This window comes from Strongylocentrotus purpuratus, unplaced genomic scaffold (assembly GCF_000002235.5).
Source record: "Strongylocentrotus purpuratus isolate Spur 01 unplaced genomic scaffold, Spur_5.0 spur5_contig_861, whole genome shotgun sequence".
NCBI lineage: Eukaryota > Metazoa > Echinodermata > Echinoidea > Camarodonta > Strongylocentrotidae > Strongylocentrotus > Strongylocentrotus purpuratus.
Window position 1 is genome coordinate 3378445 of NW_022145570.1, and position 72089 is coordinate 3450533.

A 72089-nucleotide genomic window follows, 5' to 3' on the forward strand; every position below is an offset into this window, starting at 1 on the left:
ATGTGATGGAATGGCTGTGGTCACCTTCCCAATGGAACTGGGGCCTGTTTCATAAAACTTGTTATCTATAGCAAATGCTATATTTCTATGACAAATTTGCTCTCAGCCAATCAGATGCCATGATTTAGTAGCTAATAACAGTAGCTTCTAACTTGTTATTGATATCAAGTTTTATGAAACAAGGTCCTGCTGTTGGTCTTGGTGAGAGTCCATCAAGCCATTCTGCCTCATAGCAGATTTATGGCCGCTGCCATCCTACCTCTTGTCCATGCCTTGATGTCACCTGTCCAAGCTGATATCGCACATCCTCTTCCGCACCATCCTTCCATGGCCCCCCTTGGATGATTTCCCTACAAATACAATGAAACCTGTCTACAAAGACCACCCAAGGGAGACAAGAAAAGGGTCTTCATAGGCAGGTGGTCTTTATGTACAGGTTCCTTTAGTACATGTTTCAATGAGAAACCATTTTCATTTTTTTTAAATGTGGTCTTTCTAGACAGGTGGTCTTTCTAAACAGGTTTGACTGTACTGCCCTCTTTGCTGATTACATGACCAGAATAACGTACTTTCCTCTCTGTAATGCCCTCTTGCAACATCAACCCAATTGCATTCCCCAGAACTTGACACCGACAGGTACCTGGGACACATAGACGAAATTTCAACACTGGGCTCCTGCATAAAGATTCTCTAAATGTTCAATGTGGACTTGCATTACCAGTGTAAATTCAGTTCAGATAATACTTGGAGGCCGGACAGCTGTCATGACGGGAGTTTCTCTTGGAGGATCAGTGTGAGGAGATCGTTGGAAGGCAGCTCCTTGCAGAGTGGAATAACTTTCTCTGAAACGGAAAAGGGATAGAAAGGAATATGAGAAATGGGTTCTACAAAATATCCTCCTGGGACACTTCAAGGGTTCAGTGACACAAAGACGTAGCTCAATATTTTGCCAAAATGAGTATTTGATAACAAAAGGTTCAGAAAAATGTGGGCTTTCCAAGAAACACAAAGGCTAAACTCCACCAACACCTCATTTAAGTCAATGGCTAGTGAAACATAGACTTAACTCCTTAAGGCCTAAGTGCTCAGTGACACATAAACCCCTATTTATCAAAATGGCCAAAATAGAGTCACTGACCCCTCAAAATAAAGCACTTGTTGCTGGATCATTCACTGGATTAAGAGAAATACAATGTAACAGGAGCAAAAGCAGGTTGTGAATAGAGGGGAATATAAAAAATGGGGAAAGAGATTATAAAGAGCGAAAGAGACAAAGGTACTGGTACAAGTACACCACCTTATTTTGACAAGAGGACACAAAGTCATTTGACATCTATGAAATCTGCTTTCTGGTAAAAATGATTAAAAACAGTCTTGTTATACTGTTCAGGTTTCACATCAAAATACACAAAGTGTTTTGACATATTCAATGGACTTTTTAAAGAGAAAAAAAAAATGAAATTGGTGCAATCTGTCAGCTTTATGCCCTATTTAAAGTTGTATCATACAAACCTTTAGTTGTATTCAGCATTCCCGTTGCCATGGATACCTGAAGCAATTGTGCTATCCTCTCTACTGCTGTCTGGACAGCATCCCCACTGATCTTATTATCCTGGATGGTGTGGACAGTCAACATGACCACGCTCTCAATGTCTGTAAGAGTCAGGGCAACAGCCCTGGACTTCCCCTTGGAGGAAGTCGACTTCGCTTCTGACGTCGACGTCGTCACGAAGGCTTGCAGGATGCCCAGATGGAGCTTTGAGAAGAGCAGAGAGTAGTCGTGCAAGGAGAAGCGTTTATGGAGAGTCCTCTGTATCTGGGATCGGTTAGCATCCAGGATGAGAGGGGAGAGGATGCTCTGCCAGAGGAGGCCTGGGACGGGACCGGAGCTGGAGGGGTCGTGGGACGACGCCTTGTAGGAGGCGTGGATGTAGAACGATGGGATGCGGGATGGGGGCTTGCCTGTGAGGGCGTGGCGGAGACACACGGTCGGGTGTTCAATGATCCAATCAGTAATCACATCCAACTGGGCAGGTGGGATGAGTTTGATTGGCTGGGACGTACCTAGTTAGAACATGGATGAGAAGCTATCATAGACATATCAAAAATATCTTACAGTGATATACAGTCAAACCTATGTACAGCGACCACCCCAAGGTAAGCACAAAAGGTGGCCTTTGTAGACAGGTTCCTTTAGTACATGTTTCAATGAGAAACCATTTTCAAGAGAAACAAAAATGTGCTTGTTCTAGACAGGTGGTCACTAAAGCAGGTTTGACTGTATAAATCAAATTTAACCTGGTTACAATTCAGAGAACGATATCAATAAGAATGACATATATAGGTACATGTTACTTTAGTACAGGTTTATATGAGAAACACTCTTCAAGGGAAAAAAAAATATAGTCTTTTATAGATGGGTGTTCTTCCTATCAGGGAGTTGTAATGAATGGAGATACCGTCTCAAAAGAATTTCCAGAGGGAAAGATATTCAGGATTTATTTGGCTTAACAACAACAAATATAACCCTCTCCAGCCATCAAATCTACCAACGGCTGTCCTTACCAAAGCACAGATCCCCTCTGGCATTCCAAATATTACGATATATTAAGTTTGTCTGCTTCCCTAAGTTTTCTTAACACTCGATCGTAAAAATATGCAGGCATCGAGCTTAGAAGTCATGCATGACACCACAAAAATGATGTCATGTTCAGTGAAGATGTATATCGCTATAACATATAAAATACAGAATCCACAACAATTGACCAATGCAACTTTCTATTGGTTATCAAATGCTTTTTTCGTGCTCGAATAACTTTACTGAAGACAAAGCCATTTGAACCAGCGAAATCGGCCAAGGAAATCGTGAGGTAAAGCGAATGTAAGGTTCTCATCATCATAATTTTCGAATTTAATTATTGACATTATGTACATAGCTAGGAAGGTAGTCCAAAGGTTTATCTCCCAAAAGAACTAAATGAAATTGTGTTATATGTTTGCACAATTGTTGGAAGAGGATTAGAAGTTGTCTATTCATCACCACTTTTTACCCCAAGTATGGGCCGGCAACGCATAAGCCGCCATGCTCGCTGGGCTGGGCTTTGGATGGATAGGGAGAACTAATAGTGCTACCAGGGAGCAGTGCGGTCTTGGAGGGGGATTAAGGGGATTACGGTAGGGGGAACAAAAGACGTGCAGTGCCACGGATGACTTTCAAGGGCCTCTTGGACGTGATCTCCATTCATTACAACTCCCAGTCCCTCCTACACAGGTTCAAGCACATTTCACTGTACAAATTTTGTTGTTAATTTTGTTTTAAAGAGAAAGAATGAAGTACAGTAAAATGCAAAGAGAGAGAGAAGGGGAAGAAGAAGAACCTATCTATGACTGAACTCACTTTGATAGGTGTTGTAGTGTGACATGAGAGAGGTTAGGAGGTGATGGGTGAACGTAGGTGAGGTCTGGGCAACCCTCTGGATGGTCCCCTGTACACCCGTGACCAGGTCACAGAAATCCGTCATGATGGAATCCACTAGGTTGATACTATGTGATGAACAATCCTGTGGTACAAAAAATATTGATTCATTGATTGATTAAATTAATTTCAAAATGAGAATATATAATGTGTACCAACAATAACATGGGCACTTAAAATCTAAGTCCGGGACCCCAAATTTCAACATTTAAGCAAAGGGCTCATGCATAAAGACTCTAAAAAATCTAATCTGGACCCCTTCCAAAAGATAAATGTGGATCTGCGGAGCCTTGTAATATGTAAAGAAATGTTAAAGAATTTAAACATATGACAAAGCTGCTCGTAAACAGGACCTAACAATAGCACAAGTGCTGGTCGAGCCTGGCCCCTGAAATTGATTTTTTCTTTCCTGTCCTCACTTTATGAAAAATGAAGAAAAATATATATTATGTTGAAATAATACATCCTCTAGTACCAACTGCATGAGATCAATTTCTACGACGAGTCAAATTTACTATGGACACAGTTCTACGTACTTGTAGATCTAGCTTTAAATCTATCCAGAACCCTTCTTAATGCCCAATTACAAGCAAATTTCTGATCCTTATAGTTTAACTAAAATAAGACCCCCCCCCCCCTACCAAAATGACATCACTGCAAAAATTGAGTCAACAATCCCAATAATATATGCCATATTGAAGAGTCAATTTGAATCAACTACAATATATTTGATATGGTAAATAAAGGATACCGGTATGCATTATTACAAATATTAGAGCAATGAGCTATGAAAATAAACTAGTATAGAGGTCACTGATGCAAACACTCAAGTAACAGAGAAAGACTCTACATTTGATGAAAGAGTATTGGCTATTTTGCTACCAATAGGTCCCCCAACTTGTGATTCGTCCCTATAGTAGTGAACCAGAGTTTCAAGCTTGGATCCCTAGAAGTAGAAACGATTTGTTCACAAACCTGGTTATACATCCAAACAGCTACACAATCGAGGACGGCCTTGCAGCCGATGCTAATCGCCATGGAGACCAGCCGCGTCATGGCCAGGCGTCTCTGCTCATCAACGTCCTTCAGCGGATGGCCGCTGTTACCGAAGAGACCGTCAAAGATGTTGTGGAGGGTGGCCAGTTTGGAGTTGTCCTGCAAGTAGTGGCAGAGTTCTTCCAGGAGTTGGAGCTCTTGGATCGATGTCATTTTCTGTCAAAGAAAAAAAGCGCAGAAAGGGGCATATTATATCATGGTCTAAAATGTATGACACCCAATATTCAAAACTCCACCCCGACAAGTTAGTTGGCCTCTGATGACTACCCCCCCTCCCCTTCAGATCCTATGTACAGTATATGTATAAAAAAATGTGTCCCAGTAATGCATAAAAGTTAAATATTACATGTACAAATGTACTACAGTTCTAGGAAGCCCTCGAAACTCTACCCCATTGAGAACAAGTTTAATCAGATAAACACCCCTAAATGGCAAGTACAAGGTATGTCCAATGTACTGTACGTTACCAAGTATTAATGAATCGTATCATGGAATTGTGAGCAATTACAAGCATGTTCAAGCTCCTGTAGGGCTATCAGATATCTCTGATGTGGTCTGTAACAAACGGGACAAAATAGCTGGGACTCGCCCCAAAACCAATAAAAGAATGAATAGAAATGCTCCGACTTTATATTGTACATGAGCAGAGAGTGCAAAAATCACTGGGAAATTGGAATCCATTTCTGTTGCAATTAATTTGTTCCATTTATTGACAAGAGTAAGTCATTCAAAAATAAATAAAACATCCTTGGAGTCTCTATAGTTAGGAAACACAGAGTGAAAGAAATTGATAATCACCATTTTCATGTAGAAATTAGCAATTCTTTGTAATTTTCTTAAATTTCTTTTCTTTCTTATGTTTGCTACAATTATTTTTCTCTAAGCGCCATGAGCACCGAAAGGCGAACCAGTGCGCTATACAAGTAGCCACTGTTATTATTATTATTATATTATTAATATTGATACATCTTTAAAACCATGAAAGAGTGGAAAATACATGTATATAATTGGTGCCGATTGGAGACGGATAATCCGATTCATTAAAGCCTGTCCGTACTAGTTTGGCCAGGGGGATTAGACCTCCCTGCAAGGTCACTGACAGGTGGTTATCTCATCAAATCAGCTCTCAATTAACATAAGAAAAAGAGGATCATGGGGGACCAACAGGCACCGTTCAGGCATTATTTGCTATACAGAGGGCGCAAGTACATGTAACTATAAGTAGTGCAGTGGGGCTTTAAACCTTTATAATGCTCTGAACTGCTATGGGCTAGATTGCTCTACGACAGCTCACCTGTAGATTCTTCTCCACAGCTCTATAGAAGACAAACTCCTGGACGAGCATCTTGACATAATCCTGATTGGGAAATTTTCCCGGGGGAAAGTTGTCGCACTGCTCAAAGTAGCTGTGGAGCCATCCCAGGAGTGTGCGGGTAGCGCTCGGGTATCCCATCTGCCCCAGCATCTGACGTAGTGCAGGGATCCGCTGCCCGATGTCAGAGTACCAGAGGCAAACAGCCTCGTCTATAGGTAGGGCGGGTGGCAGGAAGAGAATTTGTAACCCTGGATTAAGGCTGTGCATAACCATGTAATGAGGTACTCGAGTACACTCCCAGACTCACAGGCGACTCGGTAACATTGCCTCAAATTCTGAAAATCCTGGATTTAGCTCATGCTGCAATCATAATTATGAACCTTTAGGTCAGTCAGGAATCCCATGAATTTTACAAGCCAATACAATGCCTTTAAGATTAGACTAACTCCAATGCAATCTTAATTACATCACTTTTCTAGAAAAACCTTTTGTATCTTGAATATGATAAGGAAATAAGGAATCTGAATTAAATGTATACAGTGTATGCAAAGAAATTAAAAACAAAATAATTCATTTGGCATATCAAAACAAAAGATTACATTTATAATAAAAAATTATTTGGGTTCATTTACTTCATTATCATTATGTATCATATATTATCATTATGTACTAACACTGTATGTAAAAATAAACAAACATGTGAAAAGGAACTCCATAATGACAATTTGGCAAGGATAATGGGGGGGGGGGGGGGAGGAGGGCAGTAGGACAAAAGAAGAACGGAGGTAAATCGACAAGACAAAGATGAAAACTACAAATCATGAACAATGTGGGTAATGGAAAAAGAAGAAAGGGGATCAAAAGAAGCAAATAAAAAATGCAAAGTAGAAATATAAAGACCCGCAACATCAAAAATTAAAAAGGAATGGAAACACAGCAAAATGTAGAAGGAAAAGAGAGTGAAACAGAAGGGAAAGAAGAAGAAAAAAACAGAGAGAAAAGGGCAAAGAGAAGAAAAGTTGAATAGGGAAAGGAAAGTCAGACGTAATACAATAGAAAAAAAATGAAGGTTAAAAGACAAGCAAAGCAAAGAAAAAAATAGAGTTTAACTTAGTCTTAGTGAAATATGAAGAATAAAACCTGAAATCAGTAGGGGGGGGGGGGGTGGTCCGAGAATGAGGATCGTCCGCATAAACAAGAATATCCTCATATACGCGGACAAAATGCTTCCTAAAAAATAAGGATGGTCCGCATTTTTCGTGGAGGTTTTTTTTTATTCCGCGCTCTGCGGGTTTCGATTGAAAAAAAAAGAATTCTGTGTAATAAATACCCCAAGTTCACCTTTTATGGGTTGTTCGTCTCGCAGAGGATTTATCGCTCATAACTTGAAAGTCTCTGTACGACGTCGATGTAAAATGCATCATTGGATCAAGAAAATCATTGCAGAAAACATTTTTCACATCGTCAACGCGCGGATCGGAAATCAGAAATGTCAGCGAAAATGTGGACGACCCTTATCTAGTCTATGTGCAGACACATCTGTCCGCGTTTTCTAAGACGACCGATCCTCGTTTGTGCAAACGATCCAGGCTTATTCTCGGACCATAAAATGATTAAAATAAAAACTTAAAAAGAGAGAAAATATATTATGAACCTGGGGCCCATTTCTCGAATTGTAAAATAGAAACGTTATTGTCTTGGGTTAATTGTCCTAAGCCAGCGCCAGGGGTTAGTTGTCCGACACAAATTTACAAATCCGCTCCTGAACAGACAACACATGAAAACGTACGAAAGGGACCATGACATTGAACGTCTTAATTTTATCATCATAAAAAATGCCCATAACCAAATAAATTAACAGTACTAATCATTCACATAAGGGAAATATCATCGGCCAATATAATCTAGCTAGTATTTCGAAACACAAATTCAACTTCAAGTCATTCAGTGCATTAAATAAATATATATTTACCAACGGGTTCATCTTCCATGTATGCGTCCATCTTCTTACTTGCTCGTGCCCGGTCGCGTTATTTTTTTATGCGGCACAGATTGGGGCATGGCGCGTGTTAAACCTATGGGAAGTACGTTCTTTCCCTTCTGAATAGTGTCTGCACGTACGTGAGACTAGTCATGTTCGCTAGCGCATTAGCGCTGCGAAGAAGTTTGTATATCCATCGCGAGCTATGTGTTTAGATAACATTCCTCTTCGTTTAAGTTAGTTAAGTTTTATTGACTAATTATTGTGATGTTCTCCTTATTGACGTGCTGCCTCCTCTTCAGATTTCCAATTTGATTTTAATTGTTGATGTAAATGGTAGTGGATTACATGCCGATTACATGTAACACTATTAAAAACAGACCTCTACTACTTATACTGTCTAGTACGTACGCACACGACCAGTATTAGTCTGTAAATCAAGACCCTTTTAAAAAAAAGCCCCAATCTGTGCCGCATAAAAAAATAACGCTGCCCGGTCGCGAATTTTTTTTTCCGTACTCGAGAGAGCAAAAATCCCATGTGCGCATGCGCGTGGACTTATGATTTCTCTGCTACTTCCCATACGAAATGTACATGTATTCGCATCTACTGTGCACGATTCGCGTTCTACGAGTAAACGATGGCATAGTAGTCTTCAAACACAGACTCTGATTTGCCAGTTTGACAAATCAATATGCGTATGTGTCGCGATGTGCTTATTCAAGTCTGTGTAGTTGTATGATTCAGACCCAGTAGTGCATATGGAAATACATTGCAACTTGTATAGAATGGTATAGTAGTCTGCAAGCACAGACGCTAATCTGACAGTTTGACAACATACTAGTAGTGTGCTGAGAAGTACTTTATTCAAGTCGCCAACTTGTATAGAATGGTATAGTAGTCTGCAAGCACAGACGCTAATCTGACAGTTTGACAACATACTAGTAGTGTGCTGAGAAGTACTTTATTCAAGTCTGCGTAGATGTATGATTCAGACCCTACTGGTGCGTGCGTTAGAAATGCATCTCAATGTGTAGAGTGTAGTATAGTAGTCTGCAAGGACATAATAATATATTGTGTATTGATGAGTAGTGATTTTATGCAAGTTTGTGTAGTTTAATGATTCCAGACCCCATGGTAGGCCTATGTATTGTGCCACTGCTCTCTCACACTCTTTCTCTCTCTCTCTCTCTCTCTCTCTCCATATCTCTCTCTCTTTCTCTCTCTCTCTCTCTCTCTAGCCCTCCCTCCAGTATGCTCGCAATCTCTGTATTACTTTTATTTATAATCATGGTCTGCTGAGAGCCAGAAGGATGTTAACTCTTAACACAACGAATGCCCTTCTGGCTCTGAACAAACCCACACACCCAGAAGGGCATTCGTTGTGTTAAGAGTTAACATCCTTCTGGCTCTCAGCAGACCATGATTATAAATAAAAGTAATACAGAGAGTGCGAGCATACTGGAGGGAGAGCTAGAGAGAGAGAAAGAGAGAGAGAGAGAGAGAGAGAGAGTGAGAGAGCAGTGGCACAACACAGAAAACTACGAAAACTTGAATAAAAGCACTACTCAATACACAATAGGCCTATATTATTCTGTCAAACTGTCAAAGGAGAGTCTGTGCTTGCATACTACTATGCCACTCTATAAGTTGAGGTGCATTTCCAATACACGCACCAGTAGGGTCTGAATCATAAAACTACTCAGACTTGAATAACACTATTTTGTCAAACTGTCAGATTAGCGTCTGTGCTTGCAGACTACTATGCCACTCTGCAAGTTGAGATGCCTTTCCAATACACGCACCAGTAGGGTCTGAATCATAAAACTACACATATTTGAATATAAAGCACTACTCAAGACACTATGTTGTCAAACTGTCCGATTAGCGTCTGTGCTTGCAGACTACTATACCATGCTATTCAATTTGGGATGCATTTCTGTAAGCACTAAAATGTCTGAATCATACAACTACTCAGACTTGAATACTAGTACTATTGCTACGCACGATATATGCGTAATTGTTTTGTCAAACTGGCAAATCAGAGTCTGTGTTTGAAGACTACTATGCCATCGTTTACTCGTAGAACGCGAATCGTGCACAGTAGATGCGAATACATGTACATTTCGTATGGGAAGTAGCAGAGAAATCACAAGTCCACGCGCATGCGCACATGGGGTATTTGCCCTCTCGAGTACGGAAAAAAAATTCGCTGCCCGGTCGTTAGTTGGCGCAAGACTCACATAGGTGCATTACTATCCTGGCTGTGTATTAAAAGCTGTGCTATTAATTCTCAACATTTCAAACACCACTGTACAAAACTCAACTAATTTCACTCAAAAGCGGTACTTTGGTAACAATTGATAACACTCAATAGCTGTAAAATATAATTTGTTAAACTTTCCGATGTTGGAAAGAATAATTAAACAATTCAAATTGTGAGTCCACTGTCAAACTTGCCGATCAACCGCATCGGAATAATTGTGTGCATCTGTGTGTTATGAGTGTATTGACTATTCATGTATTTAAATGCTGCCTATTAACACGTAGTGCAGTGCTAAAGGTCAATATGCATTAGCATTGACTCTCTATGCTTTGCTGGAGTGGCGCTAGACGGATTCGCTCGCATTGCAAGGTACTAGGTGAATCTATTCAAATCTGGAGAGAGGCCCTTCCCCTTCCCCCTCTATCTAGCTAGCTCTCTCCATGTGACCCCACCGGATGGACCTTTCCCCCCCCCCCCTCCCCCCCCTCTCTCTCTCTCTCTCTCTCTCTCTCTCTATATATATATATATATCCCTCTCTCTCTCTCTAACTATTCTTCTATTTTCTATTTCCATCTCTGTCTAGTATTTCTATGTAGCTCACTCTCTCACTCTCTTTTCGAGTCCTTTCTCACCCTAGCTCCCACTACTTTCACATGAAATTGTAGGATTCAATAATCAAAGGAAATTCCAACATTCAACAATATAACATACATCATGTGAAAAGAATTTAGAAAATAATCACATAGTAGACCTTTATTATATTTATGAATGTTTTTTAACGCCCGGCGATGTAGAACAGGGGGTATGCGAAGCCCCCCCCCCCCCCCCCCAGGTCGAAAATCCCATAGAGACCAATAGCGACCATAAGAAAAAATCTATTTGTCCCTAATGGTTTCTGTTGGAGTCTTTTGGTTTCTGTTGGACCCACTGATAGAACTGAACCCCATACAGACCATTCAAACCATGAGTAGAAAGTTAGGACCAATAGAAACCATGACCAATACTCAATAGAAACCACTTGGACCAATAGAAACAAATAATTAAGACGCCCAAATCGAATGGCGAAATAAAACCAGATAACAATAGGGAAACCAGCCGGGGGAATTAAGGCAACGCGTATTAAAATAAACGACCCCATCAAACACATACATCTCTAGTATAGTGCCCCTAAAGAGCAGGATCCATGCAAGTCACGCTAGTGCATGCATGTTTAAAGTATATTGCTAAGGGAATATAGACTAGACGAGACTAAGCTCCTCCGATTAATGTTTGTCGTCTAGACGAGGGCCAGAAATATTTCTTAATTACATAGCCTACTGAGGGCCACTGATCGAGGCCTATATATATAGAAGCTATTTTTAAAAATACCTCCAACCATCCCGCTCAATACATTCCACTTTATATATTGTTCCTCGTTTGTTCTATATAATATTGTTTCTTTTATCACACGTGAAAGCAAATAAGATTTTTTTTTTTGATTTCATAGGTTTGTATTCATTTCTCTCATAAAGAAAAAATTGTACATAATTTAAAACATTGTATACAAACTAACAAAATAATTTTAACATAGGTCTTAATAAATTTGCAAATGAAGTTTTACATTAACATACAAGGTTACAACTAAAGTTACACATTTACAGATGAAAAATATTCGCATAAACAAAATTATATTTTCACCAAAAAAATAAGTTTGTACTATTTTCTCGACCAGTTTGCTTATAAATCTCAAATTATTTCGTTTCCTCTTAAATTTCCTTTAGAGACAAAATATATATATATATATATAAAAAGAGAAAGAGCTAGAAAACACCTACTACCCCCCACCCCACACAACATTTAAACACATAACAAGATGACGATGAATAGTGATAGTATAATTGTGAGACTAACATATCAATGACGGATCATTGATGATGTAACTTATTATGCTTTTTGTTTCCATTTCGGGCCGTATCAAATCATCTCGCGGGCCGCGTGTAACAGACTGAACGTGTACGTTAAACGAAAAACATTATAAATATTTATTAAATTCAAGTAAATATCCGCAAAAAACAATCCTCTAAAAAATCATATCAATATAATATTCAAGGAGAACATATAAAGACGCCGGGTAACCAAGCATACAAAACAATTGAACACCATAATAAAATATGTTAAAGGTACTATGTCCCATTTGCAGGCCCAAAAAATGAAAAGGTTAAATTCTAACGACATTTGAAAGATAATACTAATTTAGAACTTCCCTAATAATAAAGGGGGCTTGAAAATGTCTATAAGTGGGAAAATAACGACTATTAGTTATCGAAGCGACTTAGGAGCTATAGAACCAGTAAGTAATAGTCTGATTTTTCAGACCATTGTACCGAATGCTCGTTAGTTTTATGCTGCGCAAAGATTCAATCAGTTTAATTTTGTCCATTACAAGAAGTGGGTTATTGATGTAGACAAATGTTTATGTACCCTTTACAACTCATTTTATTTTTGTTATTACCAAAGATGAAAAAAAAAGGCCAGTCAGGCACTCAATAGTGTCTGACAGCGAAGTCTAGCGAGTAAACAGGTTTCCTTGCATAATTTGAATGCACTGCTAACGTTTGAATTTTACAGATAGGACATACATGACATATTCATCCTGCAAAGTTCTACAGAATTTGATGTTGCTGCAAAAGGGACATAGTATCTTTAAGAGACTGTATGGTTAATAACATTATGGATACAATTATTATGCGCTTTATATCTCTTAAAATGGCGTTTTATAGATGAATCTTATTTGTTTTAGCATTATCAAAGTCATGATTATTTTCATTATTGTCATCGTCGTTATCACTATCATCATCATCACTAATATTATTGTTTTTATTGATATTATTATTATTAGCATTATTAGTATAATTAGCATTAGCATTATCATCATTATTATTATTACTAGTTTTTAACTACTAGCGTTATAATTTGTGTTTTAGTTTACTTTATTTTAGTTAAGAAGTTATATTTTTGTGATAGTAATACATGTATGTACAGCGCCATGAGCGTCAGAGCCTGGCGGATACCGGCGCTATATAAATATCCATATTATTATTATTATTATTATTACTACTGCATAATAATAACAATGACATAATGATAAGAATTCCATTTTGCATTTGCAGCGCAAATTTAAAGGTGTGTCTATGTCATTAAGGCGTTTTGTCAAGTCTGCGAATGCTGTATAAAACTACCAAAACAAAATAATGCATGTACATTTAATTACTTTATTACAAGAAAATCATTAGCAGACTGAGTTAAATTAAATCTAAAAATATCCGATACATGCGTGATACAGGGCTAAAGAGCTGCAGCTGTCAGGATAACCGATTGTGATATATACCACTCCATATTGATCTTTTCTCGGTCCTATGATATGTGCAAATCTATTCGAGAACAATTGGAGCTTAGTTTGAACATTTGAACATGTTTGGTACGGCTATGCAATTTCTTATAGGACGTTAATTGGGTTGACAAAAAGTTCTTAACAGAGCTTGCACTTGTAAATTTACACATTATTTTAGGGTCCACTTCTCCAGCATACACGAACCCGCCATGGACATTATAGACAATTTGATGTCCCTTCCAGCTAGGCGTTTTCGATGAAAAAGGGGGGTTGGTGATTGACAAGTAGCTTGTTGTAATAAGCAACACACGGGCCATTCTCAGAATAAAATAATGAATGTATAAATTGTGTAGGTCCTTGGTTGTGTGTCGTATCATGAACTCAACGCTTTGGATGTGTTGTTCCAATATTTGCAGTCCGAAATACTCGGCTTCTTTTCGTAGCTGCTGAAGCTCACTCGATGTGATGTCATTGAGGATTCCTCCACGTACTAGGTAGTCAACAACATGATGGAAGAGACTATTGTTCCTACTGATGACGTAGTTGCCTTGTCTGTCTCTTGGGACTGGCTTCCCTCCATCCAACATGTCGGTGAAGAAAGATTCTTTTTCTCTCATCAATGCCTCTCTGGTTATCATATAAGTGCTCCTGGTGCCTACCGTACCAACCGCAATCCCCACCGACATACCGGTCACCGACATACCTGCAGCTTCTCTTTTTAGCACAACTTCAAGCGCCTCGAGCGAAAAGAAGTCGGCTTCTTGTTCCAGTAAATCGAACTCGCTAAATCCCCGCGGTAGCACAACTTTGCCACACCTCATGAAATTCAGGACATGGCGAAATATCTCACCATCCCGATCAATTAGGTAGTTTCCTTGGGTATCTCTATCAGAAGGGATTTCACTGTCTAGCATGATGGCAAAGAAACTGTTCGGGTACCGCGTCAGGGTGTCCCGAGTTGTCAGGTAGATCTTACCGCCAACATTCAAACCTATGTGATTGTCAGATTGCCGTGGCCGTGCAGAATCCATCTTTCTTTTTAGCGGTACGTAGTATTTTGTACTGGTACTTCCTTGTTTATTGTTCGATCTTTTCGCTGCGACAGCCCGATAAATTCTTCTCCATATAATTCAAACACCCTCCAAATATTCCATCTGCATCTGTTCCAGGACACGAACACCAAGTTTATACAAATAACTGTTTTGGTTAGAGAATCGTACCCTGTATCCCGCGCGCGAATTTTTTTTCCGTACTCGAGAGGGCAAATACCCCATGTGCGCATGCGCGTGGACTTGTGATTTCTCTGCTACTTCCCATACGAAATGTACATGTATTCGCATGTACTGTGCACGATTCGCGTTCTACGAGTAAACGATGGCATAGTAGTCTTCAAACACAGACTCTGATTTGCCAGTTTGACAAAACAATTACGCATATATCGTGCGTAGCAATAGTACTAGTATTCAAGTCTGAGTAGTTGTATGATTCAGACATTTTAGTGCTTACAGAAATGCATCCCAAATTGAATAGCATGGTATAGTAGTCTGCAAGCACAGACGCTAATCGGACAGTTTGACAACATAGTGTCTTGAGTAGTGCTTTATATTCAAATATGTGTAGTTTTATGATTCAGACCCTACTGGTGCGTGTATTGGAAAGGCATCTCAACTTGCAGAGTGGCATAGTAGTCTGCAAGCACAGACGCTAATCTGACAGTTTGACAAAATAGTGTTATTCAAGTCTGAGTAGTTTTATGATTACTAGTATGTTGTCAAACTGTCAGATTAGCGTCTGTGCTTGCAGACTACTATACCATTCTATACAAGTTGGCGACTTGAATAAAGTACTTCTCAGCACACTACTAGTATGTTGTCAAACTGTCAGATTAGCGTCTGTGCTTGCAGACTACTATACCATTCTATACAAGTTGCAATGTATTTCCATATGCACTACTGGGTCTGAATCATACAACTACACAGACTTGAATAAGCACATCGCGACACATACGCATATTGATTTGTCAAACTGGCAAATCAGAGTCTGTGTTTGAAGACTACTATGCCATCGTTTACTCGTAGAACGCGAATCGTGCACAGTACATGCGAATACATGTACATTTCGTATGGGAAGTAGCAGAGAAATCACAAGTCCACGCGCATGCGCACATGGGGTATTTGCCCTCTCGAGTACGGAAAAAAAATTCGCATCCCGCGCACAATCTCGGGCGATAAATTCTACTACCCTGTGAATGCTTCTGCTCTTCCCGTCGCGTCTGATTGTCATACAGTACGTGCTCTGAGTCTGAGCATACAATTTATTTGTAAAGCTTAGATCCCTTTCTTTCATTTGATGCAACTCGATGATGCATATTTCACGCATGAGTGATTAAAATCAATTTGAAGAGAGGGAACCAAAAAGTCATTTTGTGGACGGTATCTGAATTTCAAAGAGAAAATCAAATTTCTAGAATGATCTGCACTTGCGCGCGCATAAACATGCTATCGGCCGGGGAATCCTCTTTAACGAACCATAGTTCCATGCCGAAATACAGTACTCATGCAAAATTCTGTTAATATTCACTGATTGTTTCACTCAGTCGGAGTCCATATTAAGTGTAGACAATTCTGAGAGTGAGCACGAACTGGAACAGGTGTAAAGGTCACCGGTAAATCATTAGGGAAATATTGAACCCGCGGCGGATTTAAGGAAAGGGGGGGGGGGGGGGGCAACTAGCCCATGCTTTTTAAAAATGTTCTGTGCCCCTCCTCTCCTTTTACAAAATCCTGGATTCACATCTATTCATAATAATTTGTTTATACTTAAAGATAACTCGCACCAGGAAGAAATGATTCTGTCTTTAGCTGGAGTCCGTATATGTAATTTAATCTTTCTTTCTCCTCCTCCTCCTCCTCCTCCTCCTCCTCCTCTTCTTTCTCCTTCTCCTTACTATTCTTCTAATCTTCAAAGGGCTAATGCAGCGCCTATCACGAAAATTGCATGTGGTGTGAGGAAGAAATTGAGATTGAATATTAAATGCCGTAGGATCGTCCCTGAAGCTTCCTTGGAGTGTCGGCATGCGTTACATCTAGGGATTGTAATGCATCGACGGGCACAACCATCTTCATTGAGTCTTTGAATACTAGAGGGCGGTATTCAATTTGATGACATCATCTGTGGACAACTCTCCATGCCTTTTGTACATAAAATTTCACAATTTTTTTGTTTTCTTCGTATTTATTTGTGTTCTTGATCCGACTTCATAACATGTGAAGTATAATATCTTTTTGCATTCTACATCTTGCTTTCAGGGGAGTAGATTATCTCAATCACAAGAAAGAAGGAAAAACATGAAATTTGATGTACAAAAGGTATGGAGAGTTGTCCACAGATGATGTCATCAAATTGAATACCGCCCTCTAGTGACTAGTCATTTCAAAAAGCTCTAACTTCCTTATTCCTTGCCCGATTTTGTTCAAATTTTCACTGATATTTTTCAAATATCTTAAACTTTACAATAAAAGTAACTTAGTATGAAAGTTTTGGTTCCCTTTAACAATCCGGCAGCATATGGTGGCCCTGAAGGGACATCGCGAATAGACTAAATCGTGAAAAATATGCGATAAAATTCACGATATCGTCAATTTTATCGCATATTTTTCACGAAGAAATTCACGAAATTGACGATATCGTGAACTTTATCGTGAACTTTTCACGATGAAATTGACGATATCGTGAATTTTATCGTGAAAATTTCACGATATAAAGTTCACGATATCGTCAACTTTATCGTGTACTCTATCGTGTACTCTATCGTGTACTCTCCTGACGGGCGCTTCGTAAACAAAACCAGCCCTAGCTGGGGGAGACAGAGAGAAGGAAAAAAGGGAAAGGGAAAGAGAAGATAAAAGGAAAGAAAGAATAATAAGAAGAAAAGAGGGAAACGGGGGGGCGAAGGGCTCTTGCCTCCTCCTCACTTCCCCCCCCCCCCCGCCAAAAAAATAAATAAGAGAGGGAGAGAGAGAGAGAGAGAGAGAAAGGAAAGGGAAAGAAAGAAGAGGAATAAGAGGGAAACAGGGAAGGGCGAAGGGCTCTTGCCTCCTCCCCCCCCCCCCCGCCAAAATAAATAAGAGAGAGAAGGGAAAGGGAAAGAAATATAAAAGGAAAGAAAGAAGAGGAATAAGAAGGAAAGAGGGAAACGGGGGAAGGGCGAAGGGCTCTTGCCTCCTCCCTCCCCACCCCCCGCCAAAAAAATAAATAAGAGATAGAGAGAGAAGGGAAAGGGAAAGGGAAAGAGAAGATAAAAGGAAAGAAAGAAGAGGAAGAAGAAGAAGAAGAAAAGAGGGAAACGGGGGCGAAGGGCTCTTGCATCCCCCCGCCCAAAAAATAAATAAGAGAGAGAGAGAGAAGGGAAAGGGAAAGAGAATAAAAAAGGAAAGGAAGAAGAATAAGAAGAAAAGGGGCTCTTGCCTCCTCCCCCCTCCCGCGCCAACAAATATATAGGAGAGAGAGAGAGAGATAGAGAGAAGGGAAAGGGAAAGGGAAAGAAAATATAAAAGGAAGAAGAAGAAGAAGACGGAAAGAGGGAAACGGGGGAAGGGCGAAAGGCTCTTACCTCCCCCTCCCCCCTCCCGCCATAAAGGGAAAGAGAAGGGAGAGGGAAAGAAAATATAAAAGGAAAGAAAGAAGAGGAAAAAGAATAAGAAAAGAGGGAAACAGGGGCGAAGGGCTCTTGCCTCCTTTCTTTTCTTTCTTTTCCTTTCTTTCCTATTCTCCCTCTTTTTCGTTTTTCTCTTTCTTTTTTCTCTTTCCCTTTCCTTCTCTCTCTCTCTCTCTTATTTATTTTTTGGCGGGGGGCGGGGGACGAGGCAAAAGCCCTTTGCCCCCGTTTCCCTCTTTTCTTCTTCTTCCTCTTCTTTCTTTCCTTTTATCTTCTCTTTCCCTTTCCCTTTCCCTTCTCTCTCTCTCTCTGATTTATTTTTTGGCGGGGGGGGGGGGGAGGGGGGGGCAAGAGTCCTTCGCCCTTCCCCCGTTTTCCTCTTTTCTTCTTCTTCCTCTTCTTTCTTTCCTTTTATCTTCTCTTTCCCTTTCCCTTTCCCTTTCCTGTGCAAATTGAATTTTTTTTGAGGATCAAAAAAAAAATGTGCTCACTAGCCCCACCCCACCCCCCCCCCCCCCCCCCACTGAGCGAATTTTTGGCCGGCGCGTTTTTCAAATTTTCGGGAGCAAAAAAAAAAAAAAAAAAAAAAATTGTGCTCTGTACCCCCCCCCCCCCCCCCCCCCCCCCCCCCTGAGCGACTTTTCGGCCGGCGCGATTTTCAAATTTTCGGGAGCAAAAAAAAAAAAAGTTGGGCCCCCTCCCCTAAGAAATCCTGGATCCGCGCCTGACACAGTCTCAATCAATATTTTACAAACAAAAGGAAACATAGAGGCGTATATATGAACTATTTATTTACATAAAATGAGCAATAACGACGCGTTCTGAAGCATATTCCCATATACAGAATCTACAGAATAATGATGAATATTCACATATACAAGTATAAAACCGCACACTAATAATTATCATCATTATTGTTATTTTCATTATTATAATAATAATAATAATTATTATTATTATTATCATTATTATTATTATCAAAATCATTATTATTAATACTACTACAACTACTACTACTACTATTAGGGTGATCACACTGCCTGTGCAAACAGTCTACCCCGTGAACACACACACACACACACACACACACAGCAGTCAGTTCGTAGAAATAGCAATTTTTGCAAATGTATTTAAAAAAACTAAACAATATTTTTAAATTTTTATTTCACATATATTTCAAGCATACCTTTAACTACAATATTTTGTAGTCGTACACAATTTCATTGTTATAGGCATGTGGGAAATATGTTAATTATTGAATTAGAATATTGTCTTTTCAGCCATGTGTGCATGGCCCGCTGATCGCCCATTGACTCGCGCTGCTATTCTGCGTGGTGAAAAAAATGCACCTCAATGTATAAAACTCCCCTACAAAAATGCAATATCCTCATGTGTTTCACTCATTAAATCAATTTGTTATTTGGACTTAAGATAGCCACAATTGTACTGGGTTCATCAAACTTTGTTTTTCTCTTAAATTCAGTCTCTGTGGAATGTTGTGGTCTGTTGAATTGTTTCTCGGAAAATCGTCATAAATCCTCAAATCTGACATTTTTTTTTTAAAGAAAAATATACTGTGATGTAGCTGAAAATCTACAAATTCTTATTATATGATCGGTTTTTCTGAATAATTTGTGAAACACATGAGGAAATAGCTGTGACGGTGATCCAAGTAATTTCCATCGCCATATTGTATTGGCATTGCAAAAATATTAGGAATTTAAGGTAAATATTTGGTGTAAATATGATCTATGAATATATGATTTTAAAAATGCCCCCAAAATGAACAGTTTGACTTTCCTAATTTACACAATGAGTGCGTGAATATATAATTATTTTAATTCAAATGAAATATATTTCCATACCTGTCTGATATACATAGGTTTCACTGATGTATCATGTTCGGTTTTGATTTGATTACATATGCGCATATTTTTATTTTTTTATGCCATTTTTGACAATTTGACCATTTCTGGCAGGTTTTTCGGTAATTTTGCGATAACAAAAAAATGGTGAAAAATCACAACGCATTGACCGATTTCAATTTTGTTTTTTGTTTTTTGAAGCTTTCATAAAGCTTGATCATTTGCAACCATCAAATAACATGTGTTTGTTGTAAATATTTTTGGTGTGCTATACCTACTACTATTACTACTACTACTACTTCTACTTCTACTGAAAAAATATTTGCAGTAGCAGCTGCTACTACTACAACTTTTATTACCATTATCATTACTATTATTATCAATATTATCATTATTATTAGTGTTGTTGTTGTTTTCGTCGTCATGGTGATATTCATGATATCCGGGCAAGGAATGCCGGTCTAAAAGCTCTGAATTCCTGGCGAAATTGTGCCAGTACACAACAGTGCCCGTTAAACATTCGTAGTGTCTACTAACAACAATTTAATGAGTATTAATTTCCAGTTATCACTTATTTTCTTTCCGATTGACATAGAAAGGAGGCCTACCAAATGTAATGTTATCCACGATCAGATGTTAGTGAAAACGCATTTTTAATTACCGATATATTTACGTGTACACCACAAATAAACATTTTTTAAACATGAGTTTGCTACTTGAGTGTGTATGCGAAATATCAACATCGACTATAAATATAAAGAATTACAGACCGGTATTTGATTTTGGTTGTTATAAGCGTTTTGAAAGCTGAAAGGAAGAAACATTTCAAGTACATAGAAGAGTTTGATTATTAAAAATGAATATTCCCAACAGAAAACAAATTATTTACATAGTCCTTTATTAAAATGCAGCATGGAGCTTTTAGAAATTAATATTTACATAATATTTTCCCCGACATGATTATGTTCGGTAATTTTTTTCTTCTCTCGTTTCCCCTTTTCCGATTTTTCAATTAGGGATGGGGCGCCCCAACCCCGCATGAACCGCCAATGTGCAAGGTACCAATTGAATGCAGATTCACTTTACACCAAGATGCAAATATAATAGTGTCGATAAGACTTCAGACTTGTCCATACAATAGCATTTTTAAATACACACAATTTGTATATTATATACAGCAAGTCAACATATTTAACTAAATTGTGCTTTTGTAATGATATTTGCTGCTACTGCTGGTCTCACAATTAATAAGCGATATCTTACATGAAATATTATAAACAATACACATCAAAAGCCTCCTAAATATGATACTTTATACACTTCAGCTGTAGGTGCAAATTTGTTCAGGTGCTTCGGAATTATTGCACCACCGTACATCCCACGGATGACCAATGAGCGTGAGAAATTAAAACCTTTTTTTCGGGGGGGGGGGGGGACAAGCTGATGTTACTTTAAAAGCTTGAGGAGATAATGAATACTTTACTTTACACGTCATTCTGTAGATTTACAAAGATCCTAAATTTCATGACATGGTATATTGATGAACATCACTTAAATTGACTGAGCTCCTTATAAAAGAGGAACATTTTCTTGGGTATAATGTACATGACTTTGTATAAGATAGATAACAACAATGTCTGTCCGTTTGCGGATCCTAGATACGTTTCCAGTTATTTCAAGAACTTCACATCTTCACATCTTAAAAATACATTCCTTGGGACTCAGTCTTCATCGAAGTTCACTGACGGATAAGGCGATAGAAAAACCTGTAAAATGCTCCTACAATTCTGCGGCAGGACAGTGCTCCTTCAAAGAAGGACTTGAACTCGACCAGCTGTACATCGGTCATTTGAGTCGAGCCACCGCCTGCAGCAAGTCGCCCCAGTGTCAGCACCAGTGACGTCATATTGAATGTGGACTTGTTGGTTTTGCTATAAGTTTCAAGCGCTTCCCGCGAAAGACCTTTGTAGTCGTGCACAATGACAGCTACTTTTTTCTTTCCTGTTTGATGAGCAAGGTAGGAAGAAGAAAAAAAAAACCGTCTGACTGTTAACAGGACTATTTTTTTACAATTTAGATTGAAGGGCTACTCCCTCGGGAAGGGGGGGGGGGGTCGCATGGGGGATAGTCCGGATTATTTTGTCCAGTAATTACCTTATACTAATATAATTTGTCAAATAATATGTTATTATACAAATAATACACAGCAGTGAGGGCATTCGTAAGAATTACCCACACAAGGTACGTTTGGAACAATCTAATACGCCCGAGGGTGCATGTTTGGACTGTTTTGAAGGTACCGAGTGTGGGTATAATTTCACTTTTAATGCCCGAACAAAATTATGTGTATTATTTGTTTTATAAGATTACGTTTTATTTGTTTTATAAAATGATGTTTTATAACATGATTTTACTAATGACCGGTCATTAGAATTGGATAATGACCGGTCATTATCCAAATTAAGCATAAGGCAAAATAAATGCCTGGTCACGTGTACGCTTCCAACCAATCATTTGATTAGGATCCACGTCATCATCTTATAAACTATGATAACAAACCATGAACATAATATCGAATGAATATTGGTTATTTGCAAAGTAGGTATAACGGCATGGACGCGTTAGTTCTGTATTTCCTCTCTATTTTTGTAGACGCTTTGTATTTTTTCTCCATGAATTCGAGGAGAAAACGATCCATCAATTTTGTTTTCTTTTGGGGGAAGTGCCCCCTTCGGTTGAGCCAGATATCAATTGAATAAGAACTTCGATGCATTTAACTATTAATGAAGAAGAAGAAAATTAATAAAGAAAAAAGAAATCAGAAAGAAAATAAAATGAAGAAAAAAAACACACACATGAGAGAACCTTACCCAAACACCTCTTTGCCTTGTACAAGAACTTGTGATAGATGGAGCTGAATCCGTATCCGGAGCGAAAGGGTCCCTTAATATCCATAGAATGACAGAGAAGCAAGGCGTCAATTCCACGGAATTCGAATGTCTTCATGTCTGCCACGTTGAAGGGAAGAGGCGCAAATTTCACGCTCGCCGACCCTACGACGTCTGACATATTCTCGGTGATATGTCGGATTAGACCTTGCACGCTGTCTTCACCAGAATTACTGCATACGACAATGTTCAATCGGTTCTGTATACCATGAGATATAAGATGGAAACAAATAAGAATCAGAGTCAGGATTGTCACATCACTGCATTTTCAAACGCGTTTAAATAAAAAGACGAGTTTTTATTTAAATAAAGCCGCTTGTTGTTGGATAGGTCCTTTATAGACAGTAACAACCACTACAACAACAACAACAACAAATTCACACGCCTCAGAAACGTTGTGGTATCAAGATGTCATGTTGTTATTGTTGTTCATGTTTATTTCCCTATAGTGTTGTATTAAATTTAAATGATTCCAGTTATTTATTTAACATGATACAATGTCAGTTAACGATATTTAACCACCTCTCTCTCTCCCCTCTCTCTCTTTCTCTAGCTCCCTTCCTCTGCAACGATAATTCTGTAATAATATTAAGTGACCTATTTGCCATGCAGATCATTATATTATGCTCTAAAATAATACATCGTTTGAATTTACACGCTTATAAAGAATTACCGCTTCATATTTTTTTTCGGGGGGGGGGGGGGGCTCCACCGGCCAAATTAAAAGGCAGCAGAGAACTAAACAACCTCAAGGATTTCGTATCGCTTCATTCTCCACGTAAATGCTCAACAAAACACGATATAAAAAAAGGGTAGTTTCCCTTTATATATAATATGCGTTCAAACTTCATACCTGCTCAGTTATCAAAAGGTATACCTGCCGGATGTTTGCCCGACGCTATCAAACAATTAATGTACGCAAAGTAATTTCCAGTCTCAGAAATTGAACTGGTGGAAGCAAAAGACAGAAATGGCTCGTCGCTATGGGCATTATCAGGAGACTCATCATAATAGTTAACAACATGGCCTTAAATGTTTTAGAAACTGAAGTGCTCTTTTTTCCAAATTGAAACTTCGCGCTAAAGAAGTAGAAGAAAAAAGGTTAACTTCTAGCAGCAGTTAATTAAAAAAAAATATCAGAAAATCATAAAGACCACAGTATGTGGAAAATATCTTTTTAAATTCTCAGTATCCTAGCATATACAGGTAACAATTTACTAATGTTAAAGAAAGTACAGCATTATTCCTGCATGCACCAACATATAAATCCTATACTGAGATCCCTTTTATGACACTAATTAACCCTACATCATCACGGAAAAACTTACGTGACATTAACAAGTAAGGAAAATCAGTCCCCGACAGTCCCCGACAAAATCAAATTTTTACCAGTTTCTCAAAAAAAGAAAAATAAAGAAAATAACAATGCATAACGATTTTACAACTCACATATAGCTCTACCAAATCCTCACCAAATAGGCCTATTTGTTTCACCCTTAACTAAAAAATAAAAATAAAAAAAACACACACTTTGGTTTTAAGAGTTTATGTCAAAAAAAAAAAAAAAACATGCTATAAGGAGTTTTGCGACGTTGCTGTGAAGCCTCGATTTTCTTGAGAATGATCGATCGAATGAGCAAAGTGGATCTTCGTTGTAATTCGAGGTCAGAGCCGAGGTTATGCATAAATTTATTCACTCCGTTTTCATATAGTAAAAATTACCAGATATGAGCAAGTGAGTGGCGGAAGTCCCGAGGTGGAGGAAGAAGGGGAGGGGTAGAGGAAAGAGAGAGAGAGGGAGGGAGAGAGGGAGAGTCAGAGAAGGTGGAGAGAAGGAGAGAGAAAGAGATAGAGAGAGAGAGAAGAGAGAAAGAGAGAGACTGAGAGAGGGAGACTAGGGGAAAGAGAGAGGATGTCAATCTATACATTAACTTTGATTCTTTCATATATCACGATTGAGTCAAATTAACCGCGGCTTACCTTTGCCTTTGCCTTTGGCTTTGTCTTTGATAGAAAACAACCCATTTTAGTTGACGTACGTGTGAGAAAACAGAAAAAACTTCCAATTCACTTTACTGCGAAACAAGATGAGAATTGATCAGATCTCGGACTCAGACAGTCTCCAAATATCCCATCTGCATCTAGCTGTTCAAGGACACGAACACCAAGTTTATACAAATAATTATTGTTTTGGTAATTGAATCGTACCATATAAACCCGTACGCATGCAATCTACACCACGTGATGTACACAACTGACATGTACTTGTACTTCTTGTTGACGTTCGATCTTTTAGCTGCGACGGCCCGCTAAAGTCTTCTCCATATAATTAATATATCTTCCAAATATTCCATCTGCATCTGTTCCAGGACACGAACATCAAGCTATACAAATAACTGTTTTGGTATTAGATAGAATCTACATCACGTGATGTACACAACATGACATGAACTATACTTCTTGTTGACGTTCTATCTTTTCGCTGCGACGACCCGATAAATTCTCCTACATAATTATAATGCATATGAGTCCGCACTGCCCGTCGCGTGTCCGTCCTCCAGAATGTGCTCTTGCGCGGTCGCAATGTCGGGGAATCCCCACCGACTAGACATAACGTCATGTAACAACAATCGTCCCACTCGACCGATCATGCGAGTGATCGAGTACCATAAAACCAACAAAGAGCAGTTAGGATTTAGGAATCGGTGGGATCTGGGGAGGGGGGCGAAAAAGTACACATCCTGCATCGAGTAGTCATATTAATGTACTGATTACTAAACTAACAAGCTGTGCCCTGGCGGCTAAATTACATGCATTTCCCCCAAAACGCATCCCCACGCTAATAGAATCTGAATTTCTGATGACTATGTGCATAAGAGAAAAGAGACTGCAAACTTGTGTTCAATTAGAGGACTTGAGATTGATTTGGATCAATCGCAAATCTTCAGGACGATCATGAGGCCCTGATTGAACAATTCATATTTCATGGTCCCAATATCCTAGTTATAAAAAATTTCCACTGTAAACTAAAATATTATCCATTCCGGTTTCAGCAACTTTTCATTCAGGATCGACTAGCACATTATATTGCTATAGGTTCTCCCCAGTTATTGAGTTCGAAAAATATGTAGGCCTAAATGTACCTATTTAATTCCATTTGTTCTGTGTTTAATCAAATTTGATAGTTGTCATACAATACAGTACATCACACTGAAATTATTAATTTTCCAGTATGAAATTCCCATTTAATGATTTCAGATCACCAATAGGAGTACTCTGAAATCATTGCAGAAGAAAATAACACAACACAATCTTACTTTCATATCATGTTCTTTCTTTATTATCAAGTGGATTGTCTACCATGATTGATTAACATTTATATTCGATAACGTTAAATTATCAATAATTATATATTCCAATTTATTCATATTAAACAAATATATTCAACATTAGTAATTCATCTTCTACAATCTCCATATATATTCAACAGTATTTCCACCCCCCCCCCCCCAAAAAAAAAAAAAATCCATTCCATTTTTGTTAAGAGCACTTCCATGCAAAGGTATAGATAAAACTATGACCAACGATTGTCATTTTGTCCAAATGAAAATAATCTTATCACAAAACACTAAAGAAATGCTAAATACAGAAATATATGTTAAATGCACATTTTATCTTGGAGAATGCTTAATTTACTTCAATGCAATATTTATGTTCACGTGTAAGCAGCTGCGTAATAATGGAAAGAAACGTGGAATATTTGTCAGATTCTGGAATATTTTTTTTAATGCTATCACAGCTCCAACGGCAAAAGAAGAAGATCACAGCTGGTCCCTGTTTCATACAACTAGCTACATGTGTGAAGATCATTAAAATACAATACATACAATACAATAAAATACCAAATTTGATCACAGCGAATAAACTTCACTGATTTCAGTAGCTTGGATCAATTACTGTAGCTTGTAATTGATGATAAGTTTTATAATAAAGGATGGAGAGGGGGGGGGGGGGGGGTCTTCAGCAGAAACTGCTTCCTTTATTACAGTTCAAACACAGCTCTAAAATAAACGCAACGTAATTCATCATCCAATCAGGAACTGAATATTAAAGATTTGCTTTAAAATGTTATTCAGTCCCCACTTACACCAAACGTTTAATACAAGATGCCCCTGATGTTTATTTCAGTCATGTAAACAAGTTAAGATGATACAATGTGATTTGATGTAGTAACAAGTATTATTAAATTTGTTTCATGATTTATTTCTCTTTTGTTCACCTTGTGAATTTCAGAATGCATGAACATAATTATAATGTATCTAATTTAGTAACAAGTATTATTCAATTTGTTTCATGATTAAATTCTTTAAAATAAACAATTGAATAAACTGAATTGAATTGAATTGAATCTTCTGTTCACCTTGTGAATTTTAGTATGCATGAACATAATTAAAATGTATCTAATTTTATATACTTTAATGTATTCTTTAAAATGAAAAACTTATTCTTCCTGAAATTATGTTGTTCACATGCAATACTTACAATTGTTTTTCAAACATGAGATTTACATAGCTATTTAATTATTTAATTAGAACAAATGACATTTCTACGTACACTCTCAGATCTATCATACAACAAGGTTTTCAGTCTAAAGATCTTTTATATTATTTACCTGTATAAATATAATGAGAGAAAAGTAAAAAGGCAAAATTTGTGAAAGAAAAATCCATCATTATTGCATATACACAGAAGCATATTTCATATGGAAGCTGGTATATTAAATCTTGAGCCATGTCTTAAGTAGGTGACATCAAACGTCAATTCCAAGACTAAAGTGATATACATGTACATCTCATATAATAACAATAATAATAATAATAATAATAATAATAGTGGAATCTTATATAGTGCTTTTATTTCCATGTTACAAAACCACATGCACTATTCGAATAAGAGGAGGAAGCCCCAGGGTATTAGTCCACCTGCACAAGTATAACACAATCAGTTAAACCGAGAGAAGAGACATATATTATATATAGAAGCCATTCTATGAATCCCCCAACCCTCCAGCTAAATACATTCCACTTATATTGTTCCTCGTTTGTTCTTTTTTTCTTTCATCACACGTCAAAGCATAAGATGACAGATGAATAATAATAGTTTATATGTGAGACACACATATTAATGATCAGTGCCTTTATTATTATGCATTTTTTCCTAGTGTTATTATTTTGTTGGGGGTCGCATCAAATCGTCTCGCGTGCCGCGTGCGACAGACATTACAGACTGAAGGTGTAGGGTCCAAACACATAAAATAACAATTTATTAACTTTAATTAAATATCCACAAAAACAATCCTCTTAAAAATCAAATCAATATCATATTCAAAGAGAACATATAGACAGATAACCCAGCATACAAAACAATTAACATAAAGATATGTTGAGAGAATGCATTGTTAATGATATTATACTGCACTTAATTTATATCTCTTAAAATGGCGCTTTATAGATTAATCTTGTTTTAGCATAATCATTATCATGATTACTATTACTATTATCTTTATTATTATTATAATCATCATAATCATTATCATAATTATTTTCAATGTTATTTTCATTATTATTATCTTCATTATCACAATTATCATCATTATTATTATCATTGATATCATTGAAATTACTATTATTATCATTATTATTATTATTACTATTATTATTATTATTATTATTATTATTGTTATCATTAATTACTACTACATGATTATAACAATTACATAATGATACAAATTCCATTATGCATTTGCAGCGCAAATTTAAGGGGTAACAATATATATTACAATTTATCTTACTTTGCAACAAAACTATATACGCTAAGAAAATCATAAGCACTTTTAGCAGACTGAGGTAAATGAAATCTAAAAATATCCGATACATGCGTGCCGGGCTAAAAGCTACATCTTTTAGGATAACCGATTGAGATATATTTACCACTCCATATTGATCTTTTCTCGGGTCCTAGTATATTTGCACATCTATTCGAGTACAATTGGAGCTTAGTTCAGACATTTTAACAGATTTGGATGTCTGGGTTGAGAAAAATTCCTTAACAGAGCTTGCACTTGTAAATTTGAACATTGTTTTAGGGTCCACTTCTCCAGCATAGACTTCGTTACCAATTTGATATCCCTTCCAAAGCTTTTCGAGGGATAAGCGGTCTAGATCACGGAGCTTGCCTGAATAAGCAACACACGGGCCATTCTCAGAGTAAAAGAAATGAATGTGTAGGAATCCTTGTTGCCTCAAGGATTCAACGCTTTGAATGTGTTGTTCCAACATTTGCAGTCTAAAATACTTGGCTTCTTTTCGTAGCTGCTGAAGGTCACTCGATGTGATGTCATTGAGGATTCCTCCACGTACTAGGTAGTCAGCAACATGATGGAAGAGACTATTGTTCCTACTGATGACGTAGTTATCTTGTCTGTCTCTTGGAAATGGCTTCCCTCCATCCAACATGTCGGTGAAGAAAGATTCTTTTTCTCTCATCAATGCCTCTCTGGTCATCATATACGTGCTCCTGGTGCCATTACCCGTTCCAATTACCGTAATCCCCACCGACATACCTGCAGCTTCTCTTAACGCCACTTCCAGCGCCTCGAGCGAAAAGAAGTCGGCTTCACGTTCCAGTAAATCGAACTCATTAAATCCCCGTGGTAGCACAAGTTCGCCACACCTCATGAAATTCAGGACATGGCGAAATATCTCGCTATCCCGGTCAATCAGGTAGTTTCCTTGGGCATCTCTATCAGAAGGGATATCACTGTCTAGCATGATGGCAAAGAAACTGTTCGGGTACCGCGTCAGGGTGTCCCGAGTTGTCAGGTAGATCTTACCGCCAACATTCAAACCAATTTGATTGTCAGATTGCCGTGGCCGTGCAGAATCCATCTTTCTTTTTAGTGGTAGCATTTTGTACTGCTACAAAGTTTCCTTGTTTCAATGATTGATCTTTTCGCTGCGACAGCCCAATAAATTCTCCTCCATATAATTCATATAAGCCTCCGAATATTCCATCTGCATGAATTCTGTTCCAGGACAAGAACACCAAGTTTAGAGGCCTACAGATAACTGTTTTGGTAATAGAATAGAATCGTACCCGGTATCCCGCGCGCAATCTACATCACGTGACGATGATGTACTCCGTGTTGATTATTGGGGACTTTTAGATTTGCGTGGACTGATACGCGTGACGTCCATTGAAGGCAGTGCATTACAAGGACGTCGATCGTAGCATAGACCTATTGTCTTCGTGCGAATCTAAAAGTCCCTAATATTTTTTCCGCAGCGACGGCCTGATAAATTCTACTATACTCTGTGAATGCTTCCGTTCTGCCCGTCGCGTCTGGTTGTCAAGCAGTAGCAGCAGTACGTATAGTACGTGCTCTGAGTCTGAGCATAATAATTTATGCGCGGTCGCAATTTAGGGGAATCCCCACCGACTATAGACATAACGTCATGCCACAGCAGTCCAAATCATCCCGCTCGGGCTGATCATGTGAACATGGTGTGATATCGCGCACCATACAACCAACAAAGAGAAGCGAGAATGTGAGGGGGGGGGGGGGAGAAGCAGGCACGAAGCCACGGGGGGGGGGGGGGGGGGGCACGGGGGACACGTGCCCCCCCCCCCCAAAAAAAAAAAAAAAAATCCAATATCCGTTGAACGTTTTTAGACCCCCCTTTTTTTTTTTTTACCTCGGTCGATTACATGTGCCCCCCCCCTAACATCAAACTCTAGCTACGTGCCTGGGGAGAAGTACACATCGATTTGTCACATATATATGCGTGTGTGTGTGTGTGTTTGTGTGTTCATGGGCGTCAATCCTGGGGGCGGGGGGACACGTCCCCCCACGAATTTTCTAGGGGGGCATCATATCAAATGTCCCCCCATGTTTTGTCAGAAAAGAAGAGGGACCACCGGGAACAACGATTTGGTAACAAGCATTATTTATTGTCTTCCCATGCTCACTGTCTCCCACGAGTTTGGATTTTGAATAGGGTCGAGTTGTCGGGATCATCTCGTGATGAGGGACAATCATAAAACATATATATATGTATATTGTCTTACCATTATGTTGTATTTTTGTGTTTTTTCCTTTTTATTTGAAAATAAAATAGGAAAAATTGTAATAATTTATTCTCATCCCTGTATTATATTTTAGGTGAGACATGCATTAGTATGTTAAATTGTGTTATTCCCGGTTATTGTTATCATTACTCTTATACTCGATTATCTATGTTACACTATAATTTTGAAATTTGTTATCCAATGTATACAAAAAAATGAGAATAATCCTATCTGTTTGGATTGAAATCAATAAAGTTTGAGTTTGAATTTGAATATACGATAGACTGTGCCCTCAATTCATTACTAAGAAGCTCTGCCCTGGCGCATTTTCCCAAAACGAACCCCTCCCCCTCCTGCCCAAAAAATATATCATAATTTCTTATGATCTTTTTGGTTGCTTGTTCTGAACGGCACAGAATGTAATTCGCTTAATTCATCAAATTCAATATTTACAATGCTAAAAAAAAAAAACTCTTAAGAGACTAAAATTGATAGTTGTATAAAGGAACAACATGTGCGCAAGGGTATACGAGCATTTTTCTGAAATTATTAATTTCTAATATGAAATTCCCATATAATGATTTCAAATTAAAAACTTAGCTTTCCTACTTTTTTTCTCTGATTTCATTAATATCTTGATTTTTCTCCCTTCCTTCCAAGCAACTTACTGCAAGGTTTAGATTGCCCGGTAAAGTTACCATAGAAAGAAACAGAAGATCAAAATGGCAACCTGTTACAGAGAAAAGTAGTATAGGCTGATTACCAATACGAGGACTATAAAATCTTTGCAGAAGAAGAAAATAGCACGGCACAATCTTACTTTGATATCATGTTCTTTCTTTATTATCAAATGGATTGTCTACCATGATACCATAATTCATTCGATAACGAAGCATTATCAATCAGAAAATATTATTATGTATTCATATTATACATATACATTTCTCCATAGGCCTACCTATTCATATCATACATAATTATATAATCAACAGTATTCATTCACCTTCCACATAACTTTATTTCTTTATTTAATAATCCCATGCATTATTTGTTAAGAGCACTGTCTTCATGCAAATGTATAAATAAAACTACATGGTCCAACAAACGATTGCCATTTTGTCCATATGCAAATAATCGTATCACAAAGTACTAAATGAAATGCTAAATACAGAGATATATTAAATGCATATTTTCCCTTGAAGAACACTGAATTTATTTCGTTACAATATATACAAATGTACACTTACAACATACAACACGTATGCAGCTGCGTAATAATGGAAAGAAATATGAACAAAATTTCCGATTCGGGAATCTTTTTTGGTAATGCTATCACAGCTCCAATTACAAAAAGAGAAGAAGATCACAGCTTGGCCCTGTTTCATGTATGAAGATCACTTGCCACAATTCTATACCAAATTTGCTTCCAGCTAATGAACTTTGCTGATTTTAGTAGCTTTTATCAATTACGAAGCTTGTCACCAATAACATGTACATGTAGCTAGTTGCATGAAACAGGGCCCAGCTGTGAATTATCTTTCTTTTATAATAAGGACACTGGGGTCTCCTGCAAAAAGAGCTACCTCTATCAAAGTTGAAACACAACCCTAAAATTAAACGCAAGCTATTTTTTCATCCAATCATGAACTGAATATTGAAGATTTGCTTTAAAATGTTAATCAATCCCACTTACACCAAACTTTTTTTAATATACAGAAGGCTCCTGATGTTCATTTCAGTCATGTAAAAAAAGTTTAGATGATACAATGCGATTCAATGTATAGTAACAAAAAAAAATAGATTTTGCTTCATTATGAATTTCTTTACTGTTCACCTCGTGAATTTCAGTATGCATGAACATAATCACAATGCATTTAATTATATCATAATATGCTTATCATATTCTTTAAAATAAACAAGGGAAACGCTCTCGGTGGTCTCGCCTGCATTACGCAATTCGATATGATGAAAAATTGAGGTTGGCACATTATCTATAGGCAGGGTGACCCATTAGCAGGCCCAACAAAATGAAATCATGTGAATATGTTCAGCATTTTGAAATGTATATTGACTAAAAATCATCATCAGAAAAATTATTTACTTTAATTTGTACCACGATTGATAACTGTAACGGAATATAAACAAATAACAAAAATTGTTTTATTAATTCTCATTTTAAGTTGTGAAAACATAATCCAAGTCTACTGACCTAAAATGACCTTCGACCTTGGCTTTGTGACCTGGAATTTATGTCATATGATTTGTGATACTTGATAACCCTTGTGTACAAGTTTCATGGAATTTGAACAAACGCTTTTGAAATTATGCTAAAAGTTTAAATTCTTGATGTTGATGCCAGAGCAAAGTCTAAGTTTGCAGACCTGAAATTACATTTGACCTTGACTTTTTCACTTAAAAGACTAATAACATAATTTTTGATACTTGATAACCCCTATGTTCAAGTTTCATGGAAAAGGAATGTATACTTTCAAAAGTATGATAACAGTTCAAAATCTTAACCTTTGGGTAAGTTTTGATTTCGATGCCACAACATAGTCTAAGTTTGTTGACCTGAAATGACCTTTGACCTTAACTTAGTGACCTGAAATTCTTATCACATGATTGGGGATACTTGATAACTTTTTAGTCCAAGTTTCATTGAAAAGGAACCTATAAATCAAAAACTTAACGTGAGGTTAAGTTTTTGTTGATGATGCCACAACATAGTCTGAGTCTGTTGACCTGAAATGACCTTTGGCTTTGACTTTGCGACCTGAAAATCTCCTCACATGATTAACGATACTTAATAACCCTTTAATCCGAGTTTTATTGAAAAGGAACATATACTTTTAAAATTATAATAAAAATTCAAAAACTTAACCTTAGGTTAAGTTTTTGATGTAGACGTCGCTGTCACCACCAGCGCCGTCACCGGAAAAACGGCGCCTAGATGTCTCGCTTTTGCTACGCAGGCAAGACAAAAAACGTTTTCTTCTTGAAATTATGGTGTTCTCATGCAACACAATTGTTTTCAGAACAGGAGATTTACATACCGGTAGTTATTTAATGATTTAATTAGAACAAATAACATTTCAAACTACACTCTCAAATCTATCATACAAGTTTTCAGTCTGTTTTCCTATTTACCTGTATAATGAGAGAAAAGTAAAAAGGCAAAATTTGTGAAAGAAAAATTCATCATTATTGCATATACACAGCAGCATATTTCATATGAAAGCTGGTACATGTATATTCGATCCTGAGTCATGTCATTAGGTAGGTGACATCAAACGTCAGTCCCAAGACGTAATAGGGACTTTTAGATTGAGTGGATGAGAACACGACGAACGCCGACTACATGCATGCAGGAAGCAGGGACGTGATAGAGAAGGACTGGAATCAAGCCGCTCTCCTTTGACCCCATGCTCCAAGCCGCCGAAAAGTTATGCGCTAATCTGCAACTGTTGACCAGGTGGTGAGATAAAAGAGCGCATGAAATTTCAGGAGTTAGAATTCCTACATCAGAAAATGGTATCACTGCACCTGTTCGCTGTCCCTTCCAATGATTTCTCATCCATTGTTGAATGTGTAAAGAGTAGAACAAGCGAACACAAACTTGTGTACTTTCATCCTTTTTTAAACTTGAAAAATACAAAAAACACGCGAAAACACGCATTAGCAAACTTAATGTTATTGAAGATTGTAAACCATGGATCAAATAACGGGACATTAAAGCATGCACAAATTAGCGCATCATCCTAAAATATTGAGTTTTTGACAGGATGTAATTTTTCTTTTACCAACTCTGGCACACAAATTAAAGGAAGGACGGAGTTTTAAATTTAAACAATTTTGTTTGATGCACTATTCCCAATAAAATCCCCATATAAAGTTTTTGATTTACACTGAAATTTTGCCGGTAATTTAATATTTTGTAATGAATGTAAAACTGGAGCCTGGCTTCCGAAAGTCCCCGCAGTGGAAGCGCGGTTCGGAGCATGGAACTTCAAAGCCAAGTGGAATGTTACACATCCCATTGTTACGCTTTAGAACTCAAGAATGCGTTTGAATAAATTACAAGAGTTTCGCCTCCTTCTCTTTCACCTCCCTGCAGGAAGTAACACTATGAACATGACACACAAAGAAAGAGGACAAAATATACAGTCCATCTTTCTACCCTCAACAATAGGCCATTTTCGTAATGTAACCAAATTTATTGCATAGGTCTTTGTGAAGTGCCTCAATGCAAATTATTTCATTCACCTGATAGGAATAATAGTATTTCAATAGTCAGAATGCAACTGCATATATATCAAGTGTTGCTAGGTAGGTCAAGCCATAATGTTTGTCCAACCTGACAACAACTAATGTATGCAGTTAGGATTCTGTCTATTGAAATACTATTATTCTTATCAGGTGAATGAAATAGTTTGAAATAGTTTGTATTGAGGCACTTCAAAAAGACCTATGCATTAAATTTGGTTACATTACGAAGATGGCCTATTGCTGTGATAGAACATCCCTTCACTGCTATTTTGTAAAAATGTGTATAACAGGTAAATATGCATGTGACACCTGTTCTACACATTTTTACATAATATCAGGGAAGGGATGTTTCTTTGTCTACCTGAGGAACTGTATATTTTTATGCGCACGCGGCATACTAGTACCGTACCAGATTTAGGAAAATCAAGGTTGACGCATTCTCGATCGCCGACTGAGACGACGTGACGCATGCGCAGTGCCTTAAAATGACGTCACACGTTGCAGTCAAAGCTGTCAACGTGCAAATCTAAAAGTCTCTAATATATGTCTACATGTACGTCTCATATAACAACAATAATAATAATGATAGTGGAATCTTGTACAGTGCTTTTATTTCTATGTTACAAAACCACATACACTTTATTCGAATAAGAGGAGGAAGCCCCAGGGTATAATCCACCTGCACAAGTACAACCCAATCAGTTAAACCGAGAGAAGAGACATATATTATATATAGAAGCCATTCTATGAATTCCCCAACCCTCCAGCTCAATACATTCCACTTATATTGTTCCCTTGTTTGTTCTATTTTCCTTTCATCACACGTGAAAGCATAAGATGACAGATGAAAAATGATAGTTTATATGTGAGACACACATATTAATGATCAGTGTCTTTATTATTATGCATTTTTTTCGAGTGTTATTATTTTGTTGGGGGTCGCATCAAATCGTCTCGCGTGCCGCGTGCGACAGACATTACAGACTGAAGGTGTAGGGTCCATACACATAAAATAACAATTTATTAACTTTAAGTAAATATCCACAAAAACAATCCTCTTCAAAATCAATTCAATATCATATTCAAAGAGAACATATAGACAGATAACCCAGCATACAAAACAATTAAACAGCATAAAGATATGTTGAGAGAATGCATGGTGAATGATATTATACACAATGCACTTAATTTATATTTCTTAAAATGGCGCTTTATAGATGAATCTTGTTTTAGCATAATCATTATCATGATTGCTAATACTATTATCTTTATTATTATTATAATCATCATTATCATTATCATAATTATTTTCAATGTTATTATTATTATTATTATCTTCATTATCACAATTATCATCATCATTATTATTATTATCATTGATATCATTGAAATTACTATTATTATCATTATTATTATTATTATTATTATTATTATTATTATTATTATTATTATCATTGATATCATTGAAATTACTATTATTATCATTATTATTATTATTATTATTATTATTATTATTATTATTATTGTTATCATTAATTACTACTACATGATTATAACAATTACATAATGATACAAATTCCATTATGCATTTGCAGCGCAAATTTAAGGGGTAACAATATATATTTGTAAAGCGCTTTGAGAGGGCCTGCAGTCCTGAAGAGCGCTATAAGAACGAGCTAATATTACTATTATTTGTTTTTGTCAAGTCTACGAAAGCTGTATAAAAACTACTAAAACAATGTACTTTATCTTACTTTGCAACAAAACTATATACGCTAAGAAAATCATAAGCACTTTTAGCAGACTGAGGTAAATGAAATCTTAAATTATCCGATACATGCGTGCAGGGCTAAGATACATTTCAGGATAACCGATTGAGATATACATACCACTCCATATTGATCTTTTCTCGGGTCCTAGTATAATTGCACATTTATTCGAGTACAATTGGAGCTTAGTTCAGACATTTTAACAGATTTGGATGTCTGGGTTGAGAAAAATTCCTTAACAGAGCTTGCACTTGTAAATTTGGACATTGTTTTAGGGTCCACTTCTCCAGCATAGACTTCGTTACCAATTTGATATCCCTTCCAAAGCTTTTCGAGGGATCGGTCTAGATCACGTCGGAGCTTGCCTGAATAAGCAACACACGGGCCATTCTCAGAGTAAAAGAAATGAATGTGTAGGTGGAATCCTGCTTGTTGCCTCAAGAATTCAACGCTTTGAATGTGTTGTTCCAACATTTGCAGTCTAAAATACTTGGCTTCTTTTCGTAGCTGCTGAAGGTCACTCGATGTGATGTCATTGAGGATTCCTCCACGTACTAGGTAGTCAACAACATGATGGAAGAGGCTGTTGTTCCTACTGATGACGTAGTTATCTTGTCTGTCTCTTGGAAATGGCTTCCCTCCATCCAACATGTCGGTGAAGAAAGATTCTTTTTCTCTCATCAACGCCTCTCTGGTCATCATATACGTGCTTCTGGTGCTACCCGTACCAACCGCAATCCCCACCGACATACCTGCAGCTTCTCTTAGCGCCACTTCAAGCGCCTCGAGCGAAAAGAAGTCGGCTTCATGTTCCAGTAAATCGAACTCGCTAAATCCCCGTGGTAGCACAAGTTCGCCACACCTCATGAAATTCAGCACTTGGCGAAATATCTCGCCATCCCGGTCGATCAGGTAGTTTCCTTGGGCATCTTTATCAGAAGGGATATCACTGTCTAGCATGATGGCAAAGAAACTGTTCGGATACCGCGTCAGGGTGTCCCGAGTTGTCAGGTAGATCTTACCGCCAACATTCAAACCAATTTGATTGTCAGATTGCCGTGGCCGTGCAGAATCCATCTTTCTTTTTACTGGTAGAATTTTGTACTGGTACTCTCTTGTTTAATGTTCGATCTTTTCGCTGCGACTGCCCGATAAATTCTTCTCCATATAATGCATATACAATTAATACCCTCCAATATGCCATCTGCATTTGTCCAGGACACGAAAGGGACAACACCAAGTTTACAATGGCAATAACCGTTTCGGTAATAAGAGAATCGAACCCGGTGTTTTATAACCCGCGCGCAATCTACATCACGTGATGATGATGATGTACTTCGTGTTAATAATTATTTTTTCCGCAGCGACGGCCCGATAAACTCTACTACCCTGTAAATGCTTCCGCTCTGCACTTCGTACGTACCCTGAGCATATAATTCATGCACGGTCGCAATACCGGGGAATCCCCACCGACTAGACATTAAGTCATGCAACCAGGGGCGTACGCAGGATTTTTTCAAGGGGAGGGGGGGGGGGTTTAAAATCTGGCCCAAAATATTTTGCTCCCGAAAATTTGGAAATCGCGCCGGCCGAAAAGTCGCTCAGTGGGGGGGGTAAGCGGACACTTTTTTTTTTTTTTTTTGGTATTCCAAAAAAAAATCGCAACGACTCAGCCAACCGAAAAGTCGCTCAATGGGGGGGGGGGGGGGGGGGGGGGGGGGGGGGGGGGGGGGGGACACTTTTTTTTTTTATTAAAAAAAAAAAAAAAAATCCAAAAGGGGGGGGGTGGGGTTATAGGAAAATTTAGGGGGGGTTTACACACAAAAATTTACCAAAGGGGGGGGGGGGGGTTTAACCTCCCAAACCCCCCCCCCCCCCGGTGTACGCGCCTGCATGCAACAACATACCAAATCATCCCGCTCTGGCTGATCATATGAACATTGTGTGATATAGAGCACCATAAAACCATGGACCTACGTATAGCAACAAAGATTGAGCAGTGGCGAATCGGTGGGATGGGGAGGGGGGTATACAATATGTCTATGATTATTCTGAGTATATATACCAGGGCTGTCAACTTTGGGGGAACTGCTTCGAGGGAGATTGTTTGAATTTTTTTTTTTTTGGTGGGGGGGGGGGGGGCTCAACAAGTAAGGGGGAGGGGTGTTGAGTAAGAAGAAAAAAAATCGAAGTGCTCACTTTTTTTTTTGGGGGGGGGGGCTCAACAAGTAAGGGGGAGGGGTGTTGAGTAAGAAGAAAAAATCGAATTGCTCACTACCCCCCCCCCCCCCCCCCACATCACACTGAAATTATTAAATTTCCAATATAAATTCCCATTTAATGATTTCAAATTAAAAACTATCACTTTCATATTTTTTCTCTGATTTCATTCATATCTTGATTATCCTCCCTCCATTCCAAACAACTTGCTGCAAGGTTTGAATTGCCCTGTAAAGTTATTATAGATAGAAACAGAAGATCAAAATCACTGATCACCGATAGGAGTACTCTGAAATCATTGCAGAAGAAGAAAATAACATGGCACAATCTGACTTTGATATCTGTTTTTCTTTATTATCAAGTGGATTGTCTACCATGATTGATTAACATTTATATTCGATAACGTTAAATTATCAATAATTATATATTCCTATTTATTCATATTAAACAAATATATTCAACATTAGTAATTCATCTTCTACAATCTCCATATATATTCAACAGTATTTCCACCCAAAAAAATCCATTCAATTTTTGTTAAGAGCACTTCCATGCAAATGTATAAATAAAACTATGACTAACGATTGTCATTTTGTCCAAATGAAAATAATCTTATCACAAAATACTAAAGAAATGCTAAATACAGAGATACATATTAAATGCACATTTTCCCTTGAAGAATGCTTAATTTACTTTAATGCAATATTTATGTTCACGTGTAAGCAGCTGCGTAATAATGGAGAGAAACGTGGAATATTTGTCAGATTCTGGAATCTCTTTTTAATGCTATCACAGCTCCAACGACAAAAGAAGAAGATCACAGCTGGGCCCTGTTTCACACAACTAGCTACATGTGTGAAGATCATTAAAATACAATAAATACCAAATTTGATCACAGCGAATAAACTTCACTGATTTCAGTAGCTTCGATCAATTACTGTAGCTTGTCGTTGATGATAAGTTTTATAATAAAGGATGGAGAGGGGGGGGGGGGGTGTCTTCAGCAGAAACTGCTTCCTTTATTAAAGGTTAAACACAGCTCTAAAATAAACGCAACCTAATTTATCATCCAATCAGGAACTGAATATTAAAGATTTGCTTTAAAATGTTATTCAGTCCCCACTTACACCAAACCTTTAATACAAGATGCCCCTGATGTTCATTTCACTCAGGTAAACAAGTTAAGATGATACAATGTGATTTGATGTAGTCACAAGTATTATCAAATTTGTTTCATGATTCATTTCTCTTTTGTTCGCCTTGTGAATTTCAGTATGCATGAACATAATTACAATGTATTTAATTATATCATAATATGCTTATATATTCTTTAAACTAAACAACTTATTCTTCCTGAAATCATGTTGTTCTCATGCAGCACTTACAATTGTTTTAAACACAAGATATACATGATAGTTATTTAATTAACACAAATGACATTTTACGTACACTCTCAGATTGATCATACAACAAAGTTTTCAGTCTAGCGATCTGTTTTCCTTTTTACCTGTATAATGAGAGAAAAGTCAAAAGGCAGACTTTGTGAAAGAAAAATCCATCATTATTGCATATACACAGCAGCATATTTCATATGAAAGCTGGTATATTCAATCCTGAGCCCTGTCTTTAGGTGGGTGACATCAAACGTCAATTCCAAGACTAAAGTGATATACATGTACATCTCATATAATAACAATAATAATAATAATAATAATAGTGGAATCTTATATAGTGATTTTATTTCCATGTTACGAAACAACATGCACTATTCGAATAAGAGGAGGAAACCCCAGGGTATTAGTCCACCTGCACAAGTACAACCCAATCAGTTAAACCAAGAGAAGAGACATAATTTATAATAGAAGCCATTTTATAAATGCCCCAAACCTCCCGCTCAAAGCATTCCACTTATATTGTTCCTCGTTTGTTCTATATAATATTATTTCCTTCATCATACGTGAAAGCATTAGATGACGATGAATAATGATAGTTTATAATATTGTGAGACACACATATCAATGATCAGTGATGATGATTATTATGCAATTTTTTCTAAGTGTTATTTTTTTGTTGGGGGCCGCATCAAATCATCTCGCGTGCCGCGTGTGGTAGACATTACAGACTGAAGGTATATGGTCCAAACACATAATATAACAATTTATTAACTTTAATTAAAATCCACAAAAAACAAATCTCTTAAAGATCGTATCAATATCATATTCTAAGAGAATATATAGAGGGGTAACCCAGTATACAAAACAATTAAACAACACAAAATATGGAGAATGCATGGTTAATAACATTAGATACACTGCGCCTATAGATGAATCTTGTATTAGCATTATCATTATCATGATTATTATTAATATCATTATTATCATTATAATTTTTGTCATTGTTTTCATTATTATCATCGTCATTATCACAATCATCAGCATTATTACTATTATTATAATTGATAATATTGTTATCATTATTCGTATTACTATTCAATAATGAATGCTTATGAATTCAATAGAACGTTAATCTTTCGACGAATGAAAATATAAGTACTATTGAACGAATGAAAAACATTAATTATTTGTTTTAGATAAGATCTAAATCAATTAATCTAAATTGTTGTTTATACCGGCTGCCATGATGACCCAGTTCGCCTGCTTGTGAATGTACGTGTCAAAGGTTGTGCTGCAGTGCAACGTCACAACTACGGCAAACAATATGGGTCGCATAATGATATTATTAAACCAAAAATGCACGCTGAATAGAACAAAAATGCACGGCGAATATATAGTGCACGGCGAATATAACCGAAAATGCGCGCTCAATGACGTATATCGTTCAATAGATTATTAATTATTGAATATCATATGACCAACAATCCTCCAATCAAATGACAAGGTTGTAAAATGATAATAACAATGACATTCTGGTAAGAATTCCATTATGCATTTGCAGTGCGTACGTGTTTCTGTCATTCTAGGCGTTTTTGTCAAGTCTGCGAAAGCTGTATACAACTACCCCAAACTTTTAAAACAAATACATGTACTATTTATTACTTTGCAACAAATCTATTACGCTAAGAAAATCATTCGCACTTTTAGCGGATATAGGTAAATGAAATATAAATATGTCCGATACATGCGTGCCGGGCTAAGAGCTATATCTTTCAGGATATCCGATTGAGATCGATTTATAAACCACTCCACAGTTATCTTTTTTTCGGGTCCTAAAAATATATGTACACATTTATTCGAGTACAATTGGAGCTTAGTTCAGACATTTTAACAGAGATGGATGACTGGGCTGAGAAAAAGTCCTTAACAGAGCTTGCACTTGTAAATTTGGACATTGTTTTAGGGTCCACTTCTCCAGCATAGACTTCGTTACCAATTTGATATCCCTTCCAAAGCTTTTCGATGGATAAGCGGTATTGATCACCGAGCTTGCCTGAATAAGCAACACACGGGCCATTGTCAGAGTAAAAGAAATGAATGTGTAGCCGGTATCGTTGTTGCATCAAGGACTCAACGCTTTGGATGTGTTGTTCCAATATTTGCAGTCTAAAATACTTGGCTTCTTTTCGCAGCTGCTGAAGCTCACTCGATGTGATGTCATGAGGATTCCTCCACGTACTAGGTAGTCAGCAATATGATGGAATAGACTATTGTTCCTACAGATGACGTAGTTGCCTTGGGTGTCTCTTGGAACTGACTTCCCTCCATCCAACATGTCAGTGAAAAAAGACTCTTTTTCTCTCATTAACGCCTCTCTGGTCATCATATACGTGCTCCTGGTGCCACCCGTACCAACCGCAATCCCCACCGACATACCGGCCACCGACATACCTGCAGCTTCTCTTCTTAGCACAACTTTAAGCGCCTCGAGCGAAAAGAAGTCGGCTTCGCGTTCTAGTAAATCGAACTCATTAAATCCCCGTGGTAGCACAAGTTCGCCACACCTCATGAAATTCAGCACATGGCGAAATATCTCGCTATCCCGGTCAATCAGGTAGTTTCCTTGGGCATCTCTATCAGAAGGGATATCACTGTCTAGCATGATGGCAAAGAAACTGTTCGGGTACCGCGTCAGGGTGTCCCGGGTTGTCAGGTAGATCTTACCGCCAACATTCAAACCAATTTGATTGTCAGATTGCCGTGCAGAATCCATCTGTCTTTTTAGCGGTACGTAGTATTTTGTACTGGTACTTTCTTGTTTAATGTTCGATCTTTTCGCTGCGACAGTCCGATAAATTCTTCTCCATATAAGCCTCCAAATATATTCTATCTGCATCTGTTCCAGGACTCGAACACCAAGTTTATATAAATAACCGTTTTGGTAATAGAATCGTACCCGGTATCCCGCACGCAATCTACATCACGTGATGGTGTACTTCGTGTTGATAATAGGGACTTTTAGATTTGCGTGGACTGATACGTGTGACGTCCATTCAAGGCAGTGCATTAAAAGGACGTCGATCGTAGCAATCCACGTTGTCGTTGTACAAATCTAAAAGTCCCTAAAGTTTCGCAGCGACGGCCCGATAAATGGCTAGGAATGCTTCCGCTCCGGATTTCTCCATAACAGTTTAGTCCATTGTATTTAAATTGTAACCATCCAAAGTGATGCATTCTAATATCTGAGATTGCGGTTCATGTGAAAGTGGAAAATTAGTCATGCTGTTCAGGATATGAGAGAACAATCATCACAAAGGGCAACCAACCTTTCTCAGATGGTTCAATTGGGTGATAACAAGAAAATCAGAGAAGGGGGGGGGGGAGGGTTGCTGAAAGTTGGAACAATATCTGACAACCACTATCAAACACAGAAAGGAATGCATGTGTAATTGGTGTGATCACATTACGTTTGTGAATCGGTAAGTTGAGTGCGACTGAAAGGGATAACTCTTGCGATCGATCGCAACTTATTTGTGATGGATATCAATCGCAACTATAGTTGCATAAGAGAAAAGAGACTGCAAACTTGTGTTCAATTAGAGGACTTGAGATTGATTTGGATCAATCGCAACTTTATATACGACGAGGCAGGCGCGCCGGAAGCAGTTTGGGATTGGGGGGGCAAACATTCCAGGGGGCTCACATTCCAGGGGCAGTGACGTAATGAGAAAAAAAGTTCGGAAGGGGGGGGGGGGGCAGACGAAAAATCTGCATCACCACCAGTCTTACACGTTACATGCAGGTCCCGCGGAACGTTTTTCAAAGTGGAGTATTATCGATCAGGTAGAGCGTAAATTGGCGTGGGGTCCAGGGCATGAGCCTCGGCAGGGGGTCAAGGGGCTGAGCCCCCGGAAGCTCAGGGGTTTTAGGTATTTAATTACGGTCAGATGAGCATCCAGGGGCCCGCCTTAGGGCCCTTGGTGGGGTCCAGGGGGCAGAGCCCCCGGAAGCTCAGGGGTTTTAGGTATTTAATTAAGGTCAGATGAGCATCCAGGGGGCCGCCTTAGGGCCCTTGGTGGGGTCCAGGGGCAAAGCCCCGGAAGCTCAGGGGTTTTAGGTATTTAATTACGGTCAGATGAGCATCCAGGGGCCCGCCTTAGAGCCCTTGTTGGGGTCCAGGGGGCAGAGCCCCTGGAAGCTCGGGGGTTTTAGGTATTTAAATACGGTCAGATGAGCATCCAGGGGCCCGCCTTAGGTCCCTTAGTGGGGTCCGGGGGCAGAGCCCCCGTAAGCTCTGGGGTTTTAAGCATTTAATTACGGTCAGATGAGCATTTTTATACCTTATTTGTGACATTGGCAGGTCACTTATTTTTTCTCCGTCTTTCTTTCTTTTTCTCTTTAACATACTTTTTCAAAAAGGAGGGGGGGGGGGGGGGGCTCGAGCCCAGCCACTTTGCAGACCATGACATAAAGGCTTCTAAATAAGCGTATTTCGCCCGACTGTAATTTGGGAATTTCTTATTTTCCAACAAACGCATAAGAAGGTATGACTTACAAAAAAAAATGGAGAAAAAATGCCGGAAAATCATGTCACAACATCAACATTTGTATATCACTTGTTTCGAATAAGAAATACATCACCCCCCCCCCCCCCCCATCAGTACGCCAACGTTCAGGGGCTCATGTCTTCTCACCCCTATAACAAAAAAACGGACACGCTTTCCCATTCTCGCACAATATGTCCACGATATGCGCGTATCGCTATTATAGAGACCTCCATTGATAAATACCGTATAGGTGGCATGCGCAATGTTTATGAAATTTAATTCCTGTGAACTTTCCTTTTTCTTTGAATGGAATTGTATATGTGATTTAATTCAGGTTTTTATTATTGTTACGTTCTTTTGGATTAAAAATACAAACCATGTTTACTCCTTTACTGTTTTTTTTTTTTTTTTTGGAGGGGGGGGGGGCGTTTTGGGGGGGCAAAAATGCGTTTTGCCCCCCCACTTTTTTGACTGGGGGGGCAACTGCCCCCCCTGCCCCCCCACTTCCGGCGCCTATGCGACGAGGCCCTGATTTGAACAATTCATGTTTTCACGGTCCCAATATCCTAGTTATAAAAAGTTTCCACTAAATCAAAATAACATCCATTCCAGTTTCAGCAACTTTTCCTTCAGGATCAACTAAAACATTTTGCTATAGGTTCTCCCTAAACTAACGATCCTCCTCAGTTATAACGTTCAAAACAATATATAGGCCTAAATTTACATTTTTCAGTCGTTTTGAGTTAATTACCAATGTGACAGTTATTCTAAAATGTAGTACATTTTTCTGAAATTATTAATGTCTAGTATGAAATTCCCATTTAATGATTTCAAATAAAAAATATCACTTTCATATTTTTTTCTCTGATTTCATTCACATCTTGATTTTTCTCCCTCCCTTCCAAACAACTTGCTGCAAGGTTTAGATGGCCCTGTAAACTTATCATAGAAAGAAACAGAAGATCAAAATGGCAACCTGTTACGGAGAAAATTAGTATAGGCTAATTACCGGTACGAGGACTATAAAATCATTGCAGAAGAAGAAAATAACACGGCACAATCTTACTTTGATATCATGTTCTTTCTTAATTATCAAATGGATTGTCTACCATGATTAATTACTTCGATAACGATTATCAAACAGAAAATATATTCTTATGTATTAATATTATACATATAGGCCTACATTCATTATTACTATATACAAATAATGAATGCTTATGAGATAAGTAGAACGTTAATCTGTCAACGAATGAAAATATTCGCACTATTGAACGAATGAAAAACATTCATTATTTGTTTTACGTAACATCTAAGTAAATAAATCTAAATTGTTTATACCGGCCGCCATGATGACCCAGGTCGTCTGCTTGTGAATGTACGTGTCAAAGGTTGTGCTGCAGTGCAACGTCACAACTACGGCAAACAATAAGGGTCGCATAATGATATTATACCCCAAAATGCACGCTCAATGACGTAGTCTTTCAACAGATAATTTATTGAATATCATATGACCCAACAATCCTCCAATCAAATGACAAGGATCTACTTAGATGTTATATATGTGATAATAATAATGACATACTGGTATAAGAATGCCATTATGCATTTGCAGTGCGTACGTGTCTCTGTTATTCCTAGGCGTTTTTGCCAAGTCTGCGAAATCTGTATAAAACTACCCCAAACTGCTAAAACAAATATACGTACTATTATTACTTTGCAACAAAACTATTACGCTAAGAAAACCATTAGCATTTTTAGCAAACTGGGGTAAATGAAATCTAAAATTATCCGATACACATGCGTGCCGGGCTAAGAGCTACATATTCCGGATAACCGATTGAGATATACATACCACTCCATGTTGATCTTTTCTCGGGTCCTAGTATATTTGCACATTAATTCGAGTACAATTGAAGCTTAGTTCAGACATTTGAATAGAGTTGGATGTCTGGGTTGAAAAAATTCCTTAACAGAGCTTGCACTTGTAAATTTGGACATTGTTTTAGGGTCCACTTCTCCAGCACAGACTTCGATACCAATTTTATATCCCTTCCAAAACTTTTCGAAGCGGGCTCGAAGATCACCGACAAGTGGCCTGTTGGAATAAGCAACACACGGGCCATTCTCAGAGTAAAAGAAATGAAAGTGTAGCCTGGATGGTTGTTGCATCAAGGACTCCACGCTTTGGTTGTGTTGTTCCAACATTTGCAGTCTAAAATACTTGGCTTCTTTTCGTAACTGCCGAAGCTCACTCGATGCGATGTCATTGAGGATTCCTCCACGTACTAGGTAGTCAGCAATATGATGGAATAGACTATTGTTCCTACAGATGACGTAATTGCCTTGGGTGTCTCTTGGAACTGGCTTCCCTCCATCCAACATATCAGTGAAAAAAGACTCTTTTTCTCTCATCAACGCCTCTCTGGTCATCATATACGTGCTTCTGGTGCCCTTTCCAACCGCAATCCACACCGACATACCGGCCACCGACATACCTGCAGCTTCTCTTAGCGCCACTTCCAGCGCCTCGAGCGAAAAGAAGTCGGCTTCACGTTCCAGTAAATCGAACTCGTTAAATCCCCGTGGTAGCACAAGTTCGCCACACCTCATGAAATTCAGCACATGGCGAAATATCTCGCTATCCCGGTCAATCAGGTAGTTTCCTTGGGCATCTCTATCAGAAGGGATATCACTGTCTAGCATGATGGCAAAGAAACTGTTCGGGTACCGCGTCAGGGTGTCCCGAGTTGTCAGGTAGATCTTACCGCCAACATTCAAACCAATTTGATTGTCAGATTGCCGTGCAGAATCCATCTTTCTTTTTAGTGGTAGCATTTTGTACTGGTACTTCCTTGTTTAATGTTGATCTTTTCGCTGCGACAGCACGATAGATTCTTCTCCATTATATACAATACCCTGTTGAGTAAGAAACAATAATCGAAAGTGCTCACTACGGTAAGTTGAGTGTGACTGAAAGGGACAACTCTCCACTTTCCTTCAGGATCGACTACAAGTCGCTACAGGTTCTCCCCAGCTATTAAGTTCGAAAAATATATAGGCCTAAATGTACATATTGAATTCCAGTTGTTCAGTGTTTAACCGAATGTAATAGTTGTCATACACTACAGTACATCACACTGAAATTATTAATTTTCCAGTATGAAATTCCCATTTAATGATTTCAAATTAAAAAATATCACTTTAATATTTTTTCCCTCTGATTTCATTCATATCTTGATTTTCCTCCCTCCATTCCAAGCAACTTGCTGCAAGGTTTGGATTGCCCTGTAAGGTTATTATAGATAGAAACAGAAGATCAAAATCACTGATCACCGATAGGAGTACTCTGAAATCATTGCAGAAGAAGAAAATAACACGGCACAATCTTACTTTGATATCATGTTCTTTCTTTATTATCAAGTGGATTGTCTACCATGATTGATTAACATTTATATTCGATAACGTTAAATTATCAATAATTATATATTCCTATTCATTCAATTTAAACAAATATATTCAACATTAGTAATTCATCTTCTACAATCTCCATATATTTTCAACAGTATTTCCACCCCAAAAAATCCATTCAATTTTTGTTAAGAGCACTTCCATGCAAAGGTATAGATAAAACTATGACCAACGATTGTCATTTTGTCCAAATGAAAATAATCTTATCAAAAAATACTAAAGAAATGCTAAATACAGAGATATATATATATAATACACATTTTCCCTTGAAGAATGTTAAATTTACTTTGTTGCAATAGTTATGTTCACTTACAGTATACAACATGTAAGCAGCTGCGTAATAATGGAAAGAAACATGGAAGATTTGTCAGATCCTGAAATCGTTTTTTTTTTAATGCTATCACAGCTCCAACGGCAAAAAATGAAGATCACTGCCGGGTCCTGTTTCATACAACTAGCTACATGTATGGAGATCACTTGACACAATTCTATACCAAATTTGCTTACAGCTAATGAACGTTGCTGATTTTAGTAGCTTTAAACTGATGACATACAGTAGCTAGTTGCATGAAACAGGGCCCAGCTGTGAATTATCTTTCTTTTATAATGAAGGATACTGGGGTCTCCTGCAAAAAGAGCTACCTCTATCAAAGTTGAAACACTCCCCCAACTTAAACACAAACTAATTTATCAACCAATCAGGAACTGAATATTGAAGATTTGCTTTAAAATGTTATTCAGTCCCACTTACACTAAACATTTTATACAGGAGGCCCCTGATGTTCATTTCAGTCAGGTAAACAAAGTTAAGATGATACAATGTGATTAGGTGTAGTAACAAGTATTATTATATTTGGTTCTGTGTTATGTAACAGTATTACAATAGCAGAATTGACAATAGTCACGTTGGTAACAAGACGCAAGTGGGTTAAGTAGCTTAATAGGCTGGAATGCAGAGCTACTGTTCAAATAATCTTAAAACTGCAAGACCCGAGAGTTTCATGATTAATTTCCCTTCTTTTCACCTTGTGAATTTCAGTATGCATGAACATATTTACAATGTATTTTATTATATTATAATATGCTTACTGTATTCTTTAAAATAAAAAATGTATTCTTCCTAAACAAAATTGCTATTATACAACACTCACAATTGTTTTCAAGACATGGGATTTACATGATAGTTTTTTAATTAAAACAAATTATATTTTACGTACATTCTCAAATCTATCATACAACAAGTTTTCAGTCTAGAGATCTGTTTGTCTATTTACCTGTATAATGAGAGAAAAGTCAAAAGGCAAAATTTGTGATAGAAAATCCATCATTATTGCATATATACAGCAGCATATTTCATATGAAAGCTGGTATATTAAATCCTGAGCCTTTTCATTAGGTAGGTGACATCAAACGTCAATTCCAAGACTAAAGTGATATACATGTACATCTCATATAATAACAATAATAATAATAATAATAGTGGAATCTTATATAGTGCTTTTATTTCTATTTGAAACACAAGAAACTTTAAACAAAACCACATGCACTATTCGAATAAGAGGAAGAAGCCCAGGGTATTAGTCCACCTGCACAAGTACAACCCAATCAGTTAAGCCGAGAGAAGAGACATATATTATATATAGAAGCCATTTTATAAATGCCCCAAACCTCCAGCTTAAAAAATTCCACTTATATTGATCCTCGTTTGTTTTATATAATATTGTTTCTTTCATCACATGTGAAAGCATAAGATGACAGATGAATAATGATAGTTTATATACGAGACGTACGTGTACATCAACGATCAGTGATGCTGATTTTCATGCATTTTTCTGAGCATTTTCATTTTGTTCGGGCCTCATCGGTGCAGGGTCCATGGTTAAACAAACACAAAATATAACAATTTATCAACTTTAAGTAAATCTCCAAAGGAAAAATTTTCTTAAAAATCGTATCAATATCATATTCAAAGAGAACATATAGACATATAACCTAGCATACAAAACAATTAAACAACATACATGCATGGTTAATAACATTGGACACACTGCGCCTATAGATGAATCTTGTTTTAGCATTATCATTATCATGATTATTATTAATATCATTAATATTATAATCATTATAATTATTGTCATTATTATTGTCATTATTATCATCGTCATTATCACAATCATCCAGTGGCGGATCCAGGGGGGGGGGGGGGGCCGGGGGGCCCGGCCCCCCCCCCTGCCCTGAGAAAAAAACCATGTAAAAACACGTTAATTTTACCTTTTTAGGGAGAGGGCCCCCACCCTGGCGCTCAAGGGGGTGGGGGGGGGGGGTTCAAATTTTCAAATTTTCGAGGGCCAAAAAAAATAATGACCGCATTTTCGGCCGGCGCGATTTTCAAATGTTCGGGAGCAAAACAAATAAAAAATTGGGCCCCACCCCTAAGAAATCCTGGTTCCGCACCTGCAATCATCAGCATTATTACTATTATTATAATTCACATTATTATTATTATTATTATTATTATTATTATCATTATTATTCTTATTATTATTATTCAATAATGAATGCTTATGAATTCAATAGAACGTTAATCTTTCAATAAATGAAAATATTCGCACTATTGAACGAATGAAAAACATTAATTATTTGTTTTATAAAACATCTAAGTAAATCAATCTAAATAGTTGTTTATATCGGCCACCATGGTAACCCAGGTCGCCTGCTTGTAAATATACGTGTCAAAGACAGAGCTACAGCTTTCAGGATAACCGATTGTGATACCACTCCATATTTGATCTTTTCTCAGTTCCTATATTTTCACATTAATTCGAGTACAATTGGAGCTTAGTTCGGACATGTCAATAGATTGAGCTGAGTGATTTGAGAAAAAATTCATAACAGAGCTGGCACTTGTAAATTTGGACATTATTTTAGGGTCCACTTCTCCAGCATAGACGGAGTCACCATTAATTGGATATCCCTTCCAAAGCTTTTCGGTGGATAAGCGGGCTCGATGACCGACAAGTCTGCTGGAATAGGCAACACACGGGCCATTCTCAGAATAAAAGAAATGAATGTCTGGCCGGTATAGTCGTAGTTGCATCAAGAACTCAACGCTTTGGATGTGTTGTTCCAACATTTGTAGTCTAAAATACTTGGCTTCTTTTCGTAGCTGCTTCAGCTCACTCGATGTGATGTCATTGAGGATTCCTCCACGTACTAGGTAGTCAACAACATGATGGAAGAGACTATTGTTCCTACTGATGACGTAGTTGCCTTGGGTGTCTCTTGGAAATGGCTTCCCTCCATCCAACATGTCGGTGAAGAAAGATTCCTTTTCTTTCATCAACGCCTCTCTGGTTATCATATACGTGCTCCTGGTGCTACCCGTACCAACCGCAATCCCCACCAACATGCCTGCAGCTTCTCTTAGCGCCACTTCAAGCGCCTCGAGCGAAAAGAAGTCGGCTTCACGTTCCAGTAAATCGAACTCGCTAAATCCCCGTGGTAGCACAAGTTCGCCACACCTCATGAAATTCATTACATGGCGAAATATCTTGCTATCCCGGTCGATCAGGTAGTTCCCATGGGCATCTCTATCAGAAGGGATATCACTGTCTAGCATGATGGCAAAGAAACTGTTCGGGTACCGCGTCAGGGTGTCCCGAGTTGTCAGGTAGATCTTACCGCCAACATTCAAACCTATTTGATTGTCAGATTGCCGTGGCCGTGCAGAATCCATCTTTTTTTTTAGCGATACGTAGTATTTTGTACTGGTACTTCCTTGTTTAATGTTCGATCTTTTCGCTGCGAAAGCCCGATAAATTCTTCTCCATATAATTCATAAACCCTCCAAATATCCCATCTGCATCTGTTCCAGGACACGAACACCAACTTCATACAAATAACTGTTTTGGTGAGAGAATCGTACCCGGTATCCCGCGGGCAATCTCGGGCGATAAATTCTACTACCCTGTGAATGCTTCCGCTCTGCCCGTCGCGTCTGATTGTCGTGCAGTACGTGCTCTGAGACAGCATACAACTTACGCGGGGTCGCACTATCGGGGAATCCCCACCGACTAGACATAACGTCATGCATGCAACAACAATCCGAAATCCTCCCGCTCGGGCTCGAACATTGTGTATATACGTGATATCGAGCACCATAAAACCATGGACATACGTATTTCAACACAGAGCAGTGGCGAATCGGTAGGATGGTGGAGGGGGTATACAATAGGCCTATGACTATTATGAGTATATATACATAATTATATACATCTCCATAACATTATATTCCATTGTAACCATCCAAATTGATGCATTATTATAATATCTGAGATTGTGGTTCGTGTGAAAGTGAAATAATTTTCCTGCTGATATTTTCAGGATGTGAGAGAATAATCATCATACATTAAGGACAACCAACCTTTCTCAGATGGTTCAATTGGGTGATAACAAGAAAATCAGAGAAAGGGTTCCTGAAAGTTTGAACCAAGTCTGTCAAACACTTTTCAATTCAATTCATTTATTTTTCCTCTTTCAATCGTTCATATTTACAATGATGGTATATTTTAACATATTCACATATTTATATACATATAGATCAATTTGCACAATACAATACATTAAAAAATAAACATGAAATTGAAAGGGAAGGAGGGCCGACTAAAAAGCAGAGCTTGTAGGGTGTAAGCCCCCCTGTAAAAGTAATTATCATGAATTATCATTTTATGAGAAAACAAAACAAAAACAACAATAATAACAGTAACTGATTCAGTAATACAAAAAAAAATAACTTTTAAACGCAAAACATTGATAAATACATACATGTTTATAAAAAGAAATAATCAAAGTTGCATAAAGTCACACTACAAATTATATTTGATTGAGGAATGCAATAGCATAGTAACTATTCAGAAGAAAGCTTTTAAGTCTCCTTTTGAAAATTTGTATCGAATTACACTGTATAATATCATTTGAAAGAGAATTCCACAGTTTTGGACCTGTAAAAACAAATGTCTTTTGTGCAAAAGATGTTCTATTTAATGGTAAATGAAAAGAGCTCGCCTGGCGAGTGAGGTAACTATGAATCGAATCATTTCTTACGAACATATCATTAAAAGGCAAAGGTAATTGTTTAGTGTTGAGCTTGTACATTAACTGTCCAAGCTGAAAAATATACAAGTCTTTAATTTTCAAAATGTTATTATTCAGAAAAAGATTATTCGTGTGTGCCCGGAAATCTGCATTATTAATAATACGAATCGCTCTTTTTTGTAATATAAAGAGTCTATTAATTTGGGAAGTTGCTACACTGCCCCAGGCAATAAGTCCGTAATTCAAGTAAGGAAGAATAAGCGTAGAATACAAGGATAACATAATATAATGGGGTAGGAAGTGTCTTAATTTACTAAGGATACCAGTGTTGCGAGCAATGATTTTGCAGATATTGTCAGTGTGCGCTTTCCAAGATAGTTTTTCATCAATAACTAGCCCCAAAAATTTAGTTGTTCGGGCCCTTTGAATGACAGTACCATCAAAAATTATACAATTAGGCAAAGTTGCAACCTTATTACTAAATAGCATGTAACTAGTTTTGTCTAAGTTAAGTGACAGTTTGTTTGCTTTTATCCAATTTGCCACACTTTTAAGTTCGTTATTTAGTATTTACGTCAATTGCTCTGGATCGCGATGTGACAAAAAAATATTTGAGTCGTCAGCAAAAAGTATAAATTGAAGCAGACAAGATGACCTCTCGATGTCGTTTATATAAATAATAAACAAAAGTGGGCCAAGAATACTTCCTTGCGGAACTCCGCAAAGGACAGGTTTACTTTCAGAGAAATTACCATTCAGCGAAACAAACTGGGAGCGCCCTTTAAGATAATTCTTGAACCACGTCAACGGTTTTCCCCTAATTCCATAGTGAGAAAGTTTGTAAAGAAGTACATCATGATCAACAGTATCAAATGCTTTAGAAAAATCTATGAACAAACCAACCGTATTAGAAGACTGATCGATAGCTTTGGCAACCGTTTGAACTAAAGAAAGTATGGCATGGGTAGTGCTACTTTTTCTCGGAAGCCAAATTGAGTATCAGAGAGGATGTTGTGCTTTTTAAAGAAACTCATGGTCCGTATGTGGACCAACTTTTCAAGGATTTTAGACAAGGTTGTAAGCAATGAGATTGGTCTATAATTACTTGTTAATGTACTGTCACCCTTTTGAAAATTGGGATTATTTTCGAAATTTTCATTGATTCTGGAATATGTCCAGATAATAATGACAAATTAAATATATAAACGATAGGATCAACAATATAATTCATAGTTTTCTGTAAAAGGTTGTTATCAATTTCATCAAATCCTGCACTCTTATTTATTTTTAGGCCAGATATAATCTGAATTATCTCTTGTGGGTACGTAGGAGAGAAAAATATAGAACTTTTATTTCTCTCCCCCAAATAGTGGTGAAATGAACGGTACGTGGATGGTATGTGCCTAGCAAGATTAAAACCAACTTGAGAAAAATAATTGTTGAAAATATCTGCCAACTGAACTTCATCTTCAACTATTGCATCATTATGTCTAAGCTTAGTAATCTTAGAATGCTTTGATCCATTGTTGATGGTAGAATTGATGATCTTCCATGTTCTTTTAAGATCATTTTTGCAACGATTGAATTGATCATGATAATAATCTTTTTTAGCAGTACGTATCACTCCTGTAAGTTTATTCTTATAATTAGTATACTGGATCCGTGTTTGATCAGTTAATTTAGATATATATTTATAGTATAATTTATTTTTTCGATTTATTGAACGTAGAATCGAATTCGTTATCCAAGGTAGTCTGGGTGACTTCTTATAATTTTTAGACTTGGGTTTAGAAAAAGGAATATTTCGATTTACATGAGACATAAAAATTCCAATAAAGATTTCATACGACTGGTTAACATCATCTGTATTAAATACGTCATCCCAAGATTCTTCTTCTAGGCTTAGTTTCAATCCACATAGGTTTTCGTCATTATATACACGTCTTTTAGGTGCATCACTAGGAGAGTTATTTGCCTGAAATCGTTCTGAATAATACATGAAAATCGGGAAATGATCAGAAATATCTGACAGAACTATGCCAGCTTTAAATTCAGAGCGTACATTTGAAAAAAAGTTGTCAATAAGAGTTGCCGAAGTATTGGTTATTCTAGTGGGTCTAGAAATAAGTGGCAAGAAAGAGGCAGAGAGGAATGTCTCTAAAAAATCATGTGCATGAATATTAGCATCACTCGTTAAGAGATCATAGTTGAAATCTCCCATTATGATACACTTTTTGTTTTGAACGGAGTGATAGTGTAATAAATTATTCAAAGTGTCCAGAAAATCAGCATGGTTGCTCTGAGGTGGCTTATAAACAACTCCCAAGATAGTTTTTCTTCTATTGCGATCAGTAATTTCAATAAACAAAGTTTCTGCAATTTCATTCATCACTTTCATGTCTTCGATTACAACATATTCAAATTGACTTGGCACAAAGAATGCAACACCACCACCTATTTTGTTTGTACGATTATTTGTAAGTATATCATATCCAGGGAGAGAAAACAGTGTATTATTTTGATCTGAAAGCCACGTCTCAGTTACGCCTAATACTGTATTTTTGGGAACTCCTGTGTTATCTAGAAACGAACGAAACTGTTCATAATTCTTGTTGAGACTTCTAACATTAAGATGTAATATAGACAAGCAAGAATCAGTTATACTTTTGAAAATATTTTTGGCCGAGGACTCAGTATAATAGTTTGAGTAAATGAGACCCGAAGCATTATCATTTGGATCCAATCCATAATATATCCTGTGTGACATTATCAGAATCACTGGAAATGTTCGTCATCGTGTCAAAGTCAATCATTATTTACAGATAAAATTATGAATGTACAACAAGGCAGAAGCATACTAGGCCCTACTTAATTTGTTGAGATCCTCTTCTCGATGGATGGCTATCGGTGGCATATTGGGGTTCTTCCTCACCAGGATGGTGCCATTTACAGTCCACAGGAATTTCCAGCCAGCCTTCTTCCTTTCCTCATTCACCTTCCTCAGTAGTGACCTCGTTGCCGGGGCAAGATTTTCGTTGATGAACATCATCCTCTCATCTCTTGAGAAGCCCAGCTCCCGAGTAGTTGTCTCCCGCAGCTTCTTTCGACCAGCATACACTTCATCTCTCACCCTCCTGGTTGTAAATCGTACTATGATTGGTCTTGAACTCGAACCAGAAACACCTTCCCTCTTGCGGCCTAGACGATGGGATACATCAATGTCGGTGTAGTTCACCTCTGGTGCGACCACCTTCAAAACTTTCAATACCGACTCCCTCACATTTTCGCCTTCCTGTTCTGATACACCCGCCACTTCCAGATTAATTCTCCGATGATACTGATCAAGGTCATTCACTTGATTCTCTAGTGCTGACAACTTTTGCTTTAGATCCGCGTTTTCCTTTTTTACAGACTTGTTGTCGTCCTTCAGCATCTTAATGTCGTTTGTCAGTTCGTCTACTCTCCCGCTGAAGAACTCAACAGACCTAGTTAGCTCATCTTGGCCAGATTTGATCTCAGCCAGTTGCGAGGTTAGCGTTTCGTTTAACTTTCGTAGTTCTGACTTAATGTCGATATAATCGTCGTTAGTGATGGTTTGGGATTTCTTAGGAGGCATGATGATTGGGTGCAAACAATCGAGAAATTGATGACGTAGGACTGACCCGACCTGATTAATAGCGGAGATGAAAACACTATATAAGAAAGGAATACATTTTTGTATTGGTGTGATCCCATTATGTATGTGAATCGGTAAGTTGAGTGTTACTGAAAGGGACAGCACTCCAGTGGAAACTCATTATAATTAGCTCTCATACAATAAGATGCATGTACAATGTAATTTTGCTTCAATCCCTCATCTATATAGTTATTCTTTTTAATACCCTGTCAAACACTTTATAAGAAAGGAATGAATGTTTATTGGTGTGATCCCATTATGTATGTGAATCGGTAAGTTGAGTGTGACTGAAATGGCCAACTCCAGTGGAAACTCATTATAAATAGCTCTGATAAAACGAGATGCATTTACCTGATATAACAAGATTTAACAGTTCATGTTTTCATGGTCCCAATGTCCAAGTTATAAAAAGTTTCCACTAAATCAAAATATCATCCATTCCAGTTTCAGCAACTTTTCATTCAGGATCGACTAGCACATGTTGCTACAGGTTCTCCCCAGTTATTGAGTTCGAAAAATATATAGGCCTAAATGTACATATTGACTTCCAGTTGTTTGGTGTTTAACCGAATGTGATAGTTGTCATACAATACATCACACTGAAATTATTAATTTTCCAGTATGAAATTCCCATTTAATGATTTCAAATTAAAAAATATCACTTTCATATTTTTTCTCTGATTTCATTCATATCTTGATTATCCTCCCTTCCTTCCAAACAACTTGCTGCAAGGTTTAGATTGCCCTGTAAAGTTATCATAGAAAGATATAGAGGATCAAAATGACTGATCACCAATAGGAGTACTCTGAAATCATTGCAGAAGAAGAAAATATCACGGCACAATCTTACTTTGATATCTGTTCTTTCTTTATTATCAAGTGGATTGTCGACCATGATTGATTTAAAATTGATATTCGATAACGTTTCATTATCAATCAGTAAATATTCTTATTTATTCATATTAAACATATATATTCAACACTATTAATTCATCTTCTACAATCTCCGTATATATTCAACAGTATTTCCACCAAAAAAAATTCCCATTCAATTTTTGTTAAGAGCACTTCCATGCAAATGTATAGATAAAACTACATGGTCCAACCAACGATTGTCATTTTGTCCAAGGAGTGCTTTAGCCCACAGATCAATTAGATATGTAGGTCCTGACATTTGGAACGCTTTGCCACAGGAAATACGAACTTGCAATAATCTTGTGTTATTTAAAAAAAAACTAAAGGAATTATTTCTCTCCAAATATGCTTGTTAACTTTTGAGGTACATTATGTTTGTGCTATTTTTTGTCAAGAAGAGGTACATTAAGGGGCATGATTTTGTATTTTGTTTTATTTTTGTAATTACAGAATGCCTTAATTTAAGCCATGTATTATTTAAACCTAACAATTACCAGCTATTATCTAAGGGGCGTTGCGCTTCAAACATTTTTTGTTTATGCATTGTTCCTACTATGTATTATTATTATATATTGTAACTGAATTTTACTATCCGTAAACATTTATTTTACATGGTGAAAAAATAAAACAAACAAACAAACAAAATGAAAATAATCTTATCACAAAGTACTAATGAAATGCTAAATACAGAGAGACATATTAAATGCACATTTTCCCGTGAAGAATGTTAAATTTACTTTGTTGCAATAGTTATGTTCACTTACAACATACAACATGTAAGCAGCTGCGTAATAATGGAAAGTTACATGGAAGATTTGTAAGATTCTGGAATCTTTTTTAAAAATGTTATCACCGCTCCAACGGCAGAAGAAGAAGATCACAGCTGGGCCCTGATTCATATAACTAGCTACATGTATGAAGATCACTTGCCACAATAAAATACTCTATACCAAATTTGCTTACAGCGAGTGAACTTCACGGATTTCAGTTGCTTTTATCAATTACTGTAGCTTGTCATTGATGACATGTACATGTAGCTAGTTGCATGAAACAGACTAGAACCCAGCTGTAAATTATCTTTCTTTTATAATGAAGGATACCTTGGGTCTCCTGCAAAAAGAGCTATCTCTATCAAAGTTGAAACACAACCCTAAAATTAAACGCAAACTAATTGTTCATCCAATCAGGAACTGAATATTGAAGATTTGCTTTAAAATGTTATTCAGTCCCACTTACACCAAATTTTGTATACAGGAAGCCCCTGATTTTCATTTCAGTCATGTAAAACAAGTTAAGATGATACAATGTGATTAGATGTAGTAACAAGTATTATTCAATTTGTTTCATGATTCATTTCTCTTCTGTTCACCTTGTGAATTTCAGTAAGCATGAACATAATTACAATGTATCTAATTTTATATACTTTAATGTATTCTTTAAAATGAAAAACTTATTCTTCCTTAAATTAAGCTGTTCACATGCAATACTTACAATTGTTTTTCAAACATGAGATTTACATAGCTATTTAATTATTTAATTAGAACAAATGACATTTCTACGTACACTCTCAGATCTATCATACAACAAGGTTTTCAGTCTAAAGATCTTTTATATTATTTACCTGTATAAATATAATGAGAGAAAAGTAAAAAGGCAAAATTTGTGAAAGAAAAATCCATCATTATTGCATATACACAGCAGCATATTTCATAATCGAAGGTGATATATTTAATCCTGAGCCATGTCTTTAAGTTGGTGACATCTAACGTCAATTCCAAGACTAATATACCTTTTTTTTATGTTATAATTTTTATTCAATTACGGTAGAACAACTGACATTTTAAAGTACACTCATAGATCTATCATATAAGTTTTCAGTTTAGCGATATTTTTTTCGATTTACTTGTATAAATAAGAGAAAAGTCAAATGGCAGAATTTGTGAAAGAAAAATACATCATTATTGTATATACACAGCACCATATATGAAAGCTGGTATATTAAATCCTGAGCCATGTCTTTAAGTTGGTGACATCTAACGTCAATTCCAAGACTAAAGTGATATACATGTACATCTCATGTAATAACAATAATAATAATAATAGTGGAATCTTATATAGTGCTTTTATTTCCATGTTACGAACCCACATGCACTATTCGAATAAGAGGAGGAAGCCCCAGGGTATTGGTCCACCTGCACAAGTACAACCCAATCAGTTAAACTGAGAGAAGCCATTTTATAAATGCCCCAAACCTTCCCGCTCAAAACATTCCACTTATATTGTTCCTAGTTTGTTCTATATAATATCGTTTCTTTCATCACACGTGAAAGCATAAGATGACGATGAATAATGATAGTTTATATCATAGTTTCGGGCCGCATCAAATCATCTCGCGCCTCGCGGGTCGCGTGTAATAGACTGAAAGTGTACGTTAAACGAAAATACAATATAAATATTTATTAAATTCAAGTAAATATCCGGAAAACATTTCAATATCATATTCGAAGAGAACATTTAGACAGGTAACCCATCATACAAAACAATTAAACAACATAAAAATATGTTAAGAGAATGCATGGTTAATAACAGTGGATACACTGCGCCTATTGATGAATTTTGCTTTAGCATTATCATTATCATGATTATTATTAATATCATTAATATTATAATCATCATTATAATCATTATAATTATTGTCATTATTATTTTCATTATTATCATCGTCATTATCACAATCATCAGCATTATTACTATTATTATCATTGATAATATTGTTATTATGATTATCAGGTGGGCTGTATAACGTACAGACCACCTTATAATTTCGTTAGAATTGCCTTTATTTATTATTTATTATTTATTATATATTTTTCTTATTTCTAACCACTTTTTGTTGGCAAGATAACTTGGAAATGGCTCAATCAAATAATTTGAAATTTGGCACACATATGTATAGGCATATGTACAAAGCACAATAACGTTTTCAACATTGACCTTCACTGATGACGTCATCTAGGCGCCATTTTGTAAAATTTTACGAAAATCAAATCCTGATCATATCTTCATAACCAAAAGGTATTTCTGATTCATATTTATCATGATCAGGGTCAATATCCGTCCGGTCAATTTCAGGTCAAATAACGCGCGCGTGCGCGTACGTCCGCGCGTCAATGCGCGCGCAAAATTTTGAAATGCTCAAAATCGTCTCAAAATCATTTTGCATACGTTTTAGGCCATTCTAAGCATTTTTTTAAAAATCGCGCACACGCGCATGCGCGCGCGTTTTCGCGCGTAAAACTATTAGACACCATAGAATCGCCATTTTTTTTCTTTCATAATATTCCACATATTTTTACAAACAAATTGATACCATGTTTGTCTCTTTATGACTATAAATAATTGAATAATCGACCGTTTAACATAAATTTCAATGCGCGCGAGCTCTTGTAATACATAGCATATATGGGCAAAAACATGCCTATGCAAAATCCATTATAGCTCTTTAGGATGCAAGGTGACCCCAATTTTTTTTCATATTTTGAGCGAGTATGAATCAGAGATATGATTTCATGTCTCATTTGACCCTCAATTAACTCATGACGTCATCATAATGGCCTCCGAACTCAAAATTTCAATTTGCCTATTATGACGTCAGCATTTTTTTGGAAAATTGATTGTATCTTTCTAAAAATTGATTAATTTTCTTTAAAATTTTGATATGTTCTAGCTGAGACAATTCTCTACAAATCCAGTTGTCACAATTTTTCATTTTGACAAAGGCATCATGGCGTATTTTTGCGATTAAAGGAGGCAAGCTAATTTTTTCACATTTTGCGTGTATTCTCTATGGGACATGACTTTTTCTCAAAACTTGATTCTACATTCCCGTCTTTCGCGAGCAATATCTACGTCGTTTTAGCTTCATTTACGCTGAACTCCGAATATGTTGTAGCTGAGACAAAAAGCTATTTCAAATGTACCCTTTATTTTGTCTCAATTTTTTGTTGGATCAGCCCACCTATACTTGTTCCAAACAAGTATTACAAATCTAGTATATTTTTCTTATTTCTAACCACTTTTTTGTGAACAAGATAACTTGGAAATGGCTCAATCAAATGCCTAGAAATTTGGCACACATATGTATAGACATATGTACAAAGCACAATAACGTTTTCAACATTGACCTTCACTGATGACGTCATCTAGGCGCCATTTTGTAAAATTTTACGAAAATCAACTCATGATCATATCTTCATAACCAAAAGGTATTTCTCGTTCATATTTATCATGATCAAGGTCAATATCCGTCCGGTCACTAAAAGGTCAAATAACGCGCGCGTGCGCGTACGTCCGCGCGTCAATGCGCGCGCAAAATTTTGAAATGCTCAAAATCGTCTGAAAATCATTTTGCATACGTTTTAGGCCATTCTAAGCATTTTATAAAAAATCGCGCGTACGAGCATGCGCGCGCGTTTTCGCGCGTAAAACTTTTGCACAACATTGAATTGCCTTTTTTTTTCTTTCATAATATACCACATATATTTACAAACATATTGATACCATGTTTGTCTCTTTATGACTATTAATAACGGAATGATCGACCGTTTAACATAAATCTCCATGCGCGCGAGCTCTTGTAATACATAGCATATATGGGCAAAAACACGCCTATACAAAATCCATTGTAGCTCTTTAGGATGCAAGGTGACCCCAATTTGTTTTCATATTTTAAAAGAGTATGATTCGGAAATATTGTTTCATGTCTCATTTGACCCTCAATTAACTCATGACGTCATCATAATGGCCTCCGAACTCAAAATTCCAATTTGCATATTATGACGTCAGCATATTTATGGAAAATTGATTGTATCTCTGTAAATATTGATCAATTTTCTTCCAAATTTTAATATGTTCTAGCTGAGACAAATTTCTACAAATGCAGTCAGTACTATTCTTCATTTTGACAAAGGTATCATGGCGTATTTTTGCGATTAAAGGAGGCATGTCAATTTTTTACATTTTGCGTGTATTCTCTATGGGACATGACTTTTTCTCAAAACTCGATTCTACATTCCCGTCTTTCGCGGGCAACATCTACGTCATTTTAGCTTCATTTACGCTGAACTTCGAGTATGATGTAGCTGAGACAATTAGCTATCTCAAATGTGCCCTTCATTTTGTCTAAAATGTTAGCTGGACCAGCCCACCTATACTTGTACCAAACAAGTATTACAAATCTAGTTATTATTACTATTCAATGATGAATGCTTATGAATTCAATAGAACGTTAATTTTTCAAGGAATGAAAATATTCGCAATATAAAATGAATGAAAAACATTCAATATTTGTTTCATATAACATCTAAGTAAATTAATCTAAATTATTGTTGTTTATACCGGCCGCGCCATGATGACCCTGCTTGTAAATGTACGTGTCAAAGGTTGTGCTCAGTCGGTAGAGCAGTGGTCTCGTAATCCGGTGACCCGGGTTCGAAACCAAGGCGATGCGCTAATTCCCTTTTGGTCAGACAGTAGTCCTCATTACCAGGTCCCTCGGAGAGGACCGTCGGCCGTCTGGTTGCTTACTTACAAGCATTTATGCTTTAAAAGCAGTCAGGTAAAATAACCACCACCATTCATTCAACGTCACAACTACGGTAAACATTGAGGGTCGCATGATAATATTATAACCCAAAATGCACGCTGAATATAACAAACAAATGCACGGCGAATATAACCGAAAATGCGCGCTCAATGACGGCGTTTAATAGGTTATTTAATCGAATATCATATGACCAACAATCCTCCAATCAAATGACAAGGATCTACATAGATGTTATTATAAATGATAATAACAATGGCATACTAGAAAGAATTCCAATATGCATTTGCAGTGCGTACGTGTCTCTGTCATTCTAGGCGTTTATGTCAAGTCTGCGAAAGCTGTATACAACTGCTAAAACAAATACATTTACTTTGTCTTACTTTGCAACAAAACTATATACGCTAAGAAAATCATTAGCACTTTTAGCAGACTGAGGTAAATGAAATCTAAAAAATATCCGATACATGCGTGCAGAGCTAATTAGAGCTACAGCTTTCAGGATAACCGATTGTGATCGATTTATAAACCACTCCACAGTTATCTTTTTTCGGGTCCTATACTTAGTACACCTCTATTCGAGTACAATTAGAGCTTATTAGTTCGAACATTTTAACAGAGGACATTACTTGGGTTTCGAAAAAAATCATGACAGAGCTTGCACTTGTAAATTCGGACATTATTTTAGGGTCCACTTCTCCAGCATAGACTTCACCAATTTGATATCCCTTCCAAAGCTTTTCGATGGATAAGCGGGCACGATGACCGACAAGTTGCTTGCTGGCATAAGCAACACACGGGCCATTCTCAGAATAAAAGAAATGAATGTGTAGCCGGCGTCGTTGTCTCATCAAGAACTCAACACATTGTATGTGTTGTTCCAACATTTGCAGTCTAAAATATTTGGCTTCTTTTCGTAGCAGGTGAAGCTCACTCGATGTGATGTCATTGAGGATTCCTCCACGTACTAGGTAGTCAACAACATGATGGAAGAGACTATTGTTCCTACTGATGACGTAGTTGCCTTGTCTGTCTCTAGGAAATGGCTCCCCTCCATCCAACATGTCGGTGAAGAACGATTCTTTTTCTCTCATCAACGCCTCTCTGGTCATCATATACGTGCTCTTAGTGGGCACCGTTTCAACCGTAATCCCCACCGACATACCGGCCACCGACCTACCTGCAGCTTCTCTTCTTAGCGCCACTTCTTTAAGCGCCTCGAGCAAAAAGAAGTCGGCTTCACGTTCCAGTAAATCGAACTCATCAAATCCACGTGGTAGCACAAGTTCGCCACACCTCATGAAATTCAGCACATGGCGAAATATCTTGCCATCCCGGTCGATCAGGTAGTTCCCTTGGGCATCTTTATCAGAAGGGATAGCACTGTCTAGCAAGATGGCAAAAAAACTGTTTGGGTACCGCGTCAGGGTGTCCCGAGTTGTCAGGTAGATCTTACCGCCAACATTCAAACCAATCTGATTGTCAGAATGCAATGCAGAATCCATCTTTCTTTTTAGCGGTACAAATTTTCCTTGTTTAATGTTCGATCTTTTCGCTGCAACGTACAGCCCGATAAATTATTCTCCATAAAATTCGTATACCCTTCAAATATGCCACCTGCCATCAAGTTTATACAAATAACTGTTTTGCTAAGAGAATCGTACCTGGTATCCTGCACGCAATCTACATCACAATGGTACTTCGTGTTGATTATTAGGGACTTTTATATTTGCACGTCGACAGCTGTGACTGCAACGTGTGACGTCATTTTAAGGCACTGCGCATGCGTCACGTCGTCTCGGTGGGCGATCGAGAATGCGTCAACCTTGATTTTCCCAAATCTAGTACTGTACTAGTATGCCGCGTGCGCATAAAATATACAGTTCCCCAGGTAGACAGAAGAACATCGATCCCTCCCTGCTATTATGTAAACATGTGTAGAAAAGTGTCACATGCATATTCACCTGTTCTACACATTTTTACATAATAGCAGTGAAGGGATGTTCTTTTGTCCGTAATTTTCATAGTGTTACTTCCTGCATGCATGTTTATCGTCGAGTGCAATCTAAGATTTCTAATTGTAGTCAACTTGGGCAGTTGAGTACGTTGACACGCATGATCAGTCGGCGGCGTTCGTCGTGTTCTCGTTCACTCAATCTAAAAGTCCCTATTGATCTTTCTGGAGCGGCATACGGCCCGATAAATTCTTCAACCCTGGGAATGCTTCCGCTCTGCCCGTCGCATCTGATCCAATCCAAATCCTCACGCTCTGGCTGATCATGACTGTGCACAGTGTGATATCGAGCACCATAAAACCATATCATGGACCTACTGCATGAAAACACCATTACAGCTTCCTGACAAAACCAACAAAGAGCAGCGGCGAATCGGTGGGATGGAGGGGGGGGGGGGCGTCGGCGAAAAAGTAGATATGGATTTGTCATATATAGGATAGGCTGTGCTCTCAATTGATAACTAACAAGCTGTGCGCTGGCGGCTAATATAACATGTATTTCCCCCAAAATGACCCCCCCCCCCCACGCTCTGCAAAACAAAATATCAACAATTCTGATGTCTTTTTGGTTGCTTGTCCTGAACGACACAGCATCAAATTAAATGTTTAAAATGCTCAAACTATTTTGTGTAGTCAATAGGAGACTAAATTAATACATGAACAACAATATTATGTGCGCAATATTATACAATAGGCCTATAACTATTCTGCATGGGTGTAGGAGAATGCATGTTGCAGCTAGTGCGTTTTCTCCATAACATTATAGTCCATTATAACCATCCAAATTGATGCATTCTAATATCGAAGATTGTGGTTCATGTGAAAGTAAAATAATTGTCCTGCTGTATCTGGGCCCCATAAACAGTTGCGATCAATCGTAACTTAGTTGGGATGGATATCAATCAAAACTGTGCATAAGAGAAATGAGACCTCAATTAAACTTGCGTTCAATTAGAGGACTTGAGATTGATTTGGATCAGTCGCAACTTTTTATAAGACGGGGCCTTGATTTAACAATTCATGTTTTCATGGTCCCTATATCCTAGTTAGTGTCTTATATATTGCAAATGCTTATCATTGTATATACATTTGTATTGTCTTTATTGAAAATGGAAATGAATAAAAATGAATTGAATTGAATTGAAATATAAAAAGTTCCCACTGTAATAATATCAAACACCAAGGGGCTATCGACATGTCACTACCTCGTAGTTCTGTAGACACTTTGTACCAATTGCATTGAAAAGCAATTTGTCTCCGGCCTAACCCTTACACACTGTAATAAGGCATTTGATGGAATCGATAATACCATAGCGCTGCAAAAGTGATAACCTATGAAGTAGCCCCTGATCTTTTGAATTCGGGTCATGGATTTTCTCACCTATCGGAAGCAGTGTGTTCGCTACAAAAAAAAACACAGAAAATGCAATAAATTTTCAATAATTTATTGCATTTTACCCCGGTCCCCCAACATAAAAAAATCCTCTGGACGGCCATGCATTATGGCTCAAGGCATGGGCACACAGAATTTTTTGTTATGTTAGACACCGGGGTTAAATGCAATAAATTATTGAAAATTTATTGCATTTTTTTTGTTTTTTTAAATTTATGGAAACTGCCCCCTACCCTAGCCCCCGCTGCGTACAATCATGGTTCAGTGACAAAACAATGGCCTCGTAACTGTGAGGCCCCAGGATCAAAACCGTGTCGATGTGCTATATTAGTGCCCTTTTGTGGGGCATTAATCCTCATTACTGTCATTTATGACTTAAGGGCATAGGTCCCCTGGTTGATAAGCATAGTAGCATACACATGCTTTAGCAGTCACGCAAAACACACATTGGCAAATTATTATTCAATAAAATCTGAGAATGTGTAGTATTATCTAGATTTATTATTTTTAAATTATTTTTTGGTTTATTGAAATAAAAATCAATCACGGCTCGGAAGCCGAGTTACAGGTTTTGTACTATGGAAAACCAAACATCAAAATTACAGGAAGAAAAAAAGGGTAATATCATGTAATAATTAAAGTCGTCCGCTGCGTACAGTCATGGTTCCGTGGCAAAGCAATGGCCTCGTAACTGTGAGGCCCCATGATCAAAACCTTGTCGATGTGCTATGTTAGTGCCCTTTTGTGGGGCATTAATCCTCATTACTGTCATTTATGACTTAAAGGCGTAGGTTCCCTAGTTGATAAGCATAGTAGCATACACATGCTTTAGCTTTAATATTAAATGCCGTAGGATCGTCCCTGAAGCTTCCTTGGAGTGTCGGCATGCGTTACAGCTAGGGATTGTAATGCATTGACGGGCCCAACCATCTTCATTGAGTCTTTGAATATTGCTGACTTTCCCCTATATAGTGATCTATTTACTGAGCCTTAATCTAATACTTTTTCATTAACGGATCTTTATATCATTTAACAATCCGGCAGCACACTCACTTCGCGAAAGCAATATAGACCTATCAAATTATGTAGGTCTCTGTTGGTTTGTTTCGGACTTGGTTTCGAACCCGGGACCTCCCGATTACGAGACCTCTGATCTACCACTGATGAGCCATCGCTCCTCCTTTTATTTTTTTGTGTAAAAATACACTTTTTATATGCTGTTTCATACAAACATTTCTAGGGAAAATGTCAATTGTGAGAAAGTCTGAGAAAACATTTATTTTTGAAAACATTATTTAATAACGAATTATTAACGATGATTAAAGATGCTATGTCCCTTTTTGCAGCCAACATCAAATTCTGTAGAACTTTGCAGGAATTATGAATATGTCCTGTATGAATCTGTGAAATGTAAACGTTAGCAGTGTCCGAATATCCAAATCACTTCTTTGACAGGATTATTAAGTATTGAGTTTAGCTAGGCCTACACACACAGCATAACATTTATATTCGTGCTTCTACTTGTGTTAGGGGCTACAATCCAGTAGACGGATAGCCAACGAGACCTAAAATGATATTCCTGTATATTTTAACTGAATCTTCACGAGACCGATACTTCGCAAGACCGACAACGAGCCTCCTGAGTTTCATCGGAGGCTTCTTTACAAGACAACAATACACGAGGCCACAGGACTGTCGGTCTCATTGGGTGCCGGTTTACTGGGATACCTCGGTATTTGGGCCTGCACAGTCTTAATATTCTACAAACAAGAAAACATAAGAAGACACATATAAGCTTATGAAACATTTATTTACGTATAATGAGCAATAACAACAACGCGTTCTGAAGCCTATTATTATAATACAGAATCTACAGAATAATGATGAATATTCACATTATTATAAGGCCTACCAAATGTTATCCAAGTTAAAGTGTTATTGAAAATGCATTTTTAATCACCGATACATGTACACCGTACCACTAATAAACATTTTTTTTTGTTTTTACATGTGTTTGCTACTTCAGTGTGCATGCAAAAAATCAACACCGACTATGAATATAAATAAATATGGAGTGGTATTTTGTTTTGGTTGTTATAAGCGTTATGGAAGCTGAAAGGAAGAAACATTTCGAGTACAAAGAAGAGTTCGATTGTAATGAATATTCGTAACAGAAAACAAATTATTTACATAATCCTTTATCAAAAAGCAGAATGCAAAATGATCTGCAACACTACGTAAAACTAGTTTTATTTAATTTTTAATCTGTTTCTATCTCGATTATTTGAATTTAAACGACTCAAATTACTATTCCGTAAATTATATTATAAACGACTGATGTGAAAGACTAGCCAACGCAACCTTTCAGCCAAACCGGGGGGGGGGAGGGGGGGGGGGGGGCTTTGGACGAATGATCGCGTTCAAGTCAACGCGCCGCGACGCGACGCTACCCACCCTTCGGCATAAGCCGGCGTCATGAACCGCCAATGTGCAAGGTACCAATTGAATGCAAATTCGCTTTACACCAAGATGCAAACATAATAGTGTCGATAAGACTTAAGACTCCATAATATAGAAATTTTAAATACACAGAATTTGTTTGTTATATACAGCAAGTCAACATATTCAACTAAATTGTGCTTTTGAAATGATATTTGCCACTACTTCTGATCTCAAATAAGCGATATTTTACATTAAATATTATAAACAATACAATCTAAATATGATATTTTTAACACTTGAGTTGTAGGTGCAAATTGGCTCAGATGCTTCGGAATTATTGCACCACCGTATATCCCACGGATGACCAATGGGCGTGAGAAATTAAAACCTTTTTTTTTTTGGGGGGGGGGGGACAAGCTGATATTACTTTAAAAGCTTGAGGAGATAATGAATAATTTAATTTACACGTCATTCTGTAGATTTACAAAGATCCTATATTTCATGACATGGTGTAAAGATGAACATCACTTAAATCATAAACGTATACAACAAAGAGGAACACTTTCTTGGGTATAATCATAGTACGTTTATGGTATAATGTACATGACTTTGTATAATATGGATAATATGGATCACACTGAAATTCTTTATAAAACCCTTGAAATTGACATGCTAAAAAAATACTGGGTCAAACAGGCTCTAGTTACTACATGTATATTTAAGTTGTTACATAATCTTGGTCCACCTGTTTTATCGTCATTGATCCAATTTAATACTAATGTAGGCTATACAACATTGAGATTAGTAAAATACAAGATATTTGCTCACTTCTTTCATCTCGTAGATACAAAAAAAATCTCCTCACTTGGTCACTGTGATTCTATTTTGTACTTAAATTTCTGTACATATGTTAACTTATTATAACTTGCATATTTGTTTGTAAATAGTATTTTCATTGTTTTATATTCTGTTCTAAATATATGTAATCACGGCCTCGCTGAAAAACAGCTTTTGCTGAATTCGGGCACAATTGTAACAATATTTGTTTTTGACCGTGAATAAATAAAATATACCATACCATACCATATCATACCATGGCAACAATGTCTGCCCGTCCGAGGATTCCAGACACGTTTCCAGTTAGTTCAAGAACTTCACATCCTCACCTCATAAAAATACATCCCTTACCATGCAAAAAGAAGATCGCGTGAATACACTACAGTGTGGGATTATGCTATTTACACTGCATGGCTTATACAACTACCCAAACCCCACTATAATAGACCAGTTCACGGTTAGCACATTACTGCAATGACCCCGAATATCCACAGATCTTAAAACCATGAAGAGGTCCCACTTTGTACATTTTGAAATAATCACTCCTACAGCGATGGAGGTGCTATAGAAATAGCCTTTGTTTCCCCTTTTCAAAGAATACTTCCACCTGTGTATCATGGAGTGCACTGAATGTGCATGAATGAATAATGTTACATAACTTTCATGAGCACGAATCCAGTATTTCGTCTCCGTTAATTTCAAAATTTGTTCTGCAATGACCTTTATCTGCTCATGCTCAGACTGCAACCGTGAACTGGCTTATTATAGTAACTATATTATAGTTACTATATTTCCAAATCTATTCGAGTACAATTGGAGCTTAGTTCGAACATGTTTACATTTAAACGGCGATGCAAATTCCCAGAGGCCACGAATTGGGTTTCGAAAAATTGCATAACAGAGCTTGCACTTGTAAATTTGCACATTATTTTAGGGTCCACTTTTCCAGCAAACACGGAGATGCCACCAATTTTATGTCCCTTCCAAAGCGATTCGATGTTAAAGCGGGATCGATTAAGTAGCTTGTTGTAATAAGCAACACACGGGCCATTCTCAGAATAAAAGAAATGAATGTGTAGCACTCGGGCTTGAGGCGCGTTCAGGTGTTTCATCATGAACTCAACGCTTTTGATGTGTTGTTCCAATATTTGCAGTCCAAAATACTCGGCTTCTTTTCGTAGCTGCTTCAGCTCACTATATGTGATGTCATTGAGGATTCCTCCACGTACTAGGTAGTCAGCAACATGATGAAAGAGACTATTGTTCCTACTGATGATGTAGTTGCCTTGTGTGTCTCTTGGAAATGGCTCCCCTCCATCCAACATGTCGGTGAAGAAAGATTCCTTTTCTCTCATCAACGCCTCTCTGGTCATCATATACGTGCTTCT

General features: G+C 37.4%; 9 protein-coding genes across 9 annotated transcripts; all 9 read right to left on the bottom strand.

Moving 5' to 3' along the window:
- Positions 1 to 541: 541 nt before the first annotated feature.
- LOC115929651 (uncharacterized protein C7orf26 homolog) lies at positions 542 to 7871 on the bottom strand. The gene is made up of 6 exons (XM_030999345.1): positions 7819 to 7871; positions 5826 to 6055; positions 4451 to 4687; positions 3398 to 3560; positions 1513 to 2064; positions 542 to 842 (listed from the first exon to the last, which is right to left on the bottom strand). The coding sequence occupies exons 1-6, from the start codon at positions 7847 to 7849 to the stop codon at positions 763 to 765; spliced, it is 1293 nt and encodes a 430-aa protein (XP_030855205.1). The 5' UTR covers positions 7850 to 7871; the 3' UTR covers positions 542 to 762.
- A 5399-nt stretch (positions 7872 to 13270) lies between these two features.
- LOC105440497 (uncharacterized protein DDB_G0287347) lies at positions 13271 to 14495 on the bottom strand. The gene is made up of 2 exons (XM_030999996.1): positions 13891 to 14495; positions 13271 to 13298 (listed from the first exon to the last, which is right to left on the bottom strand). The coding sequence occupies exons 1-2, from the start codon at positions 14493 to 14495 to the stop codon at positions 13271 to 13273; spliced, it is 633 nt and encodes a 210-aa protein (XP_030855856.1).
- Positions 14496 to 20868: 6373 nt separating this feature from the next.
- Positions 20869 to 25395, bottom strand: LOC115918020. The gene is made up of 3 exons (XM_030999350.1): positions 24915 to 25395; positions 22857 to 23133; positions 20869 to 21987 (listed from the first exon to the last, which is right to left on the bottom strand). The coding sequence occupies exons 1-3, from the start codon at positions 24957 to 24959 to the stop codon at positions 21725 to 21727; spliced, it is 585 nt and encodes a 194-aa protein (XP_030855210.1). The 5' UTR covers positions 24960 to 25395; the 3' UTR covers positions 20869 to 21724.
- A 3556-nt stretch (positions 25396 to 28951) lies between these two features.
- On the bottom strand, positions 28952 to 29881 carry LOC100893357 (SH3KBP1-binding protein 1-like). The gene has a single exon (XM_003731015.2). It carries the CDS (start codon positions 29879 to 29881, stop codon positions 28952 to 28954), a length of 930 nt encoding a protein of 309 aa, XP_003731063.2.
- A 7362-nt stretch (positions 29882 to 37243) lies between these two features.
- On the bottom strand, positions 37244 to 38173 carry LOC115929899. Its single transcript, XM_031000018.1, has one exon. It carries the CDS (start codon positions 38171 to 38173, stop codon positions 37244 to 37246), a length of 930 nt encoding a protein of 309 aa, XP_030855878.1.
- A 4659-nt stretch (positions 38174 to 42832) lies between these two features.
- On the bottom strand, positions 42833 to 43483 carry LOC115929903. The gene has a single exon (XM_031000025.1). It carries the CDS (start codon positions 43481 to 43483, stop codon positions 42833 to 42835), a length of 651 nt encoding a protein of 216 aa, XP_030855885.1.
- A 3694-nt stretch (positions 43484 to 47177) lies between these two features.
- Positions 47178 to 48074, bottom strand: LOC115929908 (SH3KBP1-binding protein 1-like). Its single transcript, XM_031000032.1, has one exon. It carries the CDS (start codon positions 48072 to 48074, stop codon positions 47178 to 47180), a length of 897 nt encoding a protein of 298 aa, XP_030855892.1.
- A 1904-nt stretch (positions 48075 to 49978) lies between these two features.
- On the bottom strand, positions 49979 to 52464 carry LOC115929917. The gene is made up of 2 exons (XM_031000050.1): positions 51838 to 52464; positions 49979 to 50002 (listed from the first exon to the last, which is right to left on the bottom strand). Exons 1-2 carry the CDS (start codon positions 52462 to 52464, stop codon positions 49979 to 49981), a joined length of 651 nt encoding a protein of 216 aa, XP_030855910.1.
- Positions 52465 to 64694: 12230 nt separating this feature from the next.
- Positions 64695 to 65520, bottom strand: LOC115929924 (BTB/POZ domain-containing protein KCTD21-like). Its single transcript, XM_031000065.1, has 2 exons — positions 64950 to 65520; positions 64695 to 64795 (listed from the first exon to the last, which is right to left on the bottom strand). The coding sequence occupies exons 1-2, from the start codon at positions 65518 to 65520 to the stop codon at positions 64695 to 64697; spliced, it is 672 nt and encodes a 223-aa protein (XP_030855925.1).
- Between the last annotated feature and the right edge of the window lie 6569 nt (positions 65521 to 72089).

Excerpts from the sequence above, each read along its gene's own strand:
- LOC115929651 (XM_030999345.1), bottom strand. The coding sequence starts at position 7,849 with ATGGACGCATACATGGAAGATGAACCCGTTG. Across the intron at positions 3,561-4,450 it reads CTGTTTGGATGTATAACCAG|GATTGTTCATCACATAGTAT; the intron begins GTTTGTGAACAA and ends TTTGTACCACAG. Across the intron at positions 843-1,512 it reads AATGCTGAATACAACTAAAG|AGAAAGTTATTCCACTCTGC; the intron begins GTTTGTATGATA and ends TTTCCGTTTCAG.
- LOC105440497 (XM_030999996.1), bottom strand. The coding sequence starts at position 14,495 with ATGGATTCTGCACGGCCACGGCAATCTGACAATCACATAGGTTTGAAT. Across the intron at positions 13,299-13,890 it reads CAGCTACGAAAAGAAGCCGA|CATTCGCAGACTTGACAAAA; the intron begins GTATTTCGGACT and ends AGTTTTATACAG.
- LOC115918020 (XM_030999350.1), bottom strand. The coding sequence starts at position 24,959 with ATGGGTTGTTTTCTATCAAAGACAAAGCCAAAGGCAAAGGCAAAG. Across the intron at positions 23,134-24,914 it reads AGCCAAAGGCAAAGGCAAAG|AACCGATTGAACATTGTCGT; the intron begins GTAAGCCGCGGT and ends CATGGTATACAG. Across the intron at positions 21,988-22,856 it reads CAAGGCAAAGAGGTGTTTGG|GAAAGAAAAAAGTAGCTGTC; the intron begins GTAAGGTTCTCT and ends CTCATCAAACAG.
- LOC100893357 (XM_003731015.2), bottom strand. The coding sequence starts at position 29,881 with ATGGATTCTGCACGGCCACGGCAATCTGACAATCAAATTGGTTTGAAT.
- LOC115929899 (XM_031000018.1), bottom strand. The coding sequence starts at position 38,173 with ATGGATTCTGCACGGCCACGGCAATCTGACAATCAAATTGGTTTGAAT.
- LOC115929903 (XM_031000025.1), bottom strand. The coding sequence starts at position 43,483 with ATGGATTCTGCACGGCAATCTGACAATCAAATTGGTTTGAATGTTGGC.
- LOC115929908 (XM_031000032.1), bottom strand. The coding sequence starts at position 48,074 with ATGGATTCTGCACGGCAATCTGACAATCAAATTGGTTTGAATGTTGGC.
- LOC115929917 (XM_031000050.1), bottom strand. The coding sequence starts at position 52,464 with ATGGATTCTGCACGGCCACGGCAATCTGACAATCAAATAGGTTTGAAT. Across the intron at positions 50,003-51,837 it reads TGGAACAACACATCCAAAGC|GTAAATAGACAAACAGATCT; the intron begins GTTGAGTTCTTG and ends CTCATTATACAG.
- LOC115929924 (XM_031000065.1), bottom strand. The coding sequence starts at position 65,520 with ATGGATTCTGCATTGCATTCTGACAATCAGATTGGTTTGAATGTTGGC. Across the intron at positions 64,796-64,949 it reads CCTCAATGACATCACATCGA|CAAGCAACTTGTCGGTCATC; the intron begins GTGAGCTTCACC and ends TGCTTATGCCAG.